At 40.6% G+C, this 68,336-nt stretch overlaps 3 protein-coding genes across 4 annotated transcripts; all 3 read left to right on the top strand.

Annotated features, from left to right (window-relative positions):
- Positions 1 to 8,885: 8,885 nt before the first annotated feature.
- Positions 8,886 to 33,132, top strand: LOC311529000 (fatty acyl-CoA hydrolase precursor, medium chain-like). 2 transcript variants are annotated; one of them, XM_084644591.1, is made up of 14 exons: positions 8,886 to 9,011; positions 13,475 to 13,679; positions 14,558 to 14,699; positions 15,871 to 16,004; positions 18,696 to 18,849; positions 19,535 to 19,636; positions 21,834 to 21,938; positions 23,940 to 23,990; positions 26,589 to 26,726; positions 26,823 to 26,903; positions 28,654 to 28,801; positions 29,519 to 29,644; positions 30,739 to 30,811; positions 31,322 to 33,131. In XM_084644591.1, exons 1-14 carry the CDS (start codon positions 8,939 to 8,941, stop codon positions 31,497 to 31,499), a joined length of 1,710 nt encoding a protein of 569 aa, XP_084500717.1. In that variant the 5' UTR covers positions 8,886 to 8,938; the 3' UTR covers positions 31,500 to 33,131. The 2 variants fall into 2 exon arrangements, with proteins under 2 accessions (XP_084500717.1, XP_084500716.1); XM_084644590.1 differs by lacking the exon at positions 8,886 to 9,011 and having other exon boundaries at positions 13,348 to 13,679; positions 31,322 to 33,132.
- Positions 33,133 to 34,524: 1,392 nt separating this feature from the next.
- PDCD2L (programmed cell death 2 like) lies at positions 34,525 to 42,164 on the top strand. The gene is made up of 7 exons (XM_084644592.1): positions 34,525 to 34,841; positions 35,873 to 36,036; positions 36,188 to 36,257; positions 36,822 to 37,219; positions 38,134 to 38,247; positions 39,261 to 39,412; positions 41,553 to 42,164. The coding sequence occupies exons 1-7, from the start codon at positions 34,710 to 34,712 to the stop codon at positions 41,681 to 41,683; spliced, it is 1,161 nt and encodes a 386-aa protein (XP_084500718.1). The 5' UTR covers positions 34,525 to 34,709; the 3' UTR covers positions 41,684 to 42,164.
- A 1,196-nt stretch (positions 42,165 to 43,360) lies between these two features.
- UBA2 (ubiquitin like modifier activating enzyme 2) lies at positions 43,361 to 67,470 on the top strand. Its single transcript, XM_084644377.1, has 17 exons — positions 43,361 to 43,614; positions 46,899 to 46,982; positions 47,283 to 47,353; positions 49,380 to 49,444; positions 49,980 to 50,080; positions 50,264 to 50,385; positions 56,573 to 56,640; positions 56,963 to 57,078; positions 58,241 to 58,340; positions 58,974 to 59,134; positions 61,768 to 61,861; positions 61,977 to 62,089; positions 62,172 to 62,327; positions 63,254 to 63,350; positions 63,897 to 64,002; positions 64,746 to 64,882; positions 66,569 to 67,470. Exons 1-17 carry the CDS (start codon positions 43,471 to 43,473, stop codon positions 66,748 to 66,750), a joined length of 1,917 nt encoding a protein of 638 aa, XP_084500503.1. The 5' UTR covers positions 43,361 to 43,470; the 3' UTR covers positions 66,751 to 67,470.
- The last annotated feature ends 866 nt before the right edge of the window (positions 67,471 to 68,336 follow it).

The raw sequence follows: 68,336 nt of genomic DNA, 5'->3' as shown, positions 1-68,336 counted from the left end.
ATCTGCTCCATGCATTAAGATGGAGTAGATTGCTCCCCTTGGTTCACCAATCCTGCTCTTGGGTCCAGTGCAGAGTGGGGGAAATCAATACTCTTCTTCTCTCCTTTCTGCCATCTTATTGAAAATGTGAGTGTAGGGATTGGTACCATGAGACGCCCTTATTCAGTTGGGTAAAATTGAGGTGGAGGATTTTGTTATATACCATGCAGGTCTATGTGAGGGCACCTTTACTGTATAGCACTCGGTGAGGGACCCTCGAGATTGGTTGTGTAAAGTAAATGAGAACAGTTGCCCTACAAAATCAACCTTCAGATCTGGCACAATGTGGCTCTTGTCTCCATTGGGACTGCTGGACACTACTTTGATAACAGTAATAGATGCATGCAATCCTAGCAAAAATGGAAAAGCTGACAACTGAAAATCTAAAACTCTTCCAGGACTTGAGACATTTAAGTGAAAGAAGAATTATTTGTTGAGTTTTATTTACAGTCTTTAATCTAACAACCCATAAACTAAAGTCTCTACCAACAGAAAGTATTTCTAACTTCTACATATTTTCCGTGTGCCACCATAGCCTTATGTAGCAACTTGATTTATTACTGCTATTCAAGGCAACTGTCTCTGTTCAGTCTATTTGCCAGTTCAGCCAGCCATGCAGAAATAGTAGAAAAGGACATCACCCCTCTGTTTTCTTAAAATGCAACTTTATAATTTTCACCACTGTCAAAGTCAGCAAGAATCCTTTCCAAAAGTCTGAGGAATAAAACTCCCAAGGAGAGAGTGTATGTAACCATACAAATCTGCTATAACTGAGCTATTATGCAAAAATATTATTTTCCAAAAGTTCAAATCTACGATGTTTTTCCATTCTAAAAATATACCATGTGTACTAACCTTTGGAGGGGATAGCTCAGTGGTTTGAGCATTGGCCTGCTAAACCCACGGTTGTGAGTTCAATCCTTGAGGGGGCCATTTAGGGATCTGGGACCCAAAAAATAAAAAAAAAATTGGGGATTGTGCCTGCTTTGAGCAGGGGGTTGGACGAGATGATCTCCTGAGGTCCCTTCCAACTCAGATATTCTATGATTTGGGAAAATACATGAATCAGCAAATCTAAATGAGCCTGAGCAACAGTGGGCTAAGGGCACAATTCAGCACAGATATGAGTAGGTACATAATCCATGGGACTAGTTCCATGTTTAACTTTATACATGTGCTGAAGTGCCTTGCTGAACTGAGGGCCTTTGGCTTCTAAACCAGCACTTGAAGCTAAATACTGACGTAGGCCATGAACTCAGGGCACACATGTTTGAAAACTGGGCCTTTAAATTGTTAAATGTATCTGAGGAGGAAACTCAATGGATCAGTCCACTCCATCTAGGGAAAGGCAAAAGATAGAGCAGTTTGCCAACTTCTCAAAATACCTGAAGCTACTTCTCCTAGTGTACTGAAAGAAACAGCCCACTTAAATAAACACAGTTGCATGAAGTTAAATAACTTATGGAAAGCCCGCCCTGGGAAATAGCAAAAAGAAAAGGAGTACTTGTGGCACCTTAGAGACTAACCAATTTATTTGAGCATGAGCTTTCGTGAGCTACAGCTCACTTCATCGGATGCATACTGTGGAAACTGCAGCAGACTTTATATACACACAGAGAATATGAAACAATACCTCCTCCCACCCCACTGTCCTGCTGGAAATAGCTTATCTAAAGTGAGCATCAGGTTGGGCCATTTCCAGCACAAATCCAGGTTTTCTCACCCTCCACCCCCCCACATAAATTCACTCTCCTGCTGGTGATAGCCCATCCAAAGTGACAACTCTTTACACAATGTGCATGATAATCAAGGTGGGCCATTTCCAGCACAAATCCAGGTTCTCTCACACACCCCCACCCCCATACACACACAAACTCACTCTCCTGCTGGTAATAGCTCATCCAAACTGACCACTCTCCAAGTTTAAATCCAAGTTAAACCAGAACATCTGGGGGGGGGGGTAGGAAAAAACAAGGGGAAATAGGCTACCTTGCATAATGACTTAGACACTCCCAGTCTCTATTTAAGCCTAAATTAATAGTATCCAATTTGCAAATGAATTCCAATTCAGCAGTTTCTCGCTGGAGTCTGGACTTGAAGTTTTTTTGTTTTAAGATAGCGACCTTCATGTCTGTGATTGCGTGACCAGAGAGATTGAAGTGTTCTCCGACTGGTTTATGAATGTTGTAATTCTTGACATCTGATTTGTGTCCATTTATTCTTTTACGTAGAGACTGTCCAGTTTGACCAATGTACATGGCAGAGGGGCATTGCTGGCACATGATGGCATATATCACATTGGTGGATGTGCAGGTGAACGAGCCTCTGATAGTGTGGCTGATGTTATTAGGCCCTGTGATGGTGTCCCCTGAATAGATATGTGGGCACAATTGGCAACGGGCTTTGTTGCAAGGATAAGTTCCTGGGTTAGTGGTTCTGTTGTGTGGTATGTGGTTGTTGGTGAGTATTTGCTTCAGGTTGCGGGGCTGTCTGTAGGCAAGGACTGGCCTGTCTCCCAAGATTTGTGAGAGTGTTGGGTCATCCTTTAGGATAGGTTGTAGATCCTTAATAATGCGTTGGAGGGGTTTTAGTTGGGGGCTGAAGGTGACGGCTGTCACCTGCTGTCAGGGTGCCAATGCCTGAGATGATGGGGCGCCCAGGATTTCCAGGTTTATGGATCTTGGGTAGTAGATAGAATATCCCAGGTCGGGGTTCCAGGGGTGTGTCTGTGCGGATTTGATCTTGTGCTTTTTCAGGAAGTTTCTTGAGCAAATGCTGTAGTTGCTTTTGGTAACTCTCATTGGGATCATAGGGTAATGGCTTGTAGAAACTTGTGTTGGAGAGCTGCCGAGCAGCCTCTTGTTCGTATTCCGACCTATTCATGATGACAACAGCACCTCCTTTGTCAGCCTTTTTGATCACCCTGACAGCAGGATTGTCTGGCTATGTAGACTCCCTCCTCAGGCCCCACGCTACCAGCACTCCCAGCTACCTTCGAGACACCACTGACTTCCTGAGGAAACTTCAATCCATCGGTGATCTTCCTGATAACACCATCCTGGCCACTATGGATGTAGAAGCCCTCTACACCAACATTCCACACAAAGATGGACTATAAGCCGTCAGGAACACAATCCCCGATAATGTCACGGCTAACCTGGTGGCTGAACTTTGTGACTTTGTCCTTACCCATAACTATTTCACATTTGGGGACAATGTATACCTTCAGATCAGCGGCACTGCTATGGGTACCCGGATGGCCCCACAGTATGCCAACATTTTTATGGCTGATTTAGAACAACGCTTCCTCAGCTCTCGTCCCCTAAAGCCCCTACTCTACTTGCGCTATATTGATGACATCTTCATCATCTGGACCCATGGAAAAGAAGCCCTTGAGGAATTCCACCATGATTTCAACAATTTCCATCCCACCGCCAACCTCAGCCTGGTCCAGTCCACACAAGAGATCCACTTCCTGGACACTACAGTGCTAATAAACAATGGTCACATAAACACCACCCAATACCAGAAACCTACTGACTGCTATTCCTACCTGCATGCCTCCAGCTTTCACCCTGACCACACCACACGATCCATCGTCTACAGCCAAGCTCTGCGATACAACCGCATTTGCTCCAACCCCTCAGACAGAGACAAACACCTACAAGATCTCTGTCAAGCTTTCTTACAACTACAATACCCACCTGCAGAAGTAAAGAAACAGATTGATAGAGCCAGAAGAGTTCCCAGAAGTTACCTACTACAGGACAGGCCTAACAAAGAAAATAACAGAACGCCACTAGCCGTCACCTTCAGCCCCCAACTAAAACCCCTCCAACGCATTATTAAGGATCTACAACCTATCCTAAAGGATGACCCAACACTCTCACAAATCTTGGGAGACAGGCCAGTCCTTGCCTACAGACAGCCCCGCAACCTGAAGCAAATACTCACCAACAACCACATACCACACAACAGAACCACTAACCCAGGAACTTATCCTTGCAACAAAGCCTGTTGCCAATTGTGCCCACATATCTATTCAGGGGACACCATCACAGGGCCTAATAACATCAGCCACACTATCAGAGGCTCGTTCACCTGCACATCCACCAATGTGATATATGCCATCATGTGCCAGCAATGCCCCTCTGCCATGTACATTGGTCAAACTGGACAGTCTCTACGTAAAAGAATAAATGGACACAAATCAGATGTCAAGAATTATAACATTCATAAACCAGTCGGAGAACACTTCAATCTCTCTGGTCACGCAATCACAGACATGAAGGTCGCTATCTTAAAACAAAAAAACTTCAAATCCAGACTCCAGCGAGAAACTGCTGAATTGGAATTCATTTGCAAATTGGATACTATTAATTTAGGCTTAAATAAAGACTGGGAGTGGCTAAGTCATTATGCAAGGTAGCCTATTTCCCCTTGTTTTTTCCTACCCCTCCTCCCCCGATGTTCTGGTTTAACTTGGATTTAAACTTGGAGAGTGGTCAGTTTGGATGAGCTATTACCAGCAGGAGAGTGAGTTTGTGTGTGTATGGGGGTGGGGGGTGTGTGAGAGAACCTGGATTTGTGCTGGAAATGGCCCACCTTGATTATCATGCACATTGTAGGGAGAGTGGTCACTTTGGATGAGCTATTACCAGCAGGATAGTGAGTTTGTGTGTGTGGTTTTTGGGAGGGGAGTGAGGGGGTGAGAGAACCTGGATTTGTGCAGGAAATGGCCCAACTTGATTATCATGCACATTGTGTAAAGAGTTGTCACTTTGGATGGGCTATCACCAGCAGGAGAGTGAATTTGTGTGGGGGGGTGGAGGGTGAGAAAACCTGGATTTGTGCTGGAAATGGCCCAACCTGATGCTCACTTTAGATAAGCTATTACCAGCAGGACAGTGGGGTGGGAGGAGGTATTGTTTCATATTCTCTGTGTGTATATAAAGTCTGCTGCAGTTTCCACGGTATGCATCCGATGAAGTGAGCTGTAGCTCACGAAAGCTCATGCTCAAATAAATTGGTTACTCTCTAAGGTGCCACAAGTACTCCTTTTCTTTTTGCGAATACAGACTAACACGGCTGTTACTCTGAAACCTGGGAAATAGAACATTATCTGTTGACATCAGTGCTACAGAATGAATGATCTTTTTGGAGCTAAGGCCTGTTGAATCACTGCCACAACAATTAGTGAGGGGGAAAGACTATCTTGGAGTACAAAATCAAAGCCAGAAGCAACTGTTGATTTCACTGGTCTTAAGAGGGTTTTTGATATGGAATTATTGTACACCCAAAATGAGCTACTGAAAACTACTAAACAAACTAAAAGCAGCTCTTAGTTGATGGAATGTGCTGCCAACACTAACGCAAAGGAAATTGCCACTTTGCTTTCTCCTCTACCACCCCCCACCCCATTATTTCTTTAATAATAAACTTATTGGACTGGAATGGACTAAAATATGTTGAATGTTTGCTCAAAGCCCAACTCTGCAAAGTGCTGAGTGTCCTTTATTCCCATTATATCAGTCAATCTGATAACCCCAGAGTAAACTATCACAAATACCTCCAGAGATGAGATCTGACCAGAGCTGCTTGCATAATATTTGTCGAGAAATAGTGCAAAATTTTCAAGTCATTTGCCCAGTACTGCTTTCGTTCACCCAGCTCTTGATATGACATGTTTGTATACATATACATTTTAGAAATCAGTATTAGCTATGGAAATAATAAATACTCCAGGAGGAAATTAGTACTTAGCCATCAATATGCTGGCCCCATGCACTCCAGTCCTCATGAGATCACAAAACACTGAAAAGGATGATAGGGATTTTTAACAAATATGAATGTGACCTTCCCCTCCACACACACACACCCCCTGAATACAGCCAGCTAGTACGGCTGAAAGTTATGCCTGATTTATTTGTTATGAGCCAAGTAAAGAAAATGGAAACATCTTGCTTTCTGAGTACATGTTATGTCAACTTAAAGTATGCTATGGCCATCTGTAAGGGGGTCTCCTGCACAACCTGACCCGCCTTTCCTACCTGGCTTCACTGCTCTCCTCTCATTCAGGAGCCTGAACAGAATAAAACACCAGAAGCAGCAACTTGTAGCTGTGCTAGGGGGTGGAAGCGAAGGAGCTGGAGACATTGGGGAGAAGAAAGGCTGTTTCCCTTACCATAACTGTACAGCTGGCAGCTGTCCTGCCTGTTCATGGCTGGGAGAGCTCTTCTCTAACCCCCACCATCCCCATGTGCCTCTACAGAAGCATCAGGAAATAAGTGGGACATGTCCCCCTTTCCATTCCCACACATGTGGCAACAGCTTAGGCTCCCATCCAGCCAGGACTCACCGATCTTGCACAAAAAAATGCCTGTCACCAATACCAATGCTACATAAGAGGCACATTTTATATTGTACATTTATTATTCATATATGAACTCAAAAGACAGTGGCCTCTATATGCACAGGCTAGATGTGTAACAAAGAGTGCTGTGTTCCTGCAATCCCTGCCAGCATAACGCCCCATAGGGGACTGTGTCCAGCCAACAGAAGTTAAAGGAGCCCTGAAGTTACTCTAAGATATGGTAGGGGCTGAACTGGACCATGACAAACCCAGAAATCAGAGAGTGCAAAAGTGCCATATAACCACCTTTGTGCCACTGGCCCTTCCCCTTCATCCTCTAGGTCCTAGGCTGAACATAGCTTGACTAGACCCATAAATTGGGAGCAGTAGCTTTGCAGAGGTTGGTGGTTTGTTTCTGTGAGAGTAACTGTGGGAGCTAAATCTCATCCGCACAAGGAAATGTTACAGACTACGCCAAAATATTTTGTTACAACCTTATCAAAATGTATTGTGTTGATCAGGCAAAAATGTTGTTTTGTTTTAATTTTTATGTTACATTATATTATGGTTCAGAATAATGTCAGTTTTGGCTTTTACATTACAGAGTTACTGCTTTCCGTTTAGTTTTTTAGTAATTTGTTTAACACAGTACTATACTGTATTTGCTTTCTCTGTGTGTCTGCTGCTGCCCAATTGTGTACTTCCGGTTCCAAATGAGGTGTGTGGTTAACTGGTCAGTTTGTAACTCTGGTGTTCATAACTCTGAGGGTCTACTGTATATTATAAATTATAATACAATATAACATAAGTCAAAATGATAACTTTAAAACTGTTAGCCAATACATATGTTAGGCCTAGGGCTTACCATATTAATATTGTATTATAACCAATATATGGGCAGTTATGTTAACCAAATTATGTTATGTCCTTCACACAATTCTGTCCACTTTGCTTACTTATTTATCCCACAATATTCTGCCAAATTAATTGTGGCTTTTGGCATCAGCGAATATAAAGCTTGTCAAAGGCAAGATGCATTTGTTCTATGTCCTAATACAGGTACCTTCCCAGGCAACTGGTTTAAAATGTAGTAGCCAAAATAGAGATTATGAAACAAGTTAAGGAACTGGTACAAATTGGTGGGTTGGCGCTTGGAACATAAGATCATAAGAGCTGCCATATTGGATCAGACCGTGGTCCATCTTGCCCAGTATTCTGTCTCCAACAGTGGCCTATACAGTGCTTTGTGAGGAATGTACAGAACAAGGCAACTATGGAATGAGCCACCTCTGTCTTCCACTCCCTGCTTCTGGTAGTCAGAGGTTTAGGGTTGTGTCCCTGACCATCTTGGCTAATAGCCATTGATGGACCTGTCCTCCATGAACTTATCCAGTTCTCTTTAGAACTCAGTTATACTTTTGGCCATCGCAATTTCCCATGGCAATGAGTTCCCCGGATAAATTGTGCATTGGGTAAAAAAGTACTTTCTCTTGTTTGTATTAAACCCACTGTCTATTAATTTCATTGGGTGACTCCTGAATTTTGTATTGTGTGAAAGGGGAAATGACACTTATCTAGTCATTTTTTTCACACCATCCATAATTTTATAGACCTTTATCGTATCCCCCCACCCCTTAGTCATCTCTTTTCTAAGTTCAACAACCCTAATCTTTGTAGTCTCTCCTCATATGGAAGTTGTTCCAGTCCCTTAATCGTCTGTGTTGCCCTTCTCTGAACCTTTTCCAATTCCATTATATCCTTTATGAGATGGAGCAGCCAGAATGGGAAACAATATTCAAGTATTCTTAGGTGATATATAAAGTGCTTTCTAACTTGTAAGCAACTGTGCTGTAAATACAAGTGGCATGGGGGGGCGGGCATATTTGGAAGCACACCTTCTGTGTGGTGAACATACTACAAAATAAAACATGCTTCTTGGAAAGAGGGTACATATGTCTCTTTTTTATATTATACTGGTTGGGCTCTAGACAAAAAAATTGGCTATGTTTGATTAGTTGGTCTCTTAAACATTCTTAATAATGAATGATTGGCTATACTTTTAGACAGTAAAACAAAACATTTCAATAATTTCCCACTGAAAATTTCAATGAAATTGATACATCCCTGGAAAATGTTTTGATTTAGTTGAATCAGAATTTTCCAATGGAAAAGTGTTCCATCAGAAAATTGTTTACAGTTATATCTGCCAGTTTTTAAGCAAAACACCCAACTCAATTTGCTGTGTAATCCTGGTATACGGTTGAATGATCCAGACAGTCTACAGAATGTCATGCCTTCTTATAGGTCTTTATACTGTAATGTTTGAGTTTATAATCCAAGCAAGGTGAAATAAAGTTGAAACCATTATTTCAGGACAGTCCCAAAGTGCTACTGGTTAGTGACTGCAATGTACTTTAAACAGCAAATAATCTATGTCTGAAATTGTGTAAGATGTCAGCTGTTACTTTTATGTAATCTTTGCACTTTACTGACTTTTTAAAGCAAAAGCAATGAACTGGACCTCTGACTCCTGGAGCATCCTGCAAAATGTCAACTGGTGAGAATATTTTGCTGCTGTCCCTGATTCTTGCAGCCTGGTTCACAACCTTTACAGTTAATGGTAAGATTTTAAAATATTTTACACTATTGCCTCTCCTGGGGAAACAGAACAATTGAAGTACGGTGAGTTGGGAACAGCATGGCTCGTGTGTGTGGTTTTAACACAGGAGCTGGGCACTCATGAATTGTTTGGAAGAAATATGACAGTCTGAATATCAAAGTGTTCTTGCCTGCTTTTCATTTTCCTGTTTTCAGGCATGTGCCTGTTTGTTGCAACTTTAGTTCCTACAATGTCTTCATTACTCCCATGTGATTGTGAAGGGCACTCTCCTTAGTGGAACAGGTACAGCTGCATTAATATTCATTAACTAGTATTACCTGAACAGCAATAAACTACTTATTTAGTGCTACAGATTTACACAGAGCCTTCTAAACAGCAAACTACATTCCCTTCCCAGAGAACCTGGACTTCAGTCGCATCTGGATCAGAGCCTGGGCACTTTTTCAGAGGGCTCAGAAAATTCTTTTCCCCTCACCTGTGCCAGAGGCAGCTGGAGGACCACTAACACAACCGGGGCTCTCTGTACTGCAAGCCTGATCTGACTGCAGGTTATGAAATATGGTTAAAGTCCACTCTGCACAATACCCTGAAACCATGTTAGTAATAGTAACTAGTGGTAAGCAGTGCTGTGACTGAATTTCCAGGAGTGGGTCTACTTGCAGTGCTGGCAGGATCTTACTGAAGTTGTGTTGGAAATGAATCTGGCCCTATATGCACACTTAAAAGAAGAATTCTGTTTGGTCTGTGCAATACAGCATTGGCATTCGCATTCTCTTAGTTTAGATTCAGTTTCGGGTAAAAGACACCAGACCAGACTAACTTGCAGTGCCAGTTCTTCCACTTACTGCCACTTTCCCATGCATTAAAAATGCTTTCCCTGGCCCAGTGCTTAAACTGGGACGGATTGCAAGGGGTCACAGACTCAGAAAAAAAATCAGGCCAGATTGCGGAAGGGTGCACTGTAAGCACTCTCTTATCAAAGTGGCTGTTCCCAGATTATGATAGACGCCCACCTCCACTTTTTTCAGATCACCTTAAGCATTGCCCTGGCTGCTTTTTACCCTTAGGTAAAAATTAAGATTTGTATTAGGGCTGTGTATCAAACCTGCGTAGTGAGACACTATGCCATGCAGAGCGTGTTGGGTGATTAATTCACTGTTGACATTACCAAACACTGACTAAATTTTTCCCATTACACTGTATATAAAGCAGTCTGGCTCTGGAGATTAAATTTTCCATACTCAGTTTATGGATGGATGAGCACAATCAGATCCTGATCATAGGTGCTATGGTAGTAGAAATAATATAATAATAATAATCATTTCAGCCTCATTTCTTAGTTTTGATCATTACGGACATGTTCTGTAAACTGAATTATATAACTATATAACAGATCCTTAAATCTAGTCCCCTCAATTTTGGAGTTCAGGGTGTGGAGTCAAATCCCTAGATGTAAATTCTCTCTGTGGTTTCAGTTCCAGGTGGAATGTAAAACTGGAAGAGTCCTATTTTCTGGATCCAACTTAAGTTCAACCAAAATGGCAGAAATCTGGAAAGAACAACTGATCTTGTGAACAACTTATGATATTTCAATGCCGCTGAACCCAAACCCAAGCTCCATTTTGGTTTTTAACCCAAATCTCAACCTAAATTGAATATGGATGTAAACATCGCTGCCTTAGCCAAACTACTATCCAAAATAAAATTTTAAAAACATGTCTTAAAATGGAGCTAAGGCTGCTGAATTCCTTTAATTAAATACACACAGTTTAAAAATACAGGGAATCTTGATTTAAGTTTCCATCTCAAAATTTAAAAATCACTCCAGCATTCATACATTAAATTGCAATAAATACACTCTCGTATTATCTAAGTATAAACGTAACAACAGTAATTCTGACCATTTTGTGAGTCTGTACATATACAAACAATACCCCACATAAAATGTTATTAAATCACAATGACTAAGTCGTAATAATCTGTTAAAACTAGATACTACATAAAATAATTCAAGATGAACTTCAGATGAGTAGTTCTCCACCAGATACACAGGTGTAGTGAAAAATAGCCATAAATGAAGCACTCCTTCATTTATACTGGAGGATGTTTGTGTTTGTGACACATTGGGGATTCTGTCTATACCACTTCTGAGTTGTGGATGATTTTATGAGAGTGTGTCATGAAATAACTGTGTCTCGGAAAGCCTATATGTATGTGGATCCATTCTGAGTTAGCAGGGTTGTATCATATCTCTGCCAGACGAGAGACAGTGGTGAGTGATCAGCACTCAGTGATCCGTCTATTCAAAGTAAAACGCAATGGGTTTGCTCCAGCTGTGAGAAGACACTTTCTCCTCTTGTCTGAAGGGTGTGGGGTTTCAGAGCAGTGGAACATTACCAAAAGGCAGAACATAAGAAGCAGGTGACTATAAAGGGACTGTGAAAGAGTGTAGGGTGAAAACAGGTGAGCCTGCACGCTGATCACGCAGATGTTAATCCGTTCCCCTTGAGAAAGCTGATGTGGGTAACTGGACAATAAGGCTGGCTGGCTGTATGGTCTAAGCAGCCAATTACCCCCTGTAACTGTGCCTTAGTGGGTCACAACTGAGGATGCCAAATTCAGGACGAACTGCTAAGAAATAGGGCAAACACAATCCAGAACTAGTGATTATTCTTTTATAAGATATACCAAACCAGCCAGAAAAGTAAACTCCTGTTTCACCATACTGGCTGACAAGAAAACATAAAGGTAATTTCCTTGGGCATTCCAGTTCTTATATCACCACCAAAAACACTAGATTCAGAGATGAGTGGTTCTTTACAATGTCTCATCAAATAATAGGTTCTTCTGATCCCAAAGGACCAGCCACACACACCCAGGTCAATATATAACTTAGATCTTACCCAAAAATCATGCTGATGCCAATCCTTTAGTATCTAAAATCTAAAGGTTTATTTATAAAAAGAAAGAAAGAAAGAAAGGTGAGAGTTAAAATTGGTTAAAGGAATCAATTACATACAGTTTTGGCAAAGTTCTTGGTTCAGACTTGTAGCAGTGATAGAATAAACTGCTGGCTCAAGTCAAGTCTCTGTAGTACATCCCCAGCTTGGATGGGTCATTCAGTCCATTGTTCAGAGTTTCAGTTTGTAGCAAGTTTCCTCCAGAGGTAAGAAGCAGGATTGAAGACACAATGGAGGTATTTCCAGGGCCTTTTATCGCTTTTGCCATGTTGAGGGCATTCCATTGTTTTTACTGTGGAAAATCACAGCAACAAGATGGAGTTTGGAGTTACACGGGCAAGTCACATGTCCATGCATTTCATCTAGTCACAGCAGGAAATTTCATTAAGGGTAGATAGGCATCTCCCATGGTTGGTCCATTGTCAGTTAAATGTTCTTTCTATGGGCCACTCAATTAGAATAGGCCCTCCAAGATGTGCTGGCTAATTACTTTGTGGGCGTTACCCCAGGAGCAAACATTTGAAATCCAAATATAGAGCCAATACTTATTACTTCACATACAAAAATGATACATGCATACAGATAGCATAAGCATAACAAGCAAATCATAACCTTTTCATAGACACCTTACTCGACAACCTTTGTACAATATTTGCTGCAAATATATAACAGTGGTTGCAACAATGATCTATATGGTCATATTTTAATCAGATAACGTCACACACCCCCATCAGCCCAAAGCTGATTAAGAGGCAGGAAGGATGCCCCAAGGAAGGGGGGAAGGGGAGAGAGGGCCAGCACTTCACCCCTTATCAAGATAATTAAAGAAACACTGTTGTTTTTTTAAAACAATAATAATGCAGTGTTGCCATTACATGGCAATCAATATGACTGAAGGTTTTCCTTAATAATACTTTCATAATAATAATACATTGTGTTAAAATAGCACAATGGTCATACTTTTGAAAGACATATAAGCAACTATTTTGCTACTGATGTCTTTAACACATAGCCAACAATTAATCAGCATAATGACTTCTGTATTACACATGCACTGATGCCAAGTTTAATGTTAAACCTTTTTCCTACCTTACAGGCATACATTATTATGCAACAAGTTGCCTGTAAGAACAACATATATTTTGATAATAAATTAATGCAATATACAGACTAGGGTTGTCAACCTTCCAGGATTGTCCTGGAATCTCGAGGAATTAAAGATTAATCGTTAATTAAAGATTATGCCAAGTGATGAAACCTCCAGGAATACGTCCAACCAAAACTGGCAACCCTAATACAGATCTCTCATAAGCCTTGTTAGACTTAGAAGTTGATACAGTTTGGGGTTTTTTTACTTGCTTGTGAATATTTATTGAAATATTCTGTAGGAAATGTTTAAAAGAAATCAAAGGTACATGCATAAGCATCTGAAGGACTTAGAAACTTGTCAGGTCATTTTGAACCTCGTGATATATAATCAGATTTTTTGTACATGTTTCACAGGACAAAATGCTGCACACCCAGAAGTGGTTACCAAATACGGGAAACTCCGAGGGCACCAAATCAAAGTTGATGGAGCTGAGGCACATGTAGATGTTTTCCTGGGAATTCCTTTTGCAAAGCCACCTATTGGACCTTTGAGATTTTCCCCACCGGAGCCAGCTGAGCCATGGAAGGGTCTCAGAGATGCAACTTCCTACCCACCCATGTAAGACAGTGACATGAACATGTGGATGGGTAGGAATGTGTAATATGGAGCAACACAATACTGACACTCATGCCAAAATAAATCTAGCAAAATGAGCTCTGGGGTCTGCTAATGCTCTGGGGTCTGTAACTGGGGTCTGTTAATGCCTGTAGACTGTTAACCTAGGTGAGTTTTAAAGGTAAGTCTTAGGATCTTTATTTGGCATTAGCAATGGACCACTCCCACTCTTCATCAATGATGTTATCCCTTGGAGGGCTTTTGAATCTCCAATTAGTAATGTTTATGAAACCTGTACCTCAGGAGTAGAACTGAAGAGGAGCTGAGAAACGTTGGAGGGACTAAATGCCATATGAATCACATTCCCAATGCTACATATATGAAGTTGAGGGCAGTCTATTCTATCGAGGTTCTTATTCTGCCCTCATCGCTGTAGTGTCAACGTGCCTTCCAGTAGTGCATTAAGTGACATGATTAATGTCTATACTATGCTATATGATTGGGGTATATAAGGTGGAAAAGAATCCAGTTGCATTTCCACTGAATGACAGCAACTGCAAGGAGGCTCTTATATGTCTAAGCTCCTGCGTATTTGCAGGCAGGTTGCTATGGTGTTTCAAAAAAGCCTACAAGTAAGTGTGTTCGCCTGGAGGCTGTGGCCATTGTCTGTATGACTCCTTAATGCACTTTTGGCTGGCAGTCACAGGGAAGAAAATGTTTTTATGTTAAAAATGGAAAACAATATGATTCTCCATTGCCAACAATCTGGAAACCTATCACAGGTGGATTTGCTTTATTTATTGTGGATGGAGCATCTGATGGTTTTTGTTACTATGATTCTGTTGAATATTTTATATATATAATATATATTAATTATTAAGGTGCCTACAGGATCCAGTGGCTGGACAGCATCTATCGGATACATTTACTAACAGAAAAGAAAAACTTCCTTTCCAAGTTTCCGAAGACTGTTTGTTCCTAAATGTGTACACACCTGCGAGCGCAGACAAGGACAAGTTACCTGTAAGCAACATTACTGCAAAATCGGTGCCATGAGTTCATCCCTGGTGTAACTCCATGGATCAAATTATACCTTGGTGTAAGTTGGCACAACTCCCATTAAGGGAGGTCAGTGCGTACATACTGCAGGGCTCAATCTGATTCCATAAGAGAAACTTCACAGCACTTTACCGCTGTATGCAAACTTTCAGGGGCAGTTCTAGGGGCTGCTTTTGAAAATTGGATCAAGCTATCTAGTTGCATGTTCATATTTTTAAAACATTTGTTGAGACTTACAACATATAAACTCTCTAATATTTTACAATTAACTATTTACTTAAATGTTAAATGTTAAATAAGTTAAGAAAACTGAAAAGAGAGAAACTAAGTAAATAGTAAAAATGTGCCCTGTCATAACTGGATAACTTCCAGGCACTTGCCTCGGTTTGGTGGTTTCTCATTTTATTTCCCATTTTTTGTTACTGTAACTCAGAATTATTTTCCACATTTAATGAACATCTATTTTATTCTTCATGCCATTCTGTATATTTCATACCATGTGAATTATCTTAGATCTAAGATCCAAAGAGACTGATATATTCTGCCAGTTTCTAGGGGTACATGCTGTTCTCCAAAGTAAATTAAGAAAAACCTTATTGTCCTTTGAAAATAGAATCTCTGTTAGAGTATGAAGTACTCTGTAAGGACATTTGGAATTGAAGAAATAGGGGTAACTATTCCCTTTCTTTTTCTTTCCTTTTCCTGCTGCCTTCTTCTCTACCTCTTACCCCAATTAAAAATAAAAAACCTAAACTCCCTACAATTTATAACCAACAAATCTGTGCCAATCTTTCCCCATATTTCTCTGCTTTCAAGTTCTATTCCCATCCCCTACCCTTTGTCTGTTTGTGTCTTTAGATTGTAAGCACTACAAAACAGAGCATTATAACTATATAAATATTTAATAAAATAATAATTTCGCTTTCAAACTGAAATTTGCATACACGAAAAAGTCTTACCACTTTTTTTTACTATACTCTCAAGCAGCTGAGCCAGCAAGAATTGTTGTGTTGTGCAATAGCACAAAATAGTACTTGATCACAGCACAAATAGCAACCTCTGGTTTGAATTTTACACCAGAAGTAATATCAGGGTGTTACAGATGCAGGTAACTAATTCTTCCTGCTTTTTTCAGGTCATGGTATGGATCCATGGAGGTGGACTAGTGATTGGTGCAGCTTCAACATATGATGGGTCAGCACTATCAGCCTTTGAAAACGTGGTGGTTGTAACCATTCAATACAGACTAGGGATCTTTGGATATTTTAGGTAAGACATTGTGCCCTAAAGGCACACAGGATAATGTTTCCATTACCAGTACTCCCCAGTGGCTGAGTCTGAAAAAGACAAGCACATGTCAATCCAGTATAGAGAGTCTTAACTCACAAGCCATAACAAATTAATTCATCCTTCTATGGGGAAACCTGAGTGAAAACCCTAATGCCACTTAGCCAATAAGCTGTTTAAGGAATTCTGCTGCATATAGGCTGTCATAAATATAAAGGGAAGGGTAAACCCCTTTGAAATCCCTCCTGGCCAGGGGAAAGCTCCTCTCACCTGTAAAGGGTTAAGAAGCTAAAGGTAACCTCGCTGGCACCTGACCAAAATGACCAACGAGGAGACAAGATACTTTCAAAAGCTGGGAGGAGGGAGAGAAACAAAGGGTCTGTGTCTGTCTGTAGTCGTCTTGGCCAGGGACAGAACAGGAATGGAGTCTTAGAACTTTTAGTAAGTAATCTAGCTAGGTATGTGTTAGATTATGATTTCTTTAACTGGCTGAGAAAAGTATTGTGCTGAATAGAATAACTATTTCTGTCTGTGTATCTTTTTTATAACTTAAGGTTTTGCCTAGAGGGGTTCTCTATGTTTTTGAATCTAACTACCCTGTAAGATATCTACCATCCTGATTTTACAGGGGGGATTTCTTTATTTCTATTTACTTCTATTTTTTATTAAAAGTCTTCTTGTAAAACACTGAATGCTTTTTCATTGTTCTCAGATCCAAGGGTTTGGGTCTGTGGTCACCTATGCAAATTGGTGAGGCTTTTTATCCAACATTTCCCAGGAAAGGGGGGGTGCAAGTGTTGGGAGGATTGTTCATTGTTCTTAAGATCCAAGGGTCTGGGTCTGTAGTCACCTAGGCAAATTGGTGAGGCTTTTTACCAAACCTTGTCCAGGAAGTGGGGTGCAAGGTTTTGGGGAAGTATTTTGGGGGGAAGGACGCGTCCAAACAGCTCTTCTCCAGTAACCAGTATTAGTTTGGTGGTGGTAGCGGCCAGTCCAAGGATAACGGTGTAATATTTTGTACCTTGGGGAAGTTTTGACCTAAGCTGGTAAAGATAAGCTTAGGAGGTTTTTCATGCAGGTCCCCACATCTGTACCCTAGAGTTCAGAGTGGGGGAGGAACCGTGACATAGGCAGAAGCCTAAGAGAGAAAGGACTATACATTTTTGTTTCTTACTCATATTTGTTTTATCGTTAATTTGAGATGGCCATAACCAAAACCCTGAACCTAAGTGCCCTAAAATTGTGGGAAAGTTCATATGCATAGCCTGGCTCAGCATTACCTGAACTTTGGAAAAGTTTGGGTGTGAACTAGCACTTCAGCCTATTCATGTTTTTTTACACAATGGGATTGATTTGGGTACCAAAGATCAAGGCTACAAATAAATTATCTGCATATACCCTCTCCAAAAGACAAGGAAAACAGGTATAGGATAACACGAATGCACCCAAATAAATATTGGAGAACAGATATATTCACTTGGAACCAAAACCACCATGATGCCCATCTGTGGGATGAACAGTGGGTTGTACATTAAAGGAAAAAAGGAAAATAGACCAGGAAGCCGCAATAGGACAGCATCATTATAAAGATGTCATCCACACAGCAGAAATTCCAAAGATATTTAGTGATTGATTGCACATCTATCTCTCCTTAAGCCACATACTTAATTCTCCTTTAACACTGTGTCCATTCTTCTTTTCCTCATTTTTCACCTGCATCCCAACTTTGTGAAATTTACCAGTAAGTATACTAATAACCCTTTGAAAACTACCAGTTTTCCATTATATCTTGATCACAGTTATAATCTGATCTCTTTGATTATCTGCTTTTTTTAATACTCTAATTCAGGTGAGGGTGAAGAAAATATCAGCCCTTCTCTCAGTGGAGAGGAAAATCTGAGCTGAAAAATATCATCTTGTAGGAGTTTGGGTTAATTCTTAGGCAGGTTTATCTAATCTATCTATGCACTATGCACTGACGTATTCAAGCCTCGGTTCAACAGGGTGTTTAAGCTTGTGCCTAACTTTAAACACATGAGTAGTCCCACCAGCTTCATTACTTCTTTGCTGAATAGGGACATTACGGCTATTGTCATATATTCTGTGCTCATCACTGTAATATCTGAGCAACAAAAGCCACTGTCATTATCTATAGTGCAACTGGAGGTGTGATGGCAGCTCAAGTAGTCATACCTGCATTAGTTTTAATTTAGCTAGCACAGCTGGGCAGTGAAGACATGGTGGCATGGAACACAGCTGTACAAGCCCCTTCTTGGAATCTTGGGCTCGTACTTGTGCTGCTAGCCTACACCAGGGTCCATGCTGTGGGTCTTCACTGTTATTTTTAGCCATGATAGCTAGATTAAAGCTAGTGCAGATATAACTGTAAGAGCTGCAATCACACCTCTGGCGGCAGTGCAGACATACCCTTCAATTGTGTTTCACTAGTGTCTGGGGCTAGGAGTGCTATTTAGATAACTGACGCTAGTCCTGACCTGAGTTTTCCAGAGTTCAGAGTCTTCTCACTTGTTTTCTGACACTGCCAAGAACTCCATTTTCAGGTGTTTGCTCCATTACCATTTTTGATACAATCCTTGGATATTTTTTATATAATACAATGTATGTTATAACACTCCAGGCTATCTACTTCTCTTTATATTCTCTTGCTTTCAGTTCTGGTGATGAACATGCCCGTGGAAACTGGGGTTATTTGGATCAAGTGGCAGCTCTCCAGTGGATTCAAGAAAATATTGAACATTTTGGAGGAAATCCAGGATCTGTCACTATATTTGGAGAGTCTGCTGGAGGAATCAGCGTTTCTGCCCTTGTAGGTTTTATAGTGATCACTAATGAATTTTTAAAAACACCCCCATATTTTTATTGTGAGTTTGTGAGCAAAAAGTCAGGGTGATGATGACAGGATTGAGTATTATTGGAGACTGAAGCAGCTGGGATCCACGGATCATCAACCTTCTCTGAAGGGAGAGTTTGATATTAAAGAATCTTCTGATTAATTAAACTCTTCTTTTCATACAATCACCTATTTGTTTTAGGAGCCCAAGTGTTGATTCCTCTTTAATTAATCTGAGTACTGAATTATTTTAAACAGCTGTGGTAGGGAACAATATTGTGGCCAGAGAGTAAAATTCACCAAGGTGTAAAAATTAGAGGTTAGTGCCTATGCCCCACTTAAGATCTGCATTAAGGATCACTTGCACATATAGTCACCCAGTCTGGGTGAGCAGCCCTGGTAACAGCACGTAATAAACATGCATTCTGGGTGAATTGCACATCTTTTTTTTTTTTTTTTAAATCTCAGCATATTTGGAATTGAGGATAATCTGCACCAGACTGTGAGAGTTTGGAAGTAAATCAGACCTTGAGTCTACAGAGCATTTGACATAGTCTAATAATATTTGCTTTTAAAAGTGAAATAATGATGTTAAAATGTAATTTGTGATTCAGTAGTCAAAATAGATTGTTTTTGCTCTCCTTCTTTTCCTGCTTTTCAGGTCTTATCTCCTCTGGCAAAGGGCTTGTTTCATAAGGCCATCTCAGAGAGTGGAGTTACAATCCGGGTTTTGTTTACTGCTCATCCTGAAGCACAAGTTAATGTAGGTTCTTTGTAATATTGAGTCTGTATTTGTAAAAGCTGGGACCTGACTTGCACCTGTAAAAATGTACAGTAACTGTAGACATGAGCACCTACATTTGTGTGTGGAAATAAGAAAACTGTGCATACTTGATATGTTAATACTCAGATACCCATTTATATGTGCATTTATCATTCTGGCCTGTTCACACCCACAGATGCACATGTACACACATATTTTTGGCTTAGTCTTACTCCCCATTTTTTTTTAAAAATGGCACCCAGCATCCCATTGTCAAGGAAGGTAATATGGTTTTGTGCTTAGAGTACAGCAGGGGTAGTCAATAGGCAGACCGTGGGCCAAATCTGGACCGCCAGATGCTTTTGAACGGACTGCAAAATCTTTTTATTTATTTATTTTCATTATTGCTATTAATTTCATTTTATTTTCTCTGGAGTCTAGGTCTTGACTATACCTTAACCAAGAAATTTTCACCTTGTCAAAAAATAATTGATTAACCCTGGATTACAGGACTGGCCAGTGGGAAACCTGAGTTCTATTCCCAGCGGTGCCAGAGGATAACACTCACCTACCTGACAGCAGAGGCGCCCATAGGGGGAACAGATGAATGTCCCCTTCCCACCTATTTTTGCACTTGCTCAAAGTTCCATAGACCACAGAGCTGGCGGGGGGCATGGCCTGACCACTTTTAAGTAGAAGACCTGTACCAAATCAGTACGGCTTCTCCCAGAACAGTTAGGAATGTCTCTCTGGATGCCTGGTCGTAACACCACTGAAATTTGACTCGACCGCCTGTCTGTAAAGATGAAGAGGCAGCTAGGCCAAATTTCAGTGGGTGGCATTGCAACCTGGCGTGCTGGGTTGCAGTGCCACTTAAATTTGGCCTGGCTGCTCCTCCATCCAAATGGAGGGGTGGCTGGGCCGAATGGTGTTGCAGCCCAGAACACAAGGAGTCTGCTCCTCTACAGCACAGTGTAGGAGAGTCCACTGAGAAGGACAGCACTCATGCACTGTGTGGATGAGATAGAGGGGAGACTCCCCAGCTGAGGGAATGTCTAAGCCTTGGTCCCTGTGGGAGGTGTGGGGACTGGAATGGGGTCACTGCTGGGAAGGGAGGGGCAGGGAGCAGAACTGGAATTTGCCCTGCCCCCCAAGAAACATGTATATTGGCTCTAGGGGGACCAGATGTCCCAATTTTATAGGGACATATTTTTGGGTCTTTTTCTTATATAGGGTCCTATTACTCTCCACCTCCGTCCCGATTTTTCACATATGCTGTCTGGTCACCCTAATTGGCTCCACTGCCTGACAGATATGTGTGAGGCTTAGTTGATTAACGTCTGTGAAGCTATTTGACTTCCTCATGTGGAAGGTTCTATAAAAATGCAAAGTATTGTTATTACATCTTGCAACAATCAAATCTGAAAGAGTTTACAGCAAAATTGGAACTGAACTTATTGGAGGCAGAAATGTCCTAGAGAATATGTCACCTTATATGATTAGTAGACAACACTGGAGCCGATGAAATCTATAGTTTGTAGTCACTTGAGTTTTTGGAGGATTCCATTAGGCTAGTTTGAGGTGCTCTGGGACTGGCCACTTAGGGACTTCCATGGGTTCCCTCCCAGCTAGCTTCTCATAGCTCTGCTGCCCCTGGCTCAGCTGACTCCACTGCTGAGCAACAAGTGTGACCTCTAGCCGCAAAATGTGAGAAAAGCTAATGTAGTTTACTAAGCACGCGACTGACAGAAACACTTATATGTTGTGATCCTGGCTCTGACACAGACCCTCTGTGTCTTGGTCAAGTCATTTAACCTCTGTGCCTTTGTTTACCCATCTTTCTACCTGGGAGGAGTTTTGTGATGATGAGTTAATGTTTGTAAAGCTCTGAGAAAGTAAATTAAGCCAGCAAGTGCACAAAACCCTCCTACATTGAGATGCTTATCTGCGTGCAGACCCCTGATTTATTTGCAGCATCATCCCTTGAAAAGCTTTTGAAACATACGAAGTGCAGAATGTACAGCTGAGCTCCCTTTCTCCTACAGTAGGAGACTGTGACCCAAAAATCCCAGACCCACCCAAAATGTAAGGTGTACACAGCACACTGAAGGGATAAAGTGCTGTCTAAGAGCTAAATATTGTTGTTGTTATTCTCCATAGAGAGCTACTAAAAGTGATTTTTTTTAATTGATTGCAGAAAATTGCTAGGGTATCTGGCTGTCAATCAACCAGCTCTGCTGCAATGGTTCATTGTCTGAGGGAAAAGACAGCGGAAGAGATGATGGAAATAACGCTGAAGATGGTAGGTGACACTGTAACTCACTGTGTGTGGCAACTGATCATCTTTTACTGCAAACAAACAGGATTTCAACCTTGGGTCCAAGAGTGTGCTTATTTTCCCTTTCTGTTTGCATCAGAGGAGGAATTAAAGACACTAGATTATAAGCACTATGGAGCAGGGACCACGCGCATTTGCATTTTCATTGCCTGGCACAATGGAGCCCTGATTGTGAATGGGGTCTCCGAATGCTATCTTGTTATAAACAATACCTAATAACTTGGGTTATTACACTTGGAAAGAAAATGAGTAAAAGGAGATAGGACAGACATTTATAAAGTAATGAGTGACAGAAAGCACAGTGGGCCATTTGTGTTTACCTTCACTGAGCACTAGTGCACTCACTATTAAAAGGCAACAAATGTAATAGATAAACTGCAATGCTATTACATGGTGCATATTAATTAAACCATAGAGCCAAATACAGCATCTTAATAAGCTTCTAATGAAGATTAGACTCGTCTGGCTAACGGTACATTTTCTGTCATGGCTGTCATCAGAATCAAGACTGCTGTGATTTTTTCACAACTTTTGACATTTGAGGTTTTTGCCATGTGGTGGAGGTGGCAGTAAACAACTGACCTCATTTCCCTGAGAACCTTAGGAGCCATCACATTAAAGCCTGGATACCATGGGAAGCGGGAGCTCTAATGGTTTGTCATGCTGGGGAAAGGTGTCAGACGCTACGATTTCTTCAATGGGGCAAGTGTGAAATGCACCAGGGCAGCCCTACTGCCCCTGCAGCTGTGGCAGAGACAATCAGGGAAGCAGTCCAGAGCGTGGTTCTCTCCTTCACTGAACTGACAGGCACTGGGATGGCAGTTTCAAATAGTTTTAGGATGGGATTTTCAAATCAGCCTATGGGAGTTCAATGTCCAACTCCTAGTAAACTTGGGTACCCTTAGACTCCTTTGAAAACCCCAACCTTAGCTATCTGTTAAATGTTATTGCATGGCTTTAAAAAATTTGTATTGCAAACCAAAGATCATTTGGCTATAAATAACATGATCTTGGCATTTTTCTCTATATTCATGATATTAGATTTTGTTTCACCATGACCATGCTATTTTTTTATATAACTTGTGATGATAAACCACTAGCCCCTCTTTAGAGTATATTAAGAATAACATCTGAAATTAGAATGAAAAATATAAAAATGTTGAGGCCTGCCTATCCTTATGCTTCAGTTGATCAGGACTGAATGGCCACCTCCCCCATAACTTAGCATCATTGCACCTGATGCTTTATTAGTGACAAAAAAGAAAAGGAGTACTAGTGGCACCTTAGAGACTAACCAATTTATTTGTTAGTCTCAGATGTGCCACAAGTACTCCTTTTCTTTTTGCGAATACAGACTAACACGGTTGCTACTCTGAAACCTCTTATTAGTGACAGTATTCACCTTCCTCTCAAGTATCAAAGTATTGCACTCTCACAGACGGCCAGCAGAGGGACCTATTCTATTTTTCTTTGGCAGTTCCTAAGTTCCTAGGTTTCAGAGTAGCAGCCGTGTTAGTCTGTATTCGCAAAAAGAAAAGGAGGACTTGTGGCACCTTAGAGACTAACCAATTTATTAGAGCATAAGCTTTCGTGAGCTACAGCTCACTTCCTCAGATGCATATCGTGGAAACTGCAGCAGGCTGCAGTTTCCACGATATGCATCTGAGGAAGTGAGCTGTAGCTCACGAAAGCTTATGCTCTAATAAATTGGTTAGTCTCTAAGGTGCCACAAGTCCTCCTTTTCTTTAAGTTCCTAGGGTCACCCTGCTTGCTGTTAAGCAGATGCAGCCATAGGGAAAAGACAGGCAGAAAGGGTGAAGATAATAGGTGACACTGTAGCTCGTGTCTGCAGTGACACTTCAACTTTTACTGCAATAAAATAAATAAAATGTGTGCTGTAAGATTAGAAAAAGTGGCAACCATCACACAACTCATCCTTTTCTTCTCCTCCTTGCCTTTTAACAGGAATTCACAACCATACAGTTGAATGCTACATCATCTGGAGACTCTGAAACGGTGACATTTTTTTGATTTCCTCTTTGGGCTTTGAACTGTTTGTGTCTTGTCATGAACCCATTTTTAAAAGGGAGCTGGCATCACAGCAAGAATGTACCAAAACTCACAATTTCCCAGGGGGAACAAACATGAAAAATGCAGGCTTGCAAATACAAGCAAATGAGAAAATGTGCAAAAGGAAAATGGCCCATTTTTTCAGAGCTCCCAGTGCCACCACAGTCATCAGCCAAATGTATCCACTGGGACTGGATGGATGGCTTTTTAACATGGCATGCAGGAAGTAAGCACTGCATATTTGGAGATCTTACTAAGGATTAATCAAAACTTTGCACAAAGCATAAAACATCTGAAATTTTTGTTTTCGGCAGAATTGCAATTTATTGCCCCACTTACATGGTTTTCCCCATCACTACATTAGCTTACTCAACAGTTTGGCAACCCCCCAGCAAAATTAATTCTGCCCTTACTTACACAAATGCAGGCCCAGTAGTAGGGTGACCAGACGTTCCGTTTTTAAAGGGACAATCTCGTATTTAAGCCCTCCTGCAGGTGTCCCGACTTTTTATTTAAAACGGTCAAATTGTACCGTATTTTCTATCTTGCCCCCATCAGTACTGGCAGGTCCTGCTGCTGGCCAGATCCCGGCTTGCCAGCCGCCTGCCCACCAGCAGTGACCAGGTGGGGGGAGTGGTTCCCAGTGGCTGACAATGGGGGTGGGTGTGCACGGCTCGTGGCCGAGCTCCCCTGGCTGGTCCATCAGTGCAGTGACTCAGTCCCCACTGCATGCAGACTCTCAGCCAGCAGGGCCCTTCCTCCGTCCCGTTTCTGGCCGTCTCTAGCTGAGCGCTGCTTGCTGCAGTGGCTGGTGAGTGCAGGAAGGCGCCAGGCAGCAGCCAGTTATGTGTCATTTCTGCTGCCCACCATCAGCCCTTTACGTGCTCCCCCTCTCGCTGTCCTCTCCCTGCTTTGCCCTTTTGCCTTTCCAGCCCTGCTGCTCCTCCATATCCCCCCCAGCGGGGTGCGTCCTGCTCCCAGCCCTGTGCAGAGAACCAGCCTTTGGTCAGAGCACTGAGCTCACCAACAGCCTAGCCAGCAGGCTCCTTCCTTCCCCCACTGCCTTTGGCTGGGCTGGTGCCCCGGGAAAACCCAAGACCCTCTGGCTTAGGGTGCCTGCCGGGAGATGCTGAGACCTGCATGTGCCAAAGCCCCGCACAGCATTGGCATGGGGAAGACTCTCCACCCCGCAGCTAAGCTCTGGAGTGGGGGGGAGCAAAAGGGGGATGAAATTTCCAGCCTGTTCATACCCTGAACCTGGAGGCTCCACAGTAGCCCCCAGGGTAGGGGCTTAGCACCCTCTTCACCCCCCAGCTTCCCGCCCTGGGTCTTGCCCCCAGGGAACGTGGGGCTGCTCTGTCTCCTAGGCACCCTCCCCTGCTGAGCCACCTCTGTGGCTGGGTTTGCTGAAGCCCCTGCAGTCAGGTTCCCTGGGCTCTGGTCCACAATGCATCCTTAGGGCTTAACCCCTTCCTGCCTGCATTGTAGCCAGGGAGCCAGGAGGCAGCTGGCTTATGTTGGTGGCCAGCAGCAGCCTAGAGGTGTTAGCTGGCTGTATACACTGTGCCGGAAGGAAGGAGCAAGCTGCTTTCAGCCATGGGGGTGGGGGGCGGTGCAGAAGAGATGAGCTCTGCAAAGACATGGGCCAGGTCATCCCTTCATGCCCCTCCTCCTCCCCTGTGGCTGGAAGTAGCTCCCATCCCTTCCCTCCTGCACAGTGCCGAAAGGCTGCTGCTGGCCACATTCTGGTGAAGCCTAGCAGAAATCTGGGGGGTTGGGGGGAGCATGTGACCTTGCGTGCTCCCCCAATGTGTTTCCTTGGGAAGACACAGCACCAGATATCAGGAGAGGCGGGTCCATCCCAGAGGCCCAGCCAGGCATGGAGGGCGGAGAGCACAAGGCAGGGAAGGTCAGGTTGGTTGGTCAGTCACCCCAGCTGTGTGAGAGAGGTGTACGGGAGTGTGTGTGTGTCACCTCTCCCACTATGTTTGTGGGGGGGGGTTAGAGGTGTGTATATCACCCCTCCCTGTGTGAACCCTAAAGCTTTAAAGATAAGAAGGTAAATAAAAGGAATCAAACTAAGCAGTTTCTTTTTAATGGAGGCTCAGTCAACTTGATGTTAATTTGTACGTTTGTACTGCGTAGTTCTGACTGATTGTCGTTGAACTCACTTGAATACAAGTAATTTTACCAGGTGTCCCGTATTCAGCAAAGGGAAATATGGTCACCCTACCCAGTAGGGTTGGAATGGTGTAAGCAAGGATGGAATTTGACTGACTTATCTATGTGCCATGAGCATTTGACATACAAAGGGCAGAACACACATTGTTAAACAGGATAGAAAATCTGCAGGAGAAACTCAGAACACGACTTGAAATGTGTATTCATCTCTTACATACGCATCTTACACTTTCACTAATAACATGTGAGCTCACCTGGGCACTTGTTTAGGTTTGGTTGAGGTCTGCTGTGGGAATCTTGAAATATCTTCTAGAGGCAAAAGTAACTTATAAATAACAAAGGAATTTGTTTTTTCCTCTGCAGTCACTATTTAGCTCTGCAGTTTTGGATGGTGTATTTTTTCCTAAGAGCCCTGAGGAACTACTGGCTGAAAAAGCAATCAATGCAGTCCCATATATAATAGGATTAAATAACCATGAATTTGGATGGCTACTTCCTAATGTAAGTGATTGTAATAGCTTTATTTATCTCCCAGTCTGTTAACTCTTTAGAAATATAGGAATTCATGGGCAATATCATGTTCTTTTTACTGTGCAGATGTTGAAATATCCTGCTTTCACTGAAGGGTTGGACAAAGAAACAGTAACCTCACTGCTACTGAGCTCAGAGTTCTTTACAGTAAGAGACTATTTCAAATTAATTAACATATGAGGGGTATAGTCCTAGGTGAGATCTCCCTCCCCAACTTTCAGTACAGTGTGCAAGAATATCTTACACCATACTGCTTTATTGCCGGGCTAGGCCTTCCCTTTTTAGAAGAGGTGTATATTGGGGGGGAATTCATTCTGGGCTAAAACTTCTGAACAGAGAGCAACATACTCCTGACAGAAAAGTGCCAAACAGGCACAAGGGGAAGAGAAGCACAATGCTGCTCCCTCTTGAGATTAGACACCCCACAAAATCTGCTGTAACCTATGCTCTTCTTTCCCTCCCCCTCCCCCACCCCCACCCCTGCATGAGGTGGAGTCCCATTCTTTAATAGGAGTTCCATGGGCAGCGCAGGCCAGAAAGCCCTTGGCAGCATGGCTCCTGTAGGTATTGCATTGTCATGGGGCTGCAGGTAGTTGGGAGGGCCAGGCAGCAGCGCAGAGGTGAGGGACTTGAAGAGGGAGTATATCTCCAGTTTATCCCTGAGGTCCACCTACACCCATCAGAGATTTGGGGGTTTCAAACTCTTGGCCTCTGACAGAAAGGGATGGGGATAAACCTTGGTTCCTTTCCCCAATGGGAGAAGTCTGTGGAAACTAATGGAATTTCTGCTCGCCTGTATAGCTTATTCCCATGTGGAGGAAAATAGGTCCCTATGGAGTATTGTGAACATCAAAAGTTCAAAAATCATGGGATCGGCCCAAAAATCATTAGATTGTTTTAAAGAGAACATAGTAATTTTTGGTCTGTCTTTAGTTTTTTGAAGTCCCTAATGTGTGTGGCAGTTACCATGTTGCCAATGCCAACTCTGCCAAATGTATACAGTGAGGTGATTCTAGCCCTTCCTGCCAGAGCTCTCGTTGCTGCCCAATGGCACAGAACTTCCAGCTTCTCTCCAAATCTCACTCTTTGAGTTAATTAATTCTGTGGTCCGCCCTGCCCCAGCCCCACAGATACCCATCTCCCAGCCCAGCCATTAATTTACACACTTCCCTCCACCGCCCTACATCAGCCCCCAGCTGCTCAGCACACCTCTGCTCCTTCTGTAGCTCCAGGGTTCTTTATCCATTTTCCCCCTTCTTAGGCCTGTGTTGCAGCCAGAGAGAAAGAGGGGAGAGCCGGGAGCACGATTCATTTTTTACAGAAAGGAGGAGGGAACAAAGCCACCCTGAACACCCAGGCTGTTTCCTCCCTCTTCTCTCCCCAAAAACTCCTATTAGCTCCTGGGCAGAGGGAGGGGGAGAGTTCTTCTACCAAATGGTAAGGGCAGCCAATTAGAGGACGCTTTTTCTGGGGCAGGGCTGGAAATCCCATGATTTTGTCATGGTGAGACCTCCAGTGGACACCGATGTTGCATTGCTCTCAAGGAAGTCACTAGGGCTAGTGTCACTACTTCTGTTTGTTCATCAGCATTACTGATTGATAACACTTGTGTGGATGTTAATATAGTGGTCTCTGACCCCTTCGCAGTCCTGCAAACCTCTTCCTCCCAAAGACAGCATGAGTTGGCAACCTCACAACTTCTGACTCAGAGTTTTGAGTACTTCCCACGCCCCCCATGACGTGGGATTTTCTGTGGGAGGAGGTAACGTGGTCCAGTGTTCATAGGGTTAGCTAGTGGCTGCTGTGGCTGCTCTAGGGAAAATGAAGCTTGCTAAATGCTGCAGTTGTTTCCCATAAATATCATCATTATAACAAGTATCTTTATTGTTCATTCTAGCATGTTCCTGCTGAGTTCACTCATCTATTATCTAATGAATATCTAAGCAATATAGAGGAGCCTGCCCAGCTACGAGATAGGCTTTTTGAATTGATGGGAGATGCACTGTTTGTTGTTCCAGTCATTCAAACAGCTAGATATCACAGAGGTGAGTTTCCAATTAAGTACATATTTTTTAAAAAGGTTAAATTCCATCCTACTAATATCCTTGTTCAAAGCCTGACCAGGAAGTAGGTTCCTGTCTATATACCTGTGTCTGTAATGGATCATCACAACAGCTTTCAGCCCAAACCTCTGTTGTCATGAAACTTTTAGAAAAATGCATGGCCTTGGCTCTGGCTTTCATGAATCCTGAAAGAACCATGTTACCATAAAAGCCAGAAGAGCTGTACACATGGTAATAGAAATGGTCCCTTACAGGAAAACTAAAGAGCTGCAGGTTTAGAGAGTTGGTCCCCATTCTTGTTCTGCAGGGAAAGGAGCAGGCACATACCTCCTGCAATGGGTATAACAGAGTGAAAACCATGGAAGCAAATATAGGGGGTTCCTGTTCTTCACATTGTCTTGTCTAAGGGACAATCAAGTGCATAGTTTAGTATCAGATGAACTTCTAAACTTTATCTATTGGCACCAGCTCTGTGACTGTCTGGGGGCTCTTTGTGCTGCAGATGACTATTTTCCATTAATCTTTGGTATTGTATGTTTGCACCTGAATTCCAGTTAGTATTAATAATCAAATAAATAATCAACAAAATAGCTATCATTTTGCCAGCGTCTTATCAAAGTGGCTGTTGATGAAAATGTATTGTTCTGTGTGGCATATATTTTTACTACTGGAACCCTTCTTATCTTTGTTTTCTATTAGATTCTGGCAACCCAGTCTACGTTTATGAGTTTCATCATCGATGGTATGAAGGTGTTAGACCAGACTTTGTAAAAGCAGATCACGGCGACGAAATTGGCTATGTTTTTGGAAAGCCCTTCTTAGCTGGTGATGTCTCCATGCTTGCTAAAGAATTCTTATTAAAGCATCATTATTGTGACACATGTGGAACTGATGTCTAATAATGTTGTAAATACTGAAATGTAACAGTTGTACGAACACTGTATGTGTCTCGGTCAGTGAGGTGAAATTATTGTATATTGGGTTATTGGAATTTCCTGTATGGCGGCATTGATCAAATTTATATTGGGGGTTGTGGAATTTTTACTATAGGCCTATAATGCTCAAATTTATAGGGGTCGGTCTGTGCATGAAGGCAGCACAATGGCTTCCCAAATAAGAACACCCAAGCATATACTTGAAAGACAATGGGGCAAGTTGTTAGTTTCTAGGACTCTCTGTTCAGTCTCAAAACAAATTGAAAACTTGGTTTTCCCAGAGCTGAAAGTTACCAGATCAAGTGGCTATAACACTCCAAAGGTGACTTGATCCCTTTGAAAGGAGGTGATAAAAACTGTGCTGTGAGTTCAGGAGTGAGCTCTGACAAGGAAACAAGCTTACGCAGTCAGGCTCCACTGAAGGAACTAGTCCTACCAGGGTCCTAGTGCGGAAGGTAGTTTGGTACCTACTAAGTTAGACATGAATATAGTCTGTTTTATTGTTTGTAAAGTATGTTTTCTCCAAAATGCTTTTTGTTCTAAATAAATGATACTTTGCTTTTTTAAGGAACCTGGTTGGTAATTGATTACTACTGTAATTGCCCCTGCAGGAACAGGACTGTAGAGTCTGAGCCTAGATCAGCCCTGCTGAAGCAATCATAGTTAGTACCAGGAGACTGCTACTGAGGATCTGATCTCAGAGTCTGAGAATTGCATGATTCCCTCCTGAGCAGGTGATGGCTAAAGGCCTGAGACCTGGGCAGAGAACCAGGAGAGGGTCAGAGGTGCAGTTTGCCCAGTAACTGACATTATTATTACTTGAGCCCTATTAGCAGGCTCACTGCTGTAAAAGTAGAGGAGATGTGATCTTTGTTTCCTGTCTTATAGTAGTGAACTAGTTACTTTTTAATTGGAATCAATTCTGAGTGCACCTATCTCAATATAACCTTTGTGCTGACATTACATTTCATATCTTGCCTGCAGGTGATGCTGCAGAAGAAGAGGGTAAACTCAGCAGAACAATTATGAAATACTGGGCTAATTTTGCTCGAAAAGGGTGAGATTTATAATTCATTAATTAGGGGTCAGATTTTGTCATTGCTGCTGAAAACACTATGCCAGTACTTTTGTGGTGGGCCCCATCTTTCTGCAGAGTTTAAGATTTCACTTCACAACAAACTAGTTTCAAATCCCTGTGGCTGCAAAGAAAACATGCCAAATGTGATCTACTGCAGGGCTGTCTTACTGAACCTGGAGATAAACAGAAAAAATATGTCCAAAGGCTTGAGCTATCACATTCATATAATGAAGCATTAGAGCTGAAGCTTAATGAAGAAAATTTAAATGACAACATGTTTCACTGCTAATGACAGATCATTTTAGCAGAAACATCCACAGATTGTGGGGTTGTGAGCAAAGCTTGAATTAACCACCACTGTGTCCTCTTCCCCACATCCCCCCAAGGAATCTGACCCTTGACAATTAATGAACAAACACTGTGTTGTGCAGTTTTCATCGCAATGACATAAAAGTGGCAAAATGATTCTTCACTGTATTTTTTTTCTAGAAATCCTAATGATGAAGGTTTGGTGACATGGCCAGCATATAATCTGGATGAACAATACCTTATAATAGACTTCAAGCAGAAAGCAGCAAAGAAATTGAAAGAGAACAGAGTGGAGTTCTGGACAAAGACCCTGCCTAAAAAGATGGCTGAAGGAAAGAGAGAGCGCAAAGAGTTATAAAGTCTGAGAAGCATATGGGTTGCTTTTACTACAGTGAAATAAAACAAGATTATGTCATCTGAATGGGAGACATTTAATACTTATTTTGTAATTCATTATAATGAAGTTTAGTTTTATGTATGAGGCGTTAGAGAAGAACCTGAGCAAAACTGAGTCCCAGGAGGAACTGAGCTGCTCTGTTGCAAACCAGGCAGAAAACAGGCTGACCACTCAGTCTTAAGCAGAGTCAGTGATGTTTGCTCACAAAATAACACCAACTAGAGTTGTAGTACAACACTGTTGTAGAGTTTGGTACGGCACTGTCAAAAAATTATACAAATAAGTTCAAATACAGTACCATGATAATATATAGTACATGTAACACGTTGCAGATGCTGAGTAGCAGTGTTGCCCTTTATTCCCCCTTTATTTTCTCTCTCAAGAGACATTAGTCACTCATAGGCCTCGCATCTGCTCCCACAGAAGTTAGGAGTTTTGCTATTGATTTTAATGCAAGTTCAATATAAGGTGCTGAGTGCTCTCCAGTTCCTTATAATGAAAATAGTTGCAGGTGCTCAGTGCCTTACAGGATCATGGCTCAACTCCAGATACCTAAGAACATCAGATAGCCTGATGGTCCGTTTAGCCCAGTGTCCTGTCTTTCAACAGTGGTCAATGCCAGATGCTTCAAAGGGAATTAACAGAACAGGGCAATTACTGAGTGATCCAGCCCATTGTCCAATTCCAGCTTCTGGTAGTCAGTGGCTTAGGACACCCAGAGCATGAGGTTGCATCCCTAACCATCTTGGCTAATAGCCATTCATGGATCTATCCTCCATGAACTCATCTAATTCTTTTTTGAACAAAGTTATAGTTTTGGCCTTCACAACATCCCCTGGCAATGAGTTCCACAGGTTGACTATGTGTTGTGTAAAAAAGTACTTCCATATGTTTTCAACCTGCTATTAATTTCTTTAGGTGACCCCTGGTTCTTATGTTATGTGAAGGGGTAAATAACAGTTCCCTGTTCACCTTCTCCGCACCATTCATGATTTTACAGACCTCTATCATATCTTCCCTTAATCTTCTCTTTTCCAAGATGAACAGTTGAATAGTTTTTAATGATGAATAGTTTTTAATCTCACATTATATGGCAGCTGTTCCATACCCCCCAATCAGTTTTGTAGCTCTTCTCTGTACCTTTTCCAATTCTAATCTATCTTTTTTGAGATAGGCTGACCAGAACAGCCTGCGGTATTCTAGGTGTGGGTATACCATCGCTTTATATAGTGCCATTATGATATTTTCTGTCTTATTATTTGTCCCTTTCCTAATGGTTCCTAACATTGTCAGCTTTCTTGGCTGCTGCACATTGAGCAGATGTTTTCAGAGGACTATTCTCAATGACTCCAACATCTCTTTCTTGATGGGTAACAGCTAATTTAGGCCATCATTTTGTATGTATAGTTGGAATTATGTTTTCCAATGTGCATTACTTTGCATTTATTGGCCATTTTGTTGTCCCGTCACCCAGTTTTGTGAGATCCCTTTGTAACTCTTCACAGTCTACTTTGGATTTAGCTATCTTGAGTAATTTTGTATCATCTCCAAATTTAGCCACCTCTCTGTTTACCCCTTTTTCCAGATCATTTATAAATACATATAAATATACATTGAATACCTACAATCACTTTTTTATTGTTTAGCCCCTTTTCCTATAAATGTTATATACATAACTGTTAACTCTTCACTTTTTGAAGTTCTTATTCTATTGCTTCAGTGAAACCTAGACTGATGGGAAATTCTGAGATTATGTGAAAAAAGATAATATGGGGGGGGGGGGAAATAAAGCACATTAAAGTGTGAGATAAATAATCTTAAGGGCTTTTTACTGTTAAGCGCCTGCACCAATGTAAAATTTAATTGCATTAGTCATATCAGATTTCTTTGGGGCTCTTTGTTGATGCAGTATCTTTCTTTTTGCGCTGAGAGACAAGGTGAGTGAGTAAATATCTTTTACTGGACCAACTATTCCCTCATGGGGTTGTCAGGCATCCGGTTTTCGACTGGCACGCCTGGTTGAAAAGGGACACTGAAAGGGCTCCTGGAAGGGGCCTGCATGTCCCGCCGGCTCCTAAGTGCAGGGGCAGCCAGGGGGGCTTCACATGCTACCCCTGCCCACAGCACAGGTACCACCCTGAGCGCCGGCTCCGCAGCTCCCACTGGCCAGGAACCACAGCCAATGGGAGCTGCAGGGGCGGTGCCTTGGGGTGTGGGAAAGCACAGAGCCCCCTGGCCCCCCCTTTGCCTAGGAGTGACATGCCACCGCCTCCGGGAGCTGCCTGAGCGCCGCCCACGCTCTAAACCCTCTCTCACGCCCAACTCTTTGCCCCAGCCCTGAGCCCCCTCCCACACCTAACCTCCCTCCTGGGCCTGCACCCCAACCCCGTGCCCCTGCCCTGAGCCCGCTCCCGCACTCCAAACCCTTGGCCACAGCCCAGAGCCCTCTCCTGCACCTCAACCCCCTAGCCCAGAGCCCACCCTCCCTCCTGCCCCCCAACCTCCTGCCCCAGCCCCGAGCGAGTGAGCCGGAGGGGGGGGGAGAGCCAGCAACAGAGGAGGGGGGTGGAGTGAGCGGGGTGGGGCGAGGATGGTGGGTTTCCTGCAATCATAAAGCTGACGATGACAACCTCCTTCCCTCACCCCCCTCGCCTCTCTAATAGCCTGGGACTGACACAGCCGCAAGGGAGGCATTGACCCGCCCCGTGGTAGATCCACTGACCCCTCCGCCTCCTCGGACGAAAATCTCACTTGCAGCCCGACATGGAGCGCACGCCAGCGCAGCGGCAGGGCGGCCGTCGGGCCCGGCGCGGTGCCCGCGGCGCGCCGCCAGCGCCTGCAGGAGCCCGGGGCAGCAGCGTTGCGGGGCTGGCCGGGAGGGGGCGGTCCATTCGGCAGCCCGCGGGGCGGGGCCGCAGGCCCCATCAGCCGGCCAGGCGCGCCCGCCAATCCAAGGTGCGCACAGCCCCCCGGATTACTGCAGCAGCCGCCAAGCGGCCTGCGCCCGCCGCGCACGGGCTGCCGGGAGCGAGCCGGAGGGCGGCTTCGCGCAATCCCCAACCCGGCGCTCCGACTCCGGGGAGGAACGTTCCCTTGCCTGCATTTGTCCCCTCTCGGCTGCCTTAGTCACGTGGCACGACGCGCTCGGGTCCCCCTTTCCCGCAGGCCGGCATGGCCGCCTCTGCCTGCCGCCCTCCGGGGCCCCGCGTGCTGCTGGGTCTCCGCGACGCCGCCATCCCGGACCCCGGCCGGGACAGTCTGCAGCCGCCGTCGTGGGCCACCAGCAAGCTGGGCGGCTCCCCGGTAAGGGGGCCGCGGGTGCCCGACGGGGGAGGGCGGGCTCGCGGGCCGGTAGCGGAGCGGCCACTGCCGGGGCCAGCCCGGGTCGCTGCGGGCGGTGGAGGCTTGGGCGGCTTCGTAGCGCAACAGCCGAGCGAACCGCCGGTAACATCCAGCGCGCGGCGGCCCCTGCCGGGCAGCGGCTCAGCGCCAACGCTGCTGGCGTTTTACCCCCGCATCCTGCACTTACCTCTGCCTGGGGCGAGTCCCAGAGAGCCCGCGGCACGCACCGGCCTCTGCCCACCCAGCTCGCCGCAGGAGCTGAGCCTCAAGTTCGCTGTGACGAGCTTAGCCGGGGATGTCAAAAGGCTGCTGGAGACCCCAGCTTTCTCCAGTGATTGTACATGCTCAGTTCTCCGAGATGCGCCTGGCCCCTGTCTCGGCCTGGCTGGCAGCACGGGCTGGTATTTGAAGGGTTTTTGCATAGCCACGTTAAGTCAGGCCATAGTGGGTCAGACCTATGGGCTACCTAGCCTAGCTTCCCACAGTGGCCAGTGCCAGATGCGTCTGAGGGAAGTGAACAGAGTAGGGCACTTACTGAGTAATCCATCCTCTGTTGTCCAGTCTCAGCTTCTGGCTGTCAGAAAGTTAGGGATACCCAGAGCATGGAGTTGTGCCCCTGACCATTTTGGCTAATAATAGTCACTGATGGAGCTATTCTCCATGAACCTACCTAATTCTTCTTTGAACCCAGTTATTCTTTTGACCTTCACAACTTCCTCTCACAATGAGTTCCACAGGTTGACTGTGTGTTGTGTGAAGAAGTACTTCCTTATGTTTGTTGTAAACCTGCTGCCTGTTAAGTTCATTGCGTGACCTTTGGTTCGTGTGTTATGTGAAGGGGTAAATAACACTTCCATATTCACTTTCTCCATACCATAATTTTATATCCCTTTCTCATATCCCTGCCTTAGCAGGTCTAAGTTCATTAAATAACACTGTGCAGTGCATCTTGAAATCATCCTTAATCAAGGCCACTGTTTTGTGTCTCCTAGAATTGTGCCCCTTCAGTAACTATGACTTATCCTTCTTGTGGGATCTGCGGTGCCATCCTGATGCACATAGTGCAGATATATTGCCCCCTTGAAGGCTCACTATTCCACCGTGTCATTAATATATTTGCTTGTGCTGTGAAAGGCTGCTGGGGAAAATCAGAAAGGTATGTATATGGTTTACGTTTCTCTTCTGAGCCTTCTGGGTGGGGGAGGGTGCTACTGTAATACAAAAAATGAATCCTCTTATTTTCTTTTGCCTTTATCACGTTAATTACTTGTTTTTCTTACGTGTCACTTTCTTATTTTTCACTTTAGCTGGAAAGTGTTACGTTCCCAGTATTTGCAGATGCAAGGAAAAGAAACACAAGATTGCAAATTAAAGCAGGTATTACTTGCAAGTATGATTTCTTTTTAAGTGCGATATATAGAGTGTAATATTTAGGAACCTCAAACAAAATGTATAGTTTCTTCACAGCTGATATTTTTTTTCCCGATTACAACTTTTTTTTTTTAACTATGGGTGGGTGAGAATAAAAAATGTATGGTTTTTGTACTGATAGACTTGAAATCTGTTTGTACAGTTATTGATTAATTTGAGTTGGCAATAAATGAAGCAGATTGTTTGGGGTTTTTTTTGTTTTTTTTGACAGAAATGGTGAACCATAATTATGTAGTAAGTCCTACCTTTGTTCCACCTTCCACAAGAAGTCAACTTTTAAATATTAAAGTTATAATATATCTTATTCCACAGATAAATCTTTGCATGTTATACACTTGTTTTGCACGTTTCTCTTTGTTTTGGGCAATTTTAGGGTCAGTATCTAGCATTGGGGGAAAAATTAAATTAAGCATTAAATTGAGAAACTTAGTTCCTTCATTTGTGTCAATAAAAATATGTGTGAAATATCTTAGGGACACAGCACTTGAAAATTGTCCTTTTTATTCTCAGAAACAAGAGAATAACTTTGCAACAAAGGATTGGTGCGATGGAGCAGATGACTGGGGAATTTGGGATGAAACAGAACGTCCTGTGCGAACCACCAGTCACCTACTTGGCTTAACCACAGTGAGCAGTTCCTCCTTGTCCACAGCCACAGAGTGTGCATCTCAATTTCAAGGACTTAGCCTGTCAGAAACTACAGATATCTCTGATTCCTTACGTAAGCCAGTACCATGTGGAGATGGGATAGTAATGCCTACCTCTTGTCCCAGATTCCAGTCCTATTACATCAGTGTTGTGGATGAGGAAGACTACACTGGCTACCTTGATACAGATCATGCACACAAACTTTTAAAGGAATATCAGCAGAGGGAGGGCATTGATTTGGAACAGTTGATGTCAGAAAGGTGAGAATAGGCTTATAGTCTGTGTTGTTAAACGAAGACCATTTGATGAGCTCCTGTCTGCTGACCTCTTCCAAATTTGTTAAATCACTATTCAGGTTCTAAATCATTAGAGCATCAGTCAATTTTATGCTATCTTAATTGTATATTAACAGTTAATTATATTTTGTGTATGGATTATGTCCAGTATACTTATAGTTTCCTAGGTTAGTATTGAAACTTCCTTTTCCTGTGGATTTGAGTAAGGGATTGGATGACTATGAGAGATGGATCCATAGAGACTTTATGAGGGAAGTAGTGTGAAAAATAGATTTTGGGCATTAGAGTTACTGTATGCTGCTAGAACACTTGTGTAGTTGACCACTTATACCAGGAACAATTGCCACTCTGTTAGAATGTAAAATAGGCTCCCACAACAGAAAAGTGGGGGCTCAATCTGGTACGAAAGATTATATCACTTGCAGGATATACATACATGCTTCTCTGAAGTAGTTTTCCTGTTCAGTTGAATGGACCTTCTTGAAAGAGTATGTTAGAGGACTTACAATTTTGTATTGGGAATAAATTAAAAAAATACCAAAATTAAAAACTGGAAGGGCTTTGAGAGATCACAGAAGGGAATGACACTAGATATAAACAAGTATGTGGTGGATTTGATTTCATGCATTATATTACAGGTTAGTTAGAAATAGCTTTAATGATTGTGAGCCAGTGAATATCTATGAATCAGGACCAAACTGATCAATTACACTTTATTAAAGGGTTGCCTCTAATTTAAGAAACAGGTGTCATTTAATTATGGGTAATATAACAAGAAACTTCCAAGTGTGTTTTTCCTCAGAGTAACCATACTTATTTTTGAACATGTATACTGTACTGTGCGCCTTATTGGCAAAATTTCCCCCTTATTCGTTTAGTTTTGTAGGTGAAGGTGATAATGAGAAGTATGAAAAGAGTGAAGGCAAAAATAGAGACCATGTGTTCCATAAATTTATGAAGAGAATTTCTTCCTGTCATGAACAAATTCTAAGGTATTTTGATAATCTAAACATGTTTTTGGTGGGGGTGCAATGTCAGTCATTTGTGTCAGAGAATGAACAAGTCTTTGATTTGACATCACTGAAAATGTAATATTTTTAAAAATATTTTAATTTGTAAGAGTTGCTAAGTGTGGTGTGTGTGTGTGTGTGTGAGATACAGTATAGATGACAGAAACACACTGTTCAGAACAGGTGAGATTCTTACCCCTGTTCTGACTCCTTTATGCCAATAAAAATGGTTGGAGGAGCAAAAAGCCCTGGATTTGGTAAGGGAGAACTGAGGAAGACAAAGACAACTACTGAGTGCGCGCGCGCAGGAACAGGGCTTGTGGTAGAAACCTTAGTCCACAGATCATTGGAGAGCCTGAGCAGCATTGCTGTCCCTGGGCAGCTGATACTCAGCTGTCGTAACTCCATCCCAGCCCCCAGAGCAGCCCAGAAATGGAGAGGCGCACCTTAGTTTCTTTACTTTTGGACTATGATTTCTGTGCTGTGCTTCTCAGAGGTGCAGAACAGTATCCCACATGTTGCATTGAAGCAGAAGCTACCTTTTAACAATGGTTCTTGGGAGATGAGGGATCTGTTGTACCAGAAATGTTGTGCTTTACTGTAACGGACCACAGTATTGCAAGGTGTTAAGAACCCTCTGTTCCCAGTGAACTAGAATTGCACAACTGCATTTAGTGAGAGTTGAGGGTACTGCACATCTTACAGGCACCAGTCAATGGCTTCTGTCTTCTTTTAAATAGTGGGAGGCTGCATTCTTTGTCATCCAGCTCTCTCGTATGACCCTCTAAGTTTTTTCCCCCACTTTAACCTTTGTAAATAATGAATGAATACTTCTAAAACTTAGGGCATCAGCAGGAATCAGAATCTTTGCCTATTTGTATGGCAAGCAGCCTCTTAGATTTAGAATCCCAAGTACTTATGTGACATTGTCATGTGTCTGAGTCAATGAGATTTAGTTGCAAAAAATGTAAATAAGGGGTCTTTTTCTTCTCTAGATACTCCTGGGGTGGCCAGCCTTTATTTATAACATGTCCTTCATCCAGCATTAATGAAATGGTTCCAGTCTGCAACAGCTGTGGAAGTAACAGAGTCTTTGAATTTCAACTTATGCCAGCATTGGTCAGCATGCTGAAGAGTGTTGATGCAGGTTAAATCTTTTGTTGCTTTAACTGAATACTAGTCAATCTGCTGGTTGATTTATGATTATAGTGTACTGGAATTTAGGCTGCTTCTTGCAAAATGTACACAGTGAATGAAATAACTATTTTTAATATCATTAAGCCAATCAAGAAGCCAACTAATATTGAAGGTAGCCTTCTGTTAGGTTGTATTCAGTGCTTTTGGGGTCTTTTGAGGACAGTATCTTGTACAAGACTCACTGTTGTTCGATTTTTAGCTGCTCAGTTTCCTTTTAATGAGAAGCAACGTTCCCATTCCCATTTTGTTCCTATTTTCTGGGACTGTTTGATCAAAGCCTCATATTTTCCTTAGTGCCTTTCCAATAAGAGAAGTCTAGAAAACTCCTTGTCCCTGAATAGTAATTAATGTGTAATGCTAGTCCAAACTGAAGACTTGAGAGCTGAATAAATATCTGTTAAAATTCTGTTTCATCACAAACAAGACTGCAGCTCCACACAAGAAGCTTTAATTTTGTTGATTTAAAAATTTCAGCAGGTTTTCTTTAAAACCTTGAAGTGACAAAGTACTCAATGTTTGCTAAGGAGATTAAACCCTAGTCTACACTACTAACTTGTGTTGGTACAACTATGTCACTCCATGGTGTGGAAAATCCACACCCCAGAGCAACAGTTATGCTAACCAAACTCCCAGGGTAGACAGTGCTATGCCCATGGGAGGGCTTCTCCATCAACATAGCTACTGCTTCTCAGGGAGGTGGAGTACAGGATAAGCTCTTCCGTCAGCATAGGTATCATCTTCACTAAACTCTACAGCAGCACAGCAAGTGTAGACAAGCCCTAAAGGTTAACCATATTTGTGGTGAGGAGGTTTTAGTTACTAAACAAAATCCTGATTTATTATGTATTTATATCAAAATGTAGTTCAGAATACTGATCATTTAGGCTTCACTGAAACCAACCTTCTACATTGCAGATTATGGTAAAGATGTTCCAGGCAAATTGGATTGTGATTTCCCAAATACATACTGAACTATATTCTTTGTGTTATACCTATTCAACCTCACTGACGCCACAGTGGTTGATACAAATATGAGAGAACAGAATTTGACCCACTGTCTTTTTTTTTTAATTGCAGTAAATTTTAAGGTAGTATGTTCAAGGCCTGCTTAAAGTTCTTTGTGAATTTCAGTCAGAGGATTGATAACTTAAAAATCAAACTTCCATCTGAATTTTATAACTATTACAGTAATATTTTGTATTGTAACTGAAAGAGAAAATCTCATTTCTAAATTACTGTATGCTGTTTTGTACATGAGGTGGATAATATACATTCTCACATTAGAAAATAATTATATTTTAGAGGCATCCGATAGGTGAGATACTGTGTAATTATATATGTATTACAGAATGATTAACATTCAAATTAAGTTTTATGAAGCAATGGAACATTTCTGCAGCATAGGTGACAAACAGGTATAACCAAAACGATATAGTTTTTCCTTAAACATAAATAAATCTTAAGCAAACCTTCTTGGGCTTCTGGGGTCCAACTTTTTTTAGATACTGAATTATTAATATCTCTCAGCCTATCATTAGTATTTGAAATCTGGAATGAATGAAGTGGAACGTGAGTTTTAGATAATTTTTAAGTGCTAAGTTTCTGGACCCTAAAAAGTTCTTTGACATTATTAAAAAAAACAAATTAAGTCCAGTATCCTGTAAACACTTACACATTTGCTTACCTTTAGGCATGTGAGTAGTCCTTTTGCCTAGCTACTGCCAGTGCCCCCTTACCCCATCATATGCTTACAAGACATTATAATTAAGTCAATAGGACTTCTCACATGCTGTTGAGCATGTGCACAAGTGTTTGCCAGATTGGGACACTAATTAGCATCCCAAAGTTGTTTACAATTGTACCAGTCTACCTGTCTGCCCCACTGTAAATAGATATTTTAATTACCTGTGGAGAAAGGGCTATACTTTTAGAACTGCACATGAACAAATGACCAATTAGGTATGTAAATAGCTGTTTGTTGCGTATCCTGCTTATACATTTTTGTGAATGCAGTTATAAACACCTGCCTTTTAAAATGTTAACCACTAATACAGTACATGTTGTAAACTCTTAAATATTACTTTTTTCAGATCTATCAGTGGAATTTGGAACAGGTATAGTTTACACATGTGAAAGAAGCTGTTGGCCAGCTAATCATCAGAACCCCTTGGAGGAATTTATTTTTATACAAGAAGATCCAGATCAGCAATTATTTAAATAAAAAATTAATTTTCTTGAACAGATAAAGTTCTTATTTGAGTAAAATGAAGGTATTTGTGCAGCAAAATGTCACATAATGAAAATATGGTGACATTTTGAAGTCATGGTAGTGTGGGTTTTTAGTAATTCTTGCAAAGAGAACTCCAAAACAGCTGTTCTGGGAAGTGAATATTAATACACTTTCATAAAACTTGGTACATGCACAAGATTTGTTACTTTGTTGCTTATGTACACAATTTTGTATAGTGATTTAGTAGTACATATTCTAGCTAGTAACTATGAGTACTTTAAAACGGTCAGGAATGGGAGGGAAAGGAGGAAGGTTGTTCTTATTGCACTTGCTCTAGCTTTATTTTGTTTGGCTTATGTCAGCTAGGCAGCATTCTAGAATCCTGCAACTGTTCAGCGGGAAAAGTTGACCCCCTCTGTAGGGTTCTGTATATCAATCTGATTAAGTATAAAATACAGGCCTTTCAATTGGATTTCTTTATCTTCCGTTGGCATTAAGTGAATATGCAGTTTGTGATCCAAGAAAATGCATTTTTTACTAGGACTACTGTGCTAAGGATGAGGGTCTCTTTATGACTTTCTGCGGTGCTACTAATACTGAGTTCCAGGTGCACGGCCTCTCCTCCCGTTGAGCTTTGAGAAACATTAACAAGGAGCACAGTAGTGATTAGGTACAGGCTTGATTGTGGAAAACAGGGATATAGGTTTGAGTCCTATCCCATTTACACATGCTTTTGTATGGGAAGCTTCTATGATATGAAGAAGGGTTTAAAACTACCTCTCTTATAATGCGTTTCTAATCCCTCTCTTCTTCAATCTCCTGTTACCCATTTTTGCTTTAACACATATAAGGATGCAAGCTTTCAGATGCAGTGCTAGGAATTATTCCATATATTCCTGATTCTGGGAGGATGGGTACAGCCTAACTTCTGTGATCTAAGTGCTTCTCTAACCTAGGGCATTGGCTGCATATAACTGTGCCTGTGTTTAGTTAACCCCCCCCCCCCCCCCCGTGTGAACACCTTTATTTTAGTTTGAGTGGTTTTGCTTAGCCCTGTTCTTAATCTCTGCATGTGGGTAAGTCCTATGACAAAAGGTGTTTTTTAAAATTGTTAGCTAAACCCTTAATACATTTTAAAAGGCTAGTACAGACAGCACAAGTTGTGTTTGTATTTAGCAAGTAGAAGTGAAGCTAAGATGTGCCTCTAAGCCTAACACGTTTAAAAACAAGTTAAAACATTATTCCTTTGTAGATAAGCGTTGCTAAACTATGATTCTAAATGAGTTCAAAAAGCACTGGAACCCCCTCTGCCTACACTTCAAATAAGGCGGTTTTCACAGCACGATAGCAATCCTCCCTTGCATTGAAGAGACACTTCGGGGGGAGGATAGGACCACTGAATCCCAGCTGGCAGGGGGCGGAAGTCGTTCGCACCCTCAGCAGCACGTGACCCAAGCCCACCAGGAGCCATTTTTCTGAGCTCTTCTCGGCAGTAGATTTGGGTACAGGAACTGAACCCGGCTCTTCTGCGTCCCCACCCGCCCCTGTCGCCACTTGGCCGTCAAGCCACGCCCGCTAGCGGCTCCTGGCATTCGGAGCGGCCCGCTCTCCTCCCCGCCAGCAGGGGGCGCTGCGACAGTTGCGGGGCGCGGTGGCTACTTCAGTGTGGGCTGCGGCTCGTCGTCGTTGTCCCGAGCGCGGCCCGGCGCTGAGGAGAGACGAGCGGAGTTGCTGCTCGGCCGCCCGCCCGCCCGCGCGCGCGCTGCCTCCCCCTCGCCATGTCGCTGCCGGTGTCGGGAGCCCTGCGCAGGGAGCTGGCGGATGCCGTGTCCGGGGCTCGGCTGCTGGTGGTGGGAGCCGGCGGCATCGGCTGCGAGCTGCTCAAGGATTTGGTGCTCACCGGCTTCAACAACATCGACGTGGTGCGGCCCGGGGCCGGAGCGAACGCCGGGCGGGGAGAGGGAACCGGGGCCGGGGAGCAGATACGGGCTTGAGGAAAGCGGATCGGAGGGAGCCGAGCGCGGCCCGCTTTGCGGGGGTAGAAGCAGGTCGCGGGGCCGCCGGGGGAGCGTGCGCCGTGCTCCCTCCTCCCCTCTCATTGTGTGTTTTCAAACTGCTCCTGCCCGCCAAAGCTGCAGGGACTAGGGAGGGGCTGCCGCGTCCCGCAGGGCCCCCTGCGCGTGGGCCTCCGGCGCTGGCGGGAGAAGAGGTTACAGCGGGTGGGAGAGGTGGGAGCTGGCTTGGCAGGGCTGATGGGGGTGGCCTGCGTTGGGCGGGTGGGGAGCAGTTACCGCTTGTGTAAAGAGAAACCCTGACAGAAAATAAATAAAGTTTCAAGCCCGGGAACCCACAATATAAAATCCAGTGTAACGATGGTGTGTGCGCTTTGCGTCCTGTAGGGATGGGCTGTCCAAAAAATACTAAAGACTCGAGTGGGATCTCTCGCTCTCCAGGAATTCAGAAGTGTGTTCTGAGAATTCACTAATAACATCTGCATGGCAAGGCATCGCTGTCTGTCTTTCCCCAACAGGGATTGCGCAGTCACATGGTGAAGTAGAAGCCTCACTTTCCCGAAAGCTAGTAGGCAAAAACGCGCGTGGGAAATAGCAAATCCTGTTTGCCACTTTTCAGCTGCCCCCTTAAAATCTTAGCAAAACGTCGGTGTTCATTTTTCCTTAATGCTTGCTGTCTTTTAGTAGAGATGTTAATATCTAGAATAGACTGCTGTTGTAGTCTGCTGGGTGACACTAAAAGCGAAATATGTGGGTGGTGAAATTGTATTTTTAGATAATGAGTTGTAAAATTGTCAGTCTTGAAAGTCCAGTCCTGATACTTCCTTCAGGCTGTTGCTTTCACTTTTGTTTCGTGATGTGAATCTCTAAACTGGAGGATAGAAGAATGGGTACACATGAAAAAAGGAACTGTTCGCACTTTTGGCAGAAAATTAATGTCCCCAAATAAACCTGGTTTTCCGCTCTTAATTCATTACTATCATGTAATGTAGTTATAAAGAGGTTTTTTTAAAAAGGCAAATTATAAATTTAGCAGGTCTTAGTCACCTGTCTTATTTCCATCACTGTTTTGATTTGTCCGCATTTGGCCATAAACAAAGTTTGAAAATGTTGTGTGGAAAACAGATTTTAAGTTTAGTTCTGAGAAGTTTTGTTCATGTCCAAACTTGCTTAACAAACTAAATTAGGAACTTTTATCAGAAATCATGTTTTGACACTTGGCAAATGGTTTCCAGACCCATAGCCATGTGCAGCCCGTAGTACATTATTCCACAAGCAGTCCCATTTATTTCAGTATTTTCTGGATGGAGTTAACATTAATATTGTGTCAGTGAACCAAATCTAGGAAAGACGACTAAGATAAACATTTTTCTTCATTGTGAGGCATTTTTAGTGTTTTTCTCACCTTGTTATTGGACTCTTGTTACCCCTTAAAAATAGCAAGTACTTTTGTTCCAAAGATTGGTGTGGCTGCCTTGGAAAATCACGGTTTATAAGCCAGGTAAATTTTCCATTGGCATGTTTAGTATTTTGCTTGTGCCCCTGTTTTAGGACCATGGCCAACTCTATTAGCATACATAGGGGTTGGATCAGATCCTTAGTTTTGTTCCCTTTACTCTCTCTCTCTCTCTCTCTCTCTCTCTCTCTCTTTCTTTTTGACAGCAGTTAGAGAGTGTCTATCAAAATTTGACTATGGAGGAAGGGGCTGAGCAGTGGACAAAGAGAATGAGAGCAAAGCTATAATTATTGTGCAAAATAGTTTTGTTATTTTACAAGGAAATTATTTTTGTCCAATATCAGTAAATGAAAATGTAAAGAAAGGTTCTTAGGAATTAGGACAGTGTCAATTTGGCCATGTTGCACAACTTGGATATTTTGTGGCATGTGTGTTTAGTCTACCTGATGGCATGAGTAGGCATTGATGTCAGCAGGTTTGTCTAACAAAATTTGATTGTTGAAAATAATTTTGAACAATCAAGTTAGGTGACAGTGTTGAACGTGATTCGTCATCTGTGCTGCTTGCTAAGTTATGGTCAGCATTGTCACGCAACTGAGTTTTTCAAAACCATGTTCAAATGTGATCAGTTTTTGATATACAGACATGCTCAGTGGAACTACTAGTTTGTGTAATCCCTGTATTAGACTGTAGTGAAGGTTACTGTGTCAGGATGTAAACTGAAACCTACTAAGCTACACATTCAGCGGGAAAAAGAGAAATAGAAGCTACTGCATACCTGAAATGTGTCTGAGTTAATATTGGTTTAAGAACTTTAACTTCTGCACTTCGTATTTTTATTTTAACTGCAGCCATAAATCTAGCCATAGAGGGCTTTTTATTCAGTTAATAAAGTATATGGGGTAAGAAAACTACATAATAGTAAAATATATATTGTTCATGAGCAGAATTCTTGCAAATGTTCTTCATTTGCACGTGGCATTGCTAATTTTCCACACCATTTTGAACATATCCTAAAATACAGAAGGATCAGAAATTGGAGCTTTCCTACTAACTAGCATGCACATTTTTAATATGTGGTTCAAAGTCACATGTCTGTGCATTTTTCATTTTTCCCAGGGATTCTTTCTGCATTATCTAACTCTCGCATCCTTAAATTGTGAACCTTATCCTAGCTATTAACATTACTGAACATGTGCAATCACTGTAACTGTGCAAGAAGATAACCAGTTAGATATGTAGGTGATCATTTGTATGTACAGGTCCTGCAGCTGTCGGTGTGCAGATGTAGTAATTGTGCATATGCACAGATCTGAAAATTTGAGCTTTAAAGTCCATGTATATCAATGCATTTAATTGTCCTGGTCAGTTAAGTCTAGTAATTTTAACATTTTAAATGTAAAATCACATTGTTTTTATTAATTAAATTTATAATTCAAAAGGCTTGGGTTGTGCTTTTTTTTTTTTTTTTTTTATTAAGTCAGGGTGGAGGGGTAGAAGGTGAAATGAAGCTGTTCCTGAAATTCCTGGTCTTAAATGTTGACTCAGCCAGCTAGAACAATTGTGGTTTTCATGTTTTTATTCATAAATGCACATAACTTTATTTGATAAATTGCAGTAGATCTGAAAATTGTGCTCTCTGAAGATAGCATGAAGAACTCTATTTTAATGTTACATGTGCTACTTTTGGTCTGTTTAGTTTGTAAATGTGAAATGGCTGTCTCTTATGCACTTATAGATTGATCTGGATACTATTGATGTCAGCAACTTAAACAGGCAGTTTTTGTTTCAAAAGAAACATGTTGGGAGGTCAAAAGCACAGGTAAGGAGAAAATTTTGAAAACTGAACTTTTTTCTAATGAATATAATAAACATCTTTCATGTTATGAATGTAATTTTAAAATAGTTATTGTACATACTAGATCAACATCAAATTCATGATTCATATATCATATGATATGTAATATTCTTTTCTGCAATAATTGATGGAGTAAGTATTGATACAGTATTTCTGCATTTAAAAAAAATTAAAGCCCAGTATTAATGCGTAGTGTTTGCAGATTTGTTGAATCTTGAATGTAAGGTAGAAATATTGGACTACCAATTGTTTGTTCTTTTTCAGGTGGCTAAGGAAAGCGTGTTACAGTTTTACCCAGAAGCTAATATTATAGCTTATCATGACAGTATCATGAAGTATGTTTGTCTTAAATTTTATTTAAATACTCTTATTTTTGGGAATTTCATATCTGTATAAATATCTAGTTATTTAAAACTGGTATCTTGAGGAGATTTTATAAAATTACTAAATATTGAAAAATTAGCTATAAATGTCAGGCTACAACAAACTGAGTGACTTCAGTTTGGGCATGAATTTATGAATTTTATTTTAATGATATTTATTCAAATGTTTGTATCCAATTTCTCCTTTTTTTCAACCATTGTGGAAGTTTTCTAGAACAGTGTTACTCAACCTTTTTGATACCAGGGACCAGCTTTCTGCCTTCCTAAACTCTGTCAGAGAGATTGCAGGCCGGTGCCGGTCCACAGACTGGTCGTTAAGAAACACTGTTTGTTCTAGAACATTGAATTCTGCTTGGGCCTCGGGTACTAATTGGATAAATGTGTAATTTGAATACTTTTAAAAAGTATGTTGAGTTCTTAATAAAAACCAGAAGATACTTTAACATGTATGGAGATTAACACATTTGCATATTCTACTCTTATACATGTGAATATGATTTTTTTAAAATCATAATTTGACCCTAGCTCTGTGTCAACAGTTAACATTTAAAAATCTAGTTAAGAGTTAACGTCTTTAATGTACTATATCAGTACAGAACCAAATACATCTTTCCATAAGATGGAGTAATTCTAAGGGTTTCATTTGTGTTTTTCAGGTTCCTTCAATGCCATGTTTTATGTTGTGTTAATGTTAATTGTTGACACACAGACATTTAAATCTTTATTAGCTTTACCATTTTTCTTGGTTCCTAAAATTTTAAAACCATTAAATATATTTTCCAGAATATACTTCTCTTCTCCCATCAATCCTTTTTCCCTGCCTTTCCAAAAAAAAAAAATTGGAAGTTTTTTCTAATTGGGTTACAAACGTGTTAGATGGGTTAACAGTTAATGTTATAACATTTACTAAATCAACATCGCTACAGTATTTGGTTTAGAATGTTAACATGCACATTAAAAGATGCTGTCAAATACATTTTTTAGTTCAACTTTTTGTTTTGCTTTCCCTTTATTAGCTGTAAAAACCCTTCAGCATTTGGAAAATTTCTTTGCATATTAAATTTGCCTCTTTCACTACCAGACATTAACATTTCCCCCGTGTTCCAGTGGAATTGATATGCACATCGTGTTTTTTGTTTACAAGTTTTTTCATAGCTATTAAAAGGGGACTTGTGGGATATGTAGTGCATTCTCCTCCACTGTGGCTGAAAAGATTTTTGTGTGAATCATAATTGTCAATGTTGTTAGAAATTTGCACAGTTCTGGAAGTACTATTGGTGAGTGAACTACTGCTCCAGAGCTTAAAAGGAGAATTTTCACCCTGCTTTGGATCATGGGGGTGATTTTTTTTTAAGTGGAACTACAAAGGACATTTCCCATTGGACAATAGTTTTATAGACTAACTAATTGTCAGTAATACTAGGAGAGGTAATAAATAATACTGTTCTGTAAAAGTCGTTCTTTATTTTAACAGTTGGTGGTTATGCATTTTGTTTGTGCATATATTGTTTCTATGTGTTTAAGAACTTTACTGAGTAATAATACGCATATTTCCCTACCTATAAGGATAGGAGTCTGAATGACCATATCTCAGTTGGAGAGAAATTAAAACTAAATTTGGGGGGGAAAAAACCCTTCCAAAATAACTTCTAACTAATAGCATTTTTAAACAAAAAAGGTCATATCTTTAAAGTCCACTGTTTGGGGCCACTAAGTCCAGATGGGAAGCTTGGAATAGCTCCTTTTGAGTAGTATAATGTTCCCATTCCTAGCCCTGCAGTGTTGAGGAATATGAGACTTTAAATTGGGCAGAGGACAGGTGAGATAGTTAAAGGTGAGTGGTAAACTTAGCTTAAGTCTGTGGAACTTATCATATGGATATTATTTCTGTTTACATTGTTTGTGTAGAATTTCTGCTGTGCCATAATAACCAAAAGCCATTTAATAAACTGGTTTTAATATTTTTTCTTTTCTACAGCCCTGACTATAATGTAGAATTCTTCCGGCAGTTTACATTGGTTATGAATGCTTTGGATAACAGAGGTGAGATTTCCACTTTTTTTATGGCTTTATTTCTGAGATGAAAGAAATGTGACCTGCACATAGAAGGTAGAAACCAAAAATTACTGAGTTCTGATGTCAATTCTGACGTTAATGCTCTTTGCAGCCTCAGGTAAGTCACTCAGCCTCTGTCTCTGTCTCACCACCTGCAAAATGAGGTTACTGCTTACCTACTTCACTAGGGTGGCTTTAAGGTGTACTTCATGTTTGTACAGTTTGGACTTTGAAAATGAACAGTGGTGTATATGTAAATGCTAAGAATTAAAAGTGTGCCCCCCATGGTAGGAAGGTCCCCATGATACATAACTACATTTTAGTTGGCATTTTCTATGTTAAGAACAGCTGTCAATATATGGTACTAACTGAAAGATTGGTGTTGTGAGAGAGGCAAGTGTGTATAATGAAATGAGGTAGGTGCAGATATATATTATGCAGGAGGCTGGTCTCCAACCTTTCCAAAGTCAAACATTCTCTTTTAGTTAATATTCAAATTAATCCTGAATGCTTTCTCTTCCAGCTGCACGTAACCATGTGAACAGGATGTGTCTGGCTGCTGATGTTCCTCTTATAGAGAGTGGAACTGCAGGCTACCTTGGACAAGTAACAGTTATCAAAAAGGTTAGTTGATATAACTTTTTGTTGTTGTTTGAGTCATTTATTCTTTCGGACAGCATAGGCTGGATAATGTCCTTTATGTTTATTGAGATATTGCTAACATTGTCACTTTTTAATGATGAATACCGTATTAGTAGCCATCACAGTGTGACTTACGGAAATAGTTATCTTTTTCTGATTCTATAGGGAGTGACAGAGTGTTATGAATGTCATCCTAAACCAACTCAAAAGACTTTTCCAGGCTGCACAATTCGCAACACTCCATCAGAACCTATCCACTGCATTGTGTGGGCAAAGTATTTGTTCAAGTAAGTAAACATATTTTAAGAAAAGAGCGATCACACTGCACACTGTTTTCTAATTTCTAAATGTATCGCCAACAACAAAAAATCAAAATAGGCAAATTAAAAATGACTTTACAGCATCCTTTTTTCTTTTCCAAACTTCTACCACATTTGAGGAATGCACTGAAAACCTATTGATAGCTTGCCCGATCTGTTTCACTTAATGATAGAACAGACTCTAAAAACAGACTGATATTCTAGTATCACAGAGAGAAACTGGCAAAAAAGTTTTAGGCACATTGATATGGGTTGATTGGAGGTGTGTTTGCCTATTGCTTCATTATAAATTGTGTTTTGTGGGAAGCCAATGAATATTTGCGACCATAATTACTTCATTGATTGAAGAAATTTGCTGCCTTTTTAGAGGCACCAGCTTACTTCAGTATAAATAAAAGTGATAGACACAGTATTGTTGGAGTTATATAAATGAGGAGGTAATTTAAGAGAAACTTGGCTTTACAGCTCATTTGTTTCCATTTAGCTTTGTGTTGTGTGTTGTCTTGCTGAAAAGAACATAATTTAAGATTAGATGTCACCTGCAAGATCTCAGTGTGACCTTAGACTAAATTTCCGAGCTGGAGATTTATTATTTAAAAAGTTTTCTCTTCCTTTCATGTTGACTGGTTGATAACAGTAAAGATCGTAAGCTTTGAGGGATATGTGTTAAAGGCAGTACCCTCTCAACAGACATTTGAAAGGCAACAAATACTAACTCCCCCTGTGCCTTAGTTTGTTTTCAGTTATAAACTGCATTACATGATACAGTTCTGTGGTGACCTAGAATCCTATTTTTGACGCCTCTGACTCAAGGAATATTTCCAACACACCTCTGAACAACATACTAACCCACAGAGAGCTTCTTATCAAGACTACAAAAAGAAGGATTCTGGGTGAACTCCTCCTGAAGGTCGAAACAACAGACTGGACTTCTACATAGAGTGCTTCCACCGACGTGCACGGGCTGAAATTGTGGAAAAGCAGCATCACTTGCCCCATAACCTCAGCTGTGCAGAACACAATGCCATCCACAGCCTCAGAAACAACTCTGACATCATAATCATGATGATGACAGCACCTCCTTTGTCAGTCTTTTTGAACAGGTTGGAATATGAACAAGAGGCTGCTAGGCAGTTCTCCAACACCACTTTCTACAAGCCATTACCCTCTGATCCCACCGAGAGTTACCAAAAGAAACTACAGCATTTGCCCAAGAAACTCCCTAAAAAAGCACAAGAACAAATCCACACAGACACACCCCTGGAACCCCAACCTGGGGTATTCTGTATGCTACCCAAGATCCATAAACCTGGAAATCTTGGACGCCCCATCATTTCAGGCATTGGGACCCTGACAGCAGGATTGTTTGGCTGTGTAGACTCCCTCCTCAGGCCCTACGCTACCAGCACACCCAGCTATCTTCGAGACCCCACTGACTTCCTGAGGAAACTACAATCCATCGGTGATCTTCCTGATAACACCATCCTGGCCACTATGGATGTAGAAGCTCTCTACACCAACATTCCACACAAAGATGGACTACAAGCCGTCAGGAACAGTATCCCCGATAATGTCACGGCAAACCTGGTGGCTGAACTTTGTGATTTTGTCCTCACCCATAACTATTTCACATTTGGGGACAATGTATACCTTCAAATCAGCGGCACTGCTAGGGGTACCCGGATGGCCCCACAGTATGCCAACATTTTTATGGCTGACTTAGAACAACGCTTCCTCAGCTCTCGTCCCCTAACGGCCCTACTCTACTTGCGTTACATTGATGACATCTTCATCATCTGGACCCATGGAAAAGAAGCCCTTGAGGAATTCCACCATGATTTCAACAATTTCCATCCCACCATCAACCTCAGCCTGGATCAGTCCACACAAGAGATCCACTTCCTGAACACTACGATGCTAATAAGCGATGGTCACATAAACACCACCCTATACGGAAACCTACGGACCGCTATGAATACCTACATGCCTCCAGCTTTCATCCAGACCACACCACACGATCCATTGTCTACAGCCAAGCTCTACGATACATCCGCATTTGCTCCAATCCCTCAGACAGAGACAAACACCTACAAGGTCTCTATCAAGCATTCTTACAACTACAATACCCACTGCTGAAGTGAAGAAACAGATTGTCAGAGCCAGAAGAGTACACAGAAGTCACCTACTACAGGACAGGCCCAACAAAGAAAATAACAGAACGCCACTAGCCATCACCATCAGCCCCCAACTAAAATCTCTCCAACGCATCATCAAGGATCTACAACCTATCCTGAAAAACAACCCATCACTCTCACAGATCTTGGGAGACAGGCCAGTCCTTGCCTACAGACAGCCCCCCAACCTGAAGCGAATACTCACCAGCAACCACACACCACATAACAGAACCACTAACCCAGGAACCTATCCTTGCAACAAAGCCGGTTGCCAACTGTGTCCACATATCTATTCAGGGGACACCATCATAGGGCCTAATCACATCAGCCACACTATCAGAGGCTCGTTCACCTGCACATCTACCAATGTGATATATGCCATCATGTGCCAGCAATGCCCCTCTGCCATGTACATTGGTCAAGCTGGACAGTCTCTACATAAAAGAATAAATAGACACAAATCAGACATCAAGAATTCTAACATTCAAAAACCAGTTGGAGAACACTTCAATCTCTCTGGTCACTCGATTACAGACCTAAAAGTGGCAATACTTCAACAAAAAAACTTCAAAAACAGACTCCAACGAGAGACTGCTGAATTGGAATTAATTTGCCAACTGGATGCAATTAACTTAGGCTTGAATAGAGACTGGGAGTGGTTGGGTCATTACACAAAGTAAAACTATTTCCTCATGTTTATCCCCCACCCCCACCCCCCACTGTTCATCAGACGTTCTTGTCAACTGCTGGAAATGGCCCACCTTGATTATCACTACAAAAGGTCGTCCCTCTCCTCCCCCCCCCCCTCCTGCTGGTAATAGCTCACCTTAAGTGATCACTCTGATTATACTGTGTATGGTAACACCCATTGTTTCATGTTCTCTATGTATATAAATCTCCTGACTTCCACTGAATGCATCCGATGAAGTGAGCTGTAGCTCACGAAAGCTTATGCTCAAATAAATTTGTTAGTCTCTAAGATGCCACAAGTACTCCTTTTCTTTTTGTGAATACAGACTAACACTGCTGCTACTCTGAAACATTACATGGTAGGTGAGTCTAGCTTCCTGTTGAGCCAAAACAGAGAGATAGAGGTGGTTTTTGATAGTTTCTTGTCTTTTGTTTCAAATATAAATTCCCAGTCATAAGTCTTGGTGTTCCTTCAAGAGGTTAGGTCATGCAGCCATAAAACAAAATTGCCATGAGATGAATTTTTTTATTCTGGAATTTTTCTGTTCATAGGAAAGATAAATAGCTCTACTGCAGGATGGGACTAGTTAATTTCTCAATCCATGTTTGTAAGAACCTTCCATTTGGAATTCTATTCTTTGCTTTATTTCAGCTCTATAGAAGTGCAGACTCTGGACATTTTATTTTCTTGCCCTAAAACTGTGCTACATTACCCAGGGTACAATATGAACGGTTGAACAGCTGTGTCCCCTCAATTTTCTAGCCTGGGTGCCTTTTACCCTGCTTCACTGTGAGAATCACTGCTCTTGTGCCCACACACAGCCTCCAACATGTAAATTACTCCCAGCTATATTATATGAGTGCTATGGCCAGCCATTCTTGAATTACACTTCAGAGAAACACTAACAGTTTCCCAGTCCCAGACTTTCCCCAGAAGTGTGCCCTCTCCTGGACAACACAAGGTCATATAAAGTCTTGCACAAATCTTGTTCTCCTAACGTTTTGTTCAGCGTCACGAACAACCTCCATTCCCGAAGTGTTCATAAAGCTGAGGTTCTACTGTACTTGTGCTTCTAATTGTGCTTACAGATATACAAACAGTTTTTATGGACTGAGTTAAAGACCCTTTGACAATTGGGTTCTGTGTTTCCTAATGTCATGTTCTACAAATTGTTCTCCTCTTCCAGACTTGAAGACTACTTTTAGTAAGTAAATCCAGTAAGAATTTATCAAAACAGACTATATCAAGTGCTTGCTCATGTTTTTCCTGTTACAAATTTAAGGAGAAATGGGTAAGATTACATTAGTTCATACATTTGCTAAACAGAGATCTTTATTATCGCAGGAGTGGGTGGGTGAGATTCTGTGGCCTGCATTGTGCAGGAGGTCAGACTAGATGATCATTATGGTCCCTTCTGACCTTAATATCTATGAATCTATGAACTGAAGTTTCCTGAATACTTCAGTCCAAACATACTGGTTTAGATAAAACAATAAAACAAGTTTATTATAGAAAGAAATAAAAATTTTAAGTAACTACAAGTAAGGAGGCATTAAAGTCAGAATTGATTACAAAGAAATAAAAGGTAAAAACGCAACTAATACCTAACTTAACAAGGTAAGAGCATTCAAAGCAAAAGGTCTCTCACCACATGTTCTGGCAGTCTTACTGGCTGAATTCCTTTCAGACAGAATTCCCCCCTCAGTCCAAAGCTGTTTCTTTGTTCCTCAGGTGTTGTGGTCACTGTGAGAAGAGAGAAAGGGAGGAACAACTTGGGGTATCTGTTCCTCATTCTTATCCTTTTCCTCCTCTTTGAGAATTATCTCCAGCTGAGATTCAGGAGACAGAAAGTCTGTGGGGACAGGAACCTCCAGCTGTTTCTTTACCAATGTGTAAATTTCTCCCTCTCACCCTTTTTTCTGCCAGAGAATTGCCATTTAACCAGGTGATGATCTATTTGATTCCTTGACACCTGGCTGAGGTGTCAGTTTGCCTTTTGTATCTGAGGAACTGGTTTGTGACTGCTTCCCCAGATTTGGAATATGTTTTAATAATATCATTCAGTAGAATCTTATAACTTTATATACAGTGTTGGCACACATATTGTACTGGGACAATAATGATCAGCAAATTATGAGTTTTCATAATATCATTCAGTAGAATCTTATAACTTTTTATATACAGTGTTGGCACACATTGTACTGGGACAATAATGATCAGCAAATTATGAGTTTTCAAATACCACCTCACAAGGCATACTTTATGAAATATTTGTCATAGTTTTGAAAAAGGAATGAATATAGGAGTTCCAACGGTCACACTGTGTATGGCTGACTTTTTAATTAGCCTGTTCTTTTATCAAAGGATGCTCCCCCTCGAAGAATATTTTCTGTATCGTTTTGGGGGTCCAAATAAATTTGGTATATACATCATACTTCCATGCTATAGAAGCTCTGAGAAATTATCCTGTTGTGGCGTCTCACAATATAAATATTAGACTGTGCTAAATGAAATTCTCATAACAAAATATAAATATCCTAGATTTAACACAGCTGTGATAATCAAGTAGAATAGACTGGGATAAGTAAGGTTTCAGAGTAGCAGCCGTGTTAGTCTGTATCCGCAAAAAGAACAGGAGTACTTGTGGCACCTTAGAGACTAGCAAATTTATTAGAGCATAAGCAGGAATCATAACATCAACAACCGGGAGGAGAACACTTCTGCCTCTCTGGCCACTCAGTAAAAGATTTAAGGGTGGCAATTTTGCAACAGAAAAGCTTCAAAAACAGACTCCAACGAGAAACTGCTGAGCTTGAATTAATATGCAAACTAGATACCATTAACTTGGGTTTGAATAGAGACCTGGCTGGGTCATTGCACATGTTGAATCTATTTCCCGAAGTTAAGTATCCTCACACCTTCTTGTCAACTGTATTAATGGGCCATCTTGATTATCACTACAAAAGTTTTTTTCTCCTGCTGATTATCGCTCATCTTAATTAATTAGCCTCTCATAGTTTGTATGGCAACTTCCACCTTCTCTATATGTGTATATATATATCTTCGTACTATATGTTCTATTCTATGTATCCGATGAAGTGGGCTACATGCTCTAATAAATTTGTTGGTCTCTAAGGTGCCACAAGTACTCCTGTTCTTTTTGGGATAAGTAAAGCATCTATCACAAATTTTTTATGACAGGCTTTAAAAAACCAGGTATAAAGAAGGAGCTACTTACTTAACAATTCCTTATGATAATCTCATGTTTTTGTTTTTTTTAAATACATAGTCAGTTGTTTGGTGAAGAAGATGCTGATCAGGAAGTATCCCCTGACAGAGCTGATCCTGAAGCTGCCTGTGAGTGACATAAATCAGTAACTTCATTGTATCTGAGTTGTGTTAATCAAAATGTCTTAAGTTTTACAGCTAGTTGTATGATATTTAATTAATGTTAGTCTATTAAGAAACGATCCTGAGAACTGTCTACTTTCCCTTCTCCTTTTGGATTCTCTGATGGGCCAATGGATTGCAGAGGGAAAAAACCTCTGAATACTTCAGAGACAGGTGAATGTTCAGTTTTATTCCCTGGATAGCGTTAGTTTATCCATGATGAAAAATATGTTGGGTCACAACCTGCTTTTTTTAAATTCAAAAACATAATCAACCTTTTATTTTATAGGGGAGCCAACAGAAGCAGGAGCAAGAGCATCTAATGAAGATGGTGATATTAAACGTGTTTCGACTAAGGAATGGGCTAAATCCACTGGATATGATCCAGTTAAACTTTTCACTAAGGTAATAGTTTTGCTCCCGATAAGTATTATTGTTTGAAGTGTGTGAATTACTATAGACTTAACCGAAAATTTTCAACTTGGATGCTTAAGTTAGCAGTCAAATCTGATTATTTAAGAAAAATAATAATCCTGATATAACACTGAGGCCTTGTGTACACTGCCACTTTACAGTGCTGAAACTTTCTAGCTCAAGGGTGTGAAAAAACACACCCCAGAGCGATGCAAGTTTCAGCGGGGTAAAGTGGCAGTGTAGACAGTGCAGCAGCGCTGGGAGCTACTCCCCTGGTGGGGGTGGTTTGTTTTTTTACAGCTGGTGCCGCGACTACACAGCCACGTTAAAGCGCTGCCGCAGCAACGCTTTAACATTAGTAGTGAAGACATACCTGAGAGTAGTTCTTGGTGTAGCATCGTGGTCCTACCATGTATACTCCTTTCCCTGTGCTCCAGTGGAGGGACAGTTACCAGCTGCCTCTGTTGCACCAGAGTAATGACTAAATTGTAGTTAAATTTACATCTGATTTAGTTATTTTTAAAGAGAAAAAATTCAAAAACTATTTTTGAGCTCTGTGAGAGCCCCTCCAACATAAGCAGATGCAGTCTGAGTATGGGAAGGTTCTCCTTTATGCTCTGGGTGCAACCATCCCAGGAACAGGGATGTAGGTGCTGTTTCAGAGTCCCTCCCCAAACAGTTGTCCCTAGTGGACAGAAGTTAGGAACAGGCATGATACGGACTGTGATGTTAAGCAGTACAGACTGTTACCATGGTCTTTAGAATTAGATCACTATTTAAGTTGACATATAGGTAAAAATGCCCTTCAGCACACGTTCCAATATTTACGACTACTTCAGTGTGTGTTTGTGTGTGGTATCACTATTCCCTTGACACTTCATGGATGATAAAATATTTGGGTGCTAACTACTATTTATTTTAATTTTACATAAAATAGTTAATGTTTTAGAAGGCAGGGATTGGGAGTAACTTTTCAATTTCTATTTCCCCTTTGTGCTTTCTTGAGGTGAGGGGAATTGTTATATAATTTTAATCACTGTGGCTGAAAGTGCTCTCCGGTAGAGAAACACAAACTGTTAATCTTAAAGTAGATTTAAAAATGAAGTAAAACAATATCTTTACTCTCCTTTTAATTTTTCATGTTGTTTTGTAGCTTTTCAAAGATGATATCAGGTATCTGTTGACAATGGATAAACTGTGGAAAAAAAGGAAACCTCCTGTGCCATTGGATTGGACTGAAGTACAGAATCAAGGTAATCTTTTTTTTTCCCTTTTTTTCCCCCTTTTGTGTTTTGTTTGTGCTTTGTGGTATACTTTAAATATTCAACCATATAAAGCTGTATGCACTTCACATACCATTGTAACTATTTAAAAATATTGATTTTGACATTTAATTCTTTGAAGATCTGCTGTTTCTATGGAGAATGAAAATGCCTTTCTAAATTTGACTTGCCCTTGCTATTTCAGGTATTAAGTACATAATTCTGTAGTTCTCATTTTAAAAAACTGAAGCCTCATAGAATATGCTGATATCTTCAGCTGTAACAATCAAGTGGTGTTAAAACTATACTTCATTCTTGACAATAAAAATGTCTCAGACTCAGATTGTCTTTGGTCTGCCTTCTGTGTTTGTATTATTTACAGCAATTTTGAGTTTTCAGCAGTCTTACTGATATGAATATACTAAAATTTAGCTTTTGAAAATGAAGACGTAAGTGCAGATTTGTTATAAACTATTTCAGCCACTCTAGTTTATGGCTTATAATTGCATGTTTTCTAAATGGAGTACAATTTTATTAAAATTGGCAAATTTGACATCTTTAAAAAAGACATCTATGAAATTCCTAAATATTTGTAATCTTAACTTTTTTTTTTTCATTTTGAAGAGAAAAACATGTCTGATCAACAGAATGACTCCTCTTTAGGCCTGAAAGACCAACAGGTTCTGGATGTCAAGAGCTATGCACGTCTGTTTTCAAAGAGTGTTGAAACTCTGAGAGTTCACCTAGCTGAAAAAGGTGATGGAGCTGAGCTTATATGGGATAAGGTTAGTTCAGAAGATGTATAAGAACTGGTCATATGCTAAGTAAATATGCTAATCAGTTATTAAAGGCTTAGTTTGATTCTACAGTAGCACTTCTAGGAACAAAAAATAGGTGTGGCTACTCATGTGAATGCCTATTTGTATTTAGTCTTTAATAGTTATGTACAACAATAGTTAAAACAGTCTGGCAGATAAAATTGTACAGTGCAGGTAATTCCATAATAAAGTACATATATTTGGGGAGTGCAGGGCTGCTGTCCACTTTACCCATCCTGGCCCACAGCCAACCTGCTGCTAGGACCTTGCCCTCTCCCTCCTGAATGGGAAGGTGGCTATAAAAGAGCAATGGATTTACCCATGGTCACATTCAGCGGAAGGATCAAGTATTTGGAAGTAAAATAATTACTTTTAAAAGTTGACATATCTGCTAGAGCAGTGTGGAGCAGCTTTGCCACTGCTAGTTGTGGCTTTTAAAATAATTGTACTTTGTTAGTCAGGAGAGAGATATGGTAATACGTTTTATTGGACCAGCTTCTATTGGTGTAAGTGACAAGCTTTCAAGCTTGTCCCATCCACCAACAGAAATTGGTTCAGTAAAAGATACTATCTCACCCACCTTGTGTCTCTCACAGCTACAACAGCACTTGAAACAACAATGGAAGATACTGAATTCTAGTCATATCCATTTAATTCCTCTCCAATATAGACCCTTACACAGAGGTAAGGATGGAGCCAATTACTGTGTAAAGCTAGTGCAAAACTCTAACCATAGACATCTGATATATTATGAAACTTTGTTAAAGAAAAGTGAGGAACAGAAGAGTTGATCTGGCTATTGTCTGAACATCAGAAATAATGTGATCTTGTCTGTGAGTTGTGGTTATCTGAGTTGAAATGAACAGGGGAGAGTTTCTTTTTAAAATGACCTCACCACACTTTTAGCAGTGGGGGCCATTGTCTGGCTTATCAGAAAAGGTCAGAGAGCAACTTGCTGTGGCATCTTTATGTCAGGTCAGTGTGGAGATGTTAACCCATTCTCCCCATGTGACCAGAAGAAAGGAGGGACTGTTTATGTCCATGCAGATTGGCCCAGACAAGGGGGATTTATTTTATTTTTTTTGCCTTCCCCACAGCTGGTTGGGTGCTTTGTTGGGAGCAAAAAAAAGTTAGTGGGGATTAGACTGTGATGTCGCAACTCATTATGTAAGCTTGTGGCGGTTGTCTCATGCAAGTACTACATAGGGAAAGGATGCGGTGATCAGATAAAGGACTCCTAAAAGGAGTGGAAACAGGCAGGGGTTCAGGACTCTTGTGACTGGTACAGCCGGGAGTAAATCCATTGCTCTTGTATAGTCCTCCCCCCATTGGGGCAAGGTCCTAGCCGTGGGTTGGCTGTGGGCCAGGATGAGTAAAGTGGGGAATGTGGACAGCAGCCTTGTACCCTCCCAGTTATATGTACTTGATTATGGAATTACCTGCACTGTACAATTTTATCTGCCAGGTACTTCCAGATGTTTAGGAATAAAGTTTCAGCCTAATTAAACCACATCCAGTGTCTTGTGTCCTTTTTCTGGCATAGCCAGACAATAGTCTTTCTGCAGTAGACTTGTATAGTAAAAGATCTGGATTGTTGTACTGCCATTTCTGAAAAAAATGTGGTTGGAACAAAGAGCTGTTAATAGAAACAACATAGAAGAAGAGTCAAAGGTCAAACTGAATTATCGGTGAATCCAGTAATGTCAATATAATATGAAGAGACAAAATAAAAGATATAACCTCACTCACCTTGTCTCTAATATCCTGGGTCTGGCACAGCTACAGCTACACACCATACAGTAAAATATAAACGCAGATTTTTAAAAAAAACAAACAGTTAAGATGTCAAATTAGTAATAGATAATATAAAGTCTTAATTGGAAATACACTTTAAAAAAATTCCTACTAAAGCGCTAATCGTGCAAGCTGCTATGCATCAGCATACCATCAGGATCTTCACTTAAATGCCAAGTCATAAGTTCAAGACTGTTTTTCTTCATAGTTGAAAACATCCAACATCAAATACAGGAAAATGCATTATGGTGTATTTTAGGGTCTTACCATATTGGCAGTTGTTTGATAAAAGTAGAATCCTGAACTCCATGGTTTGGCTCTGATGTGAAGGAGAAAGAACCTTTATTTTTCATTGGATGGCAATGTGATAGAGGAATGGTCACAGATTTGGGAATTAGGAGGTTCTGAAATCTAATCCTGGCTCTGTCACTGACTTTCTGTGTAGCCCTGGGCAAGTCACCTCCCCTGCCATTTCTTAGTTTCCCTATCTGTTATTGGAGATAAGACATTTACCTACTTTCAGGGATGCTGTGAGGATTAGTGTCTAGACCTTGCTTTGAACATTTTTAAAGCATTATGTAAATACATTTACAAAATGAAAATACGTCGTATTTATAATATTTGTTTAAAGTACAACAGTGTCTAAAAGTTGAAACATAATATCTGAAAGAAGAAATGCATCAATTATAATTACTGAGTATTGTACAAGATCTCTCAAATTGTCTGTATTTATGGTAATAGACTTCTGCAAACATTTCTTCCAATTTAAAATCTATTCTAAAATGTTTTGTTAAACTTGTTGGCAGGATGACCCATCTGCAATGGATTTTGTTACTTCTGCTGCAAACCTCAGGATGCACATTTTCAGTATGAATATGAAGAGCAGATTTGATATCAAGTGTAAGAATAAAATTAATAATGACCTCGTTAAATGAAGTATTTTTCTCTAGCACTCTTTTAAAGGTTCATGCACTGGAAAAAAAAATCTACTTTTGCTTTTTTCTTTTTTTTGCAGCAATGGCAGGAAATATAATCCCTGCTATAGCTACAACTAATGCAGTGATAGCTGGTTTGATAGTGCTGGAGGGTTTGAAGATTTTATCAGGAAAAATAGACCAATGTAGAACGGTAAGCGAGATAACATTTTTGCTTTTGTTTTGAAGTTATTCATTATATATTTGACCCTCATTTTTTTCCTTCTTCCTCAAAGATTTTTCTGAACAAACAACCAAACCCAAGAAAGAAGCTACTTGTTCCTTGTGCATTGGATCCTCCAAATCCCAATTGTTATGTGTGTGCAAGTAAACCAGAAGTGACAGTGAAACTTAATGTACACAAGGTTACTGTGTTGACATTACAGGATAAGGTAAAGACTCTGAAACCTTAACTGTCATTTTTTACTTAGCCTTTGCTTTTTTTTTCAATTTAAATCTAAGGTTAAGTACACTTATTGTACTAAAAAATTTTGTTGATGTTTGAACCCTTTTTATTACGGTATGTATGTCAAGATTAGCAATTATGATACTAAGAGGAGAAAGGGGAACACAAACTAATTAGATATACTTTTTAAATTGCATTTTAAAATCTGTAAGGGAAGTTTAAAGACAAATGTCCGTTTCAGAGATGAATTTTGTTAAGAAATAGAAAATGAAATAAAATTCGTTAATTGTATTGCTAGTAACACCTCAGATTATTAAAACTGACTTGTTAAATCTATGTCCACTTTTCAGAGTATATTTAAGCTGTTTACCTTTTTCTTTTTACTTTGAACTTTTCTTATCAAGGACAATAAAACTAGATTAGTCGGTTCACTTCTATTTTATTCTTATTAGTAGTACTGTTACTATAGTGCCTAGGAGCCCCAGTCATGGATCAGGACTCAGTTGTGCTAGGCGCTCTATGAATACAGAACATAGATGTTCCCTACCACAAAGATCTTCTTTACAATACTGTCGCTGTATAGGAATGATTGAATTTTGTACATTTTCAATGGAAGTGATAAAATCCATTATAACATGATAGCTATTTTAACATCCTGTCTCTTGTTGAGTATCTTAATATTAGATTTTAAAAAAAACTACCTGAACACCTAAAAGAGAGGGCCCCAGTTACATAATTTAGTCGTTTTTTGTATTGACTGGGTTTTGAGATTCCAGTTATGGTGGGGAATTTAATTTGATCAGATGAATAAGATAGATTTTTTTAATAGGCTTTAAATGCAGATGTCTCAAGAAGAAGAAATTATTGGTCTTAAAACAGAGTATTCAATATTTATCACTTTTATCCTTTCAGATAGTGAAAGAAAAATTTGCTATGGTAGCACCAGATGTACAGATAGATGATGGAAAAGGGACTATTCTCATATCTTCAGAGGAGGGAGAAACAGAAGGTATGTCCATACTAGCTTTCTGGTTCGTTTGAAACTGCATTGAGTCCAGATGGCTTAGTGTAGTGTTGTTTAAACGTCTTTATTAGTAGTCTTGTGTATAAAACAAAAACCTCCCCAGAAGTTATGCACAAATGTATTAGAAGATATTAAGGGTTAAGTTGGATGCAGAGTGATCAGGAAACTGAATCAAAATGTTTCTCTGTTCCATTATTCTTCTGTTATGGCAAGGTATTGGAAAGATCATAAGGGTTACAGTGTGTAGATAAAAATGGCATATAAAGGAATGAGAAGATTCTGAATCTTCTGGCTTTTATGCTTTAAACTCTACCTATAAAACTTTAACGTATATTTGTACCTTTTTGAATTTTTATAATATAGGTAACATTTTATTTAAAGTAAATCAAATATACTTTACCAGTCTCATTTTCTTACAGTGAATTACTTGTTTTTAAAAGCAAACTCCTATTCATTGAAGTACTAGTACTAATTCTAGTACTTACCATAATTTTTGTAAAAATTCTGTTAAATATCTCACTATTTTTGTAGCAAATAACCACAGGAAGTTATCAGAATTTGGAATTCGGAATGGCACTCGGCTACAAGCGGATGATTTCCTGCAGGACTATACCCTGTTAATCAATGTGCTTCATAGGTAAAGATTTTGGAACATTTGTTTTCTTACATATAATATATATTCTATAGTATTGTTCTAAGGCGAATTTTAAACAAACAAGTTTAAAACATTAAGTGACTAAAAGGATATGAAGACTTTGATAACAAGAATGCAGTGTATGCTCAAAATAAGTACAGCTGGTGGATCTCAAAGGAGAAAATAGGTATAGCTTTCTGGACTGTCATATCAAAAACTACTAACTAAATGGAAGATAGATGACTATTTAACTACCTGTTATCAGAATAAAGGGTTGCAAGTTTGGTGCTCAAAATCAGTAGTCAGTTGAAAATCTTGGCCTGTTTTATTTACTGTGTAGAATGCTCCAAGAACCAAGGTAAACATAATTATATTGTGGGGAAGCTGAGTAAATTATTTACATACTTATAAAATAGATTCATTCACTCGGCATTTGTGATGAACACAGAAATTGGGCATTTAAATTGAAGGAAACTCTGAGGGAAAAAAATTCAAATGACTATTTCCCTCAGTGATGTTCTTATTTGAAGAGGCATTCCCAGGTAGGCCATTGAAGCAAGGTGTGTATGTGAATAAAAAAAGCATGTCAGTCAGGAGGGAGCTTGAACAGCTTTTCCATTTATTATCATTTTGTGATAATTACATGTTGCTCTCTTAGTAGTGGATTCAGATATGTGGTTTTGTTTATGAAAAGACCAATGTGGATGCTTACATGTTTGATTAAAAGCCTATGGGTTTTTCCACAGTGAAGATCTAGAAAAAGATGTAGAATTTGAAGTTGTTGGAGACAGTCCAGAAAAAGTTGGCCCCAAATCATCAGAACCAATTTCTAAGAACATTACCAATGGTAGTGATGATGGAGCACAGCCATCAACTTCAACAGGTAAAGAATACTTATGCGATTGAATTAAATAGCTTCTTTTACTAGAAACCTACCTGTTTGATTGTGCACTACAGTTAAAACATAAAATAAGTGTCCTTTACATGATGACTTAAAGCTAAGTCCGTTTTTGTAATGTGAAATAGCAGTGGGGCCCAAGATACCTATTATGAAGGCATCTTATGTGTGTATAACATTATAAATAGTAAAAAATGCACCTTTGAGACTATCATTAAAAATGTTAATATTTTATCTTAAATGTAAACTTTTAAAAATCTGAACTACTTGAATAGTTTTTCTTATAAGGAAGATGTTGTTTAACTGCAAAGGATTTTGCAGGCATAGAGCAGTTAAAGGACTAGAGTGTCATTTGCAATGATTGTGTAAAATAGACTCATCATGTTGTCATACTGTATGTTGGTGAATAAATAAAATTATTTTTGTGAACCCACACAAAGCAAATACTTCCTCTGTTACAGCTTTTGAACCGGTTGATGCTGGTGGTAGTTTGACCAAAAAAATCAATTATATAGATAGATATATACACACACTAATAATATCTAGCTCTTAAATTTTATAGCGCCTATCAGCAGCAGATCTCAAATCAGTTTCATTCTCCCCATTTTACAGTTGGGGAAACTGAGGCACAGGGAAGGATGTGAGTTGCCCAAGGTCAGCCAGTAGGGCAGTACCAAGGCTGTGTATAAAACAAAGTCCAGTGTTCTGGGCATTAGGACACACTGCCTCCTTTTTCCCATTCTAAGCAAAGCATGGTTAAAGCAGTATTTGCTAACCAGAAAAATATCCATACCTTCTCTTGCAGTTTTAGAATGTCTGTCTGTCTGAAGGTATCCTAAATAGTTTAAGAAATAACTCAAATGGATATGGGACTCTAAAATTTAAGTTAAGATATTTGAAACTTCCTACTATGCACTCAGAGCTGGCACAGAAGCACAGATTATATGAAACTGAAAGCTTGTTTTATGTAGAAATTATTATACGTGTTTTCTCTTTTAAAGTTTTTTGAGAAGTTCATATGACTTCCGTGGTTCTACCCAAAATATATGTGCAAAAAAGTGATCACTTGCCCATGCCACTTAATTTATCACTTTTTCTAAATTGAGAATAAGCATTAGAGCTTGGTCAGAATTATTTCAAATTTAGATAGAGGCAGTTTTTATAAGTACTTCAGAAAAAGTTTCTACAGTGTATTCATACAAAAAACATGGTTCTTCAAAGGTAAATCTGCTTTTCTAATGTATCTTTTCTGTTCTCCTCTTTACATGTTCCATTGTCATCTTTTTAGCTCTTTGTTAACACAGCTTCCCGTCTATTCTTTTTCTCTATGCCTGGTTCTTTTTCACTCTTATGGACTATGACTGTTAGTAGAAGTTCTAGTTCATTCACTAAGAGTAAAAGTTGAAGATGGACTGGGACTCAAGTGTGTAATTATTCTTGACTTAAAACACCTGCACATAGGGCATACGTGCATTTCATACTGACTTTGCATGTGCACAAAGATCTTGCCAATTAACCCTTATCCCAACAAAAAAGTATTGGGCATTCAAGGGTGAGAATGGCTTATCAAAAAACAATCTGTTCATTTTTGGCATTGAAAGCATTTTTCTATTTTTGTGCTAAGTGAAATAGTCAGTTTTTAGAGTATACCAATTGATTATTTTTTTTTAGCTCCAGATCAAGATGATGTATTGATTGTTGACTCTGATGATGAAGGTCCTTCAAGCAATACTGATGATGATATGGAAAATAAAAACCGCAAGAGAAAACTAGAAGATAGAGAGCATGTCAGTACAAAGAGAATGCGTTCAGACCAGACAGAAGAGCAAGATGACATAATAGCACTAGATTGAGTGCAAATACCCAATGATAGAACGATCTAGATAATGTAATACAATAAGATGTTACTTTGGGGTGTGTTAAATGTCCAGAACTAGACTTTTTTATGGCCTTTGTTCCCAGGGAGAATCACACCACTGGCTTACAGAATTTGTGTCCATTCCTCTTGATGGTAAAGCACTCATTTCAATAGAATCTTAGAAGTTTTCCAGTATCCTATATTAAATGTAGTAGAAACTTAGTTTATAAATACTTAAACATAAGTATTTGCTTAAACAGTCATGAAGACAAAGCATGTTATTTTTATGTAAATACGTTTAGATATAATTCATTAGGACAAAACTACTTTTGTTTAGGAAAGGGTCATCATTTGAAACCCAGATTTATAAATATGTAGATTTTTATTTTGGCTAGACATAAAATATTTTTAGCCTAGATCTAACCATTTTTCACACCCTCAACTAATATGAGATAGCAGATTCTTTAAAAAGAGAAATAAGAAGTGCTATGTTTAAACTCTCTGATCTTAAACATCAGCTGGCACTGTGTACATTACTGTAAAACAATGTTAATTTACTCAAGTTTTTCAGCACGTACTGCCTGGTATGTCAATGTAAGAAACAAATTTTGTGTATTGTTACAGTTTCAGGTTATTTATATTTGCTGTTTTGTAAAACTCAAATACTATTACTATACTGTACATCTCATGGACCAAATAAACGACATCTGAAATACTTGCTATATCTGTTTGCACAGTCCAAGTTTATGTGGAATTCTGGGATATTTTACCATGTATACAGTCTTCATAAATTAATACTGTACTATTTTCATTTTTGAAACATGATCTCATAGTACAGAACTTAAAAATTAATTTGTTTGAGGTAGAAGGGGAATTTTTTTAATAAAACTTTTATGTCAATATTTTTTTCCTGGACAATCAATTATTGGCCTATTCAATGTGAGCATTTAAACCAGCTTTTTCCAGGTTGTAATCTCCAATGGATATTGCCACTTCATGGCTTTGGAAAGGGCTGGCACTGGGCTTCATGTGGTTCATTAGATTACACTAAAACTACTGTTATGGATTTCTTTCTAACAAGAAGTTCTGTAGTTCAGTTTGGTATTTGGAAAAATTACTGTGTGGTAAATGTGTAAGTTTTGGAACAATATTTTGAAAGTATTAAATTGTTGTTCATTTCAGTAGCGCCCAAAGTTTGCAATATGTCTGCAACATATTCAACTTGAGGTGAAGATTTCACACCTAAATCAGGATTACTACTATTTTACCAAAGTTATTTTCAAAATGGAAGATCACCAATCTTATTGAACCAACACTGCTTGCTTTAGTATGACTAGTGTTAGCCCTACAGAGTCAATAAAATTGACCAAATGAGTTCTATTATTATGGCTTGCACGCCAACAGAATTTTAAATGAAATTCTCAGCAGAATCTGTTGATTATGATGTGCAGTACAGAAATAACCCTACTTAATGTTCAGATTCCTGGTAGAGTGTCTGGGCTGTGACATCTACATAAGCTACTTTTTCAACTGTAAACAAAGCAAATGATATAGATGCCAACAAGACAAAAGTACAGGATT

Source organism: Lepidochelys olivacea, assembly GCF_965140295.1.
Source record: "Lepidochelys olivacea isolate rLepOli2 genome assembly, chromosome: 12".
Taxonomy (NCBI): Eukaryota; Metazoa; Chordata; order Testudines; family Cheloniidae; genus Lepidochelys; species Lepidochelys olivacea.
The sequence above is the reverse complement of the archived record's forward strand: the minus strand, read 5'-3'. Positions and strand labels throughout refer to the sequence as shown.

Excerpts from the sequence above, each read along its gene's own strand:
- PDCD2L (XM_084644592.1), top strand. The coding sequence starts at position 34,710 with ATGGCCGCCTCTGCCTGCCGCCCTCCGGGGCCCCGCGTGCTGCTGGGT. Across the intron at positions 36,258-36,821 it reads AAGATTGCAAATTAAAGCAG|AAACAAGAGAATAACTTTGC; the intron begins GTATTACTTGCA and ends TTTTATTCTCAG. Across the intron at positions 39,413-41,552 it reads GCTGAAGAGTGTTGATGCAG|ATCTATCAGTGGAATTTGGA; the intron begins GTTAAATCTTTT and ends TACTTTTTTCAG.
- UBA2 (XM_084644377.1), top strand. The coding sequence starts at position 43,471 with ATGTCGCTGCCGGTGTCGGGAGCCCTGCGCAGGGAGCTGGCGGATGCC. Across the intron at positions 58,341-58,973 it reads GACTGAAGTACAGAATCAAG|AGAAAAACATGTCTGATCAA; the intron begins GTAATCTTTTTT and ends TTCATTTTGAAG. Across the intron at positions 62,090-62,171 it reads AAATAGACCAATGTAGAACG|ATTTTTCTGAACAAACAACC; the intron begins GTAAGCGAGATA and ends TCTTCCTCAAAG.
- LOC311529000 (XM_084644590.1), top strand. The coding sequence starts at position 13,363 with ATGTTTAAAAGAAATCAAAGGTACATGCATAAGCATCTGAAGGACTTA. Across the intron at positions 19,637-21,833 it reads ATCCTGAAGCACAAGTTAAT|AAAATTGCTAGGGTATCTGG; the intron begins GTAGGTTCTTTG and ends AATTGATTGCAG. Across the intron at positions 23,991-26,588 it reads CATCTGGAGACTCTGAAACG|TCACTATTTAGCTCTGCAGT; the intron begins GTGACATTTTTT and ends TTTCCTCTGCAG.